Source organism: Hordeum vulgare, chromosome 2H (genome assembly GCF_904849725.1).
Source record: "Hordeum vulgare subsp. vulgare chromosome 2H, MorexV3_pseudomolecules_assembly, whole genome shotgun sequence".
NCBI lineage: Eukaryota > Viridiplantae > Streptophyta > Magnoliopsida > Poales > Poaceae > Hordeum > Hordeum vulgare.
This window is the reverse complement of record NC_058519.1, coordinates 597,229,113-597,301,201: the sequence shown is the minus strand read 5'-3', so window position 1 is coordinate 597,301,201 and position 72,089 is coordinate 597,229,113. Positions and strand designations below refer to the sequence as shown.

The 72,089-nt window shown below is 44.3% G+C and overlaps 3 protein-coding genes across 3 annotated transcripts; 2 read left to right on the top strand and 1 right to left on the bottom strand.

The window, feature by feature from the left end:
• The first annotated feature begins 30,042 nt into the window (after window positions 1–30,042).
• On the top strand, window positions 30,043–30,466 carry LOC123430699 (histone H4). Its single transcript, XM_045114547.1, has one exon. It carries the CDS (start codon window positions 30,098–30,100, stop codon window positions 30,407–30,409), a length of 312 nt encoding a protein of 103 aa, XP_044970482.1. The 5' UTR covers window positions 30,043–30,097; the 3' UTR covers window positions 30,410–30,466.
• A 3,985-nt stretch (window positions 30,467–34,451) lies between these two features.
• Window positions 34,452–36,419, bottom strand: LOC123430698. Its single transcript, XM_045114546.1, has one exon. The coding sequence runs from the start codon at window positions 35,751–35,753 to the stop codon at window positions 34,584–34,586; it is 1,170 nt and encodes a 389-aa protein (XP_044970481.1). The 5' UTR covers window positions 35,754–36,419; the 3' UTR covers window positions 34,452–34,583.
• Window positions 36,420–44,882: 8,463 nt separating this feature from the next.
• Window positions 44,883–46,086, top strand: LOC123430697. The gene has a single exon (XM_045114545.1). It carries the CDS (start codon window positions 45,463–45,465, stop codon window positions 45,934–45,936), a length of 474 nt encoding a protein of 157 aa, XP_044970480.1. The 5' UTR covers window positions 44,883–45,462; the 3' UTR covers window positions 45,937–46,086.
• Window positions 46,087–72,089: the final 26,003 nt, after the last annotated feature.

The following is a 72,089-nucleotide window of genomic DNA, read 5'->3' as shown; positions in this document are numbered from 1 at the left end:
TGTGAGTGTGTTTCCCTTGTGCTTGGAGTGGGCTCTTGCACCATGTGGGGCTAGTAGATTGTGAAGTGTGTGCATTAGCTTGTGGTAGCTCTAGTATAGATATGTGTGTGAGAGCCTCACCCATGGCAAGGCATGAAGAGCATTGATGTGCTCATGAGTGGTAGTGTGTGGTGTTGTTGGATTCATTTAGGGAGTGTAGCTATTGTATGCTCTAACTAGTTCTAGTAGGACTAGATTTGTGTCATGCTAGATATGTGGGTGGTGTGGACCTCCCCACCTTTACAAGTGGTGCACCTCCTCATGTTTCATATGAGAGAGGGCATATTGTGTGTGTGGGGTTGGCTCATGTGTGTTGGGGTTGTTGGTGTGTATGACACAAACATGGGGTTCAAACCCCCATGTCACTTTGTCATTGTGCACATGAAACCCTCCTATGTATTGTCATCTTAGAAGAATACCATATGGATTTGCATTTTTATGTTGTTGTAAGTTTGGGCTTTGTTTCCATGATATAGATGGAGCCCAAAAGCATGGATCTTGGTGTGTTAGTTGTAGGGGTTTGTGCTCAATACCATAGTGGTGTCAAACACCTCTTGGGAACTTGTGTGTGCAAACTATGCCTAGACAAAGTGGGCATGTGGTTGGAAAATTCCAGATTTTTGAACCCTGAAAATTTCACTAAGTCTGGAATGCTGAAAACATTTTCTTCCCTTGTAGATAAGGTTGTGCAGGTCAGTATGTTGAGAACTGGACTTAGTTCAGTGCTAGTGCTTTGAACCTGGTATGTTTGTGCAGCTTCCTGTCAATTTTCAAGTCATTTGGAGTCCAGTAGCTTGTGTTTTGATTGCTGTCAAAAGGCTTCAGAACAGAAACAGAAACTCAGGTGCAGAAATTTTCACTAAGTCCCTGAGAACTGATGGTTTTGGGAAAGTTTGTGGCCTTGTATCTTCTAGAGTTTAATCCCTTTTGCTGTGATTCTTGCTGGAGATGGTAGTGTTCTTGGTTGGCAACATCCACATATATTATTTGTCATGTTTGAAGACCTGTAGCTATGTTGCATGTTGCTCTCAAACAGCTAAGATGCAGAAACTGGCAGATTGCGTAGTTTTGACATTTTGTTCAAAGTTTGCGTTTAATTGTTGTTGGAGTGTTCTACCTTGCCCCATTTCATTCATGTTGGGTTCATATATGTCTTGGCAACCTGGTAACACCAGATTTGTGCCAATTGTGTGTATGGTGATGAATCTTTCACGTAGGGCTTCATATCGTGTTTCGTTGTTTCCCGTTGATCCGTAGCTCCGTTTGCAAAGTTCTTTATATGGTTTTGCACCGTTTTTACGAGATGCATCTGTCCATATCATTTCCATGCATGTCCAAATAGTTTAGAGCAAAGTTCTGTCCAGGAACTCGTTGTAGTTTATCTTGCTTGTGCTAGTGTTAGAAATAGTGGTGCATGCTCAACTTTCATCTCATGCATCATGTGATTGTTGCATTTTGTGGTGCTGCTGTTCATTGGCTGTCATTCTTGTGTTGGGTAGCACCGGGAGCGGAGACCGATTACGTGGAGTCAGGAGAGTACGTGCAGGACGATCCAGAACCATTCCAAGCTGAGGATATCACAGGCAAGATGACATGACCTTGATCCCATATCTAGACTTGTTATGTTAGTTTCGATTCCACGTCATATTGCTCGCTGCCTACCTCTGAAAATATATTGCCTCTTCATATGCCATGAGCCCAAACACCTTACTCTTTCCTAGCAAATTTGCATGGCTAGGTAGGCTTGCTCAGCTACTAATGTTAGCATTGTTAGTTGCAGGTGTTTTTCACTCATGAGTTGCCATGAGCTTGATATCATTATATTCATTTCTGGTATTTAATTAATGTATCTATATATTTGGTAAATGACGGGAGGCCTAGCCTTTTGCCGGGTGTCTTGTTCCGTTATTGCCGCCTTAGTTACCGGTTACCGGTGTTTGATTCCATAATGATCGCTCCTAACACGTTCGGGGTTGTTATGGGGACCCCCTTGATAAATCGCGTAGTGTTAAGGCTTGTCCGGCAGGACCCAACATTGGTACTATTTGCTAATCACTTAATAAAAAGCTGCATAGGGAATAGCTACCCCGAGGTTTCTTAATCAACAACCCGGGCCAGTGCTCCTCATGAGTGTTAGTCCAAACTGGGCAGACTATGGGGCCACCACAGGGAAACCTGAGGTTTGGTATACCTGTAGTGTGACTCATCCGGCGTGTCCTGAGACTGAGATACGCGGCTCTTATCAGGGTCGTCGACACGTCGGGAGGTCCTGCTAGTCTTGTCTTGCCTTAGCGGTGTATCTTGCGTATAGGAATCCCGGTGAGATTTTGGTTTTCCCCAGAGTTGAGGTTTTCCTCTAAGGAATCCGACGAGATCACGAGTTTCGTGATAGAGGATGCCTTTGCGGCCTGTGTTCGTTTGTGATGGACTAGTTGGAGCACCCCTGCAGGGATTAATCTTTCGGAAAGCCGTGCCCGCGGTTATGTGGCAACTTGGAATATTTTGTTAACATCCGGTATTAGAAAACTTAAACATAAACTAATAAAATATGCCAACTGTGTGTGTAACCGTGACTGTCCCTTCGAAGATCCCTCTTCGATCGGGAACACGGTGGGGTTATGAATGCCGTAGGTATGTGTTCAGGATCACTTTCTGATCAAGTAATCACGATCGTTAGTATAGAGCACTGTCACTTCTCTTTCGCGTAAGCTAGCCACTTGTTCAATCTTAGGATGCAACAACCTGAAACACTTCACCCCTTCCTTACCCAATAACATGACTAGTTCTGGCACCAAGGTCTTAGATTGCTGAGTCCCCGTGGCTCACGGATTCCTCCGAAACTCCCAGCAGGTACAGGTACCCCAGAGGCAGATGATCCCGATGGCGCCCAGCTGGCGTGGCAGTACGACGAGGAGACAGATCGCCTTTACGTGAACTATCTAGAGGACTGAGTCGTGGTCGTGATCGGGGGCCTGCAGCGGGTAGCATAGCATTTTCCGTGTTTTGTAGTCCGTACCGGAACTACATTGATTGTATCTGCGTTGTACGTTGTATTATTAACAAGAAGACAGTTGAATCCCAGATTGTCTACTTTAATTACTATTATGTGCTATGTTTACTTGCTTGCAAAACACTTAGATGCGCTTCTTTCCTATTCGGGGCCTCGACCCCCAGATCGGAAAGGACCGCATCTTGGTCGTTACAAGTTGGTAATGAGAGCCTTACGACCATAGGAGCCTTTGTGTGATCGTATTTGGCCGAGTCGAGTCTAGTAAATGTTTTGAGTCTTAGTTATATCGGAGAGTAGGTTTCATTTTTCTCCTCTTCCTTCTCTGGTGAGGCTTCCGTCTTAGGAAATCTTTAACTCTACTCCTTTTCCCGCTCAAAATTTTTTTAGGATCACGCGGGTGTTTGCGAAATCTATATGATTTCGATGTGACGGAATCGTGTCCTGGTGCCTCCTATCTGCTCTAAGTATCAGGGGAGTTGAGCTCCAGGGATTATCGCGCACATCGCCATCATTCAGATTTCTGAGCACCTAAGAACGGAGGGTGTTCGTTATTGCTTCAATACGGGTAGTGGTGAGATAACCCCGACGTCCCCAGTACTGGTGTAGATTGTTCGGGGGTACTACCACACTTTGTATCGTTGTGATCACGAGGATCTGTTGTAGACGAAGGTCCGAGATGCTGGTTGTGTGTTGAAGGATGTGATACAGGTGATGGTTTAGATTAGGAGTTGTGTGAAATACTCCTTGTATCCGTGTGCCTGATTACATGACCAGTTATTTCGAGAATTCATAGGTGGGATATCTGGTAGTATCTTATAGGACTATCTTCCTACAAACGCTTGATTGAGGTTTGGGAAATCTCGATCATATGTTTGTTCCGAGCAGTTCTAGCTCACACTTGTTTGCTGTGGCCCTTATCGGAATTTTGTCGTCTGTTACTTTGAGAATGCACTTTTGCTATGTTGTTCGAGTGCAATGCTAAGTTCTATTCAGATATTCTGTCTGTTGATTCAGCTTATCTTCAAATATTCAGTGGACTAATTTGCTGTCCATCTTCAGGATGGCTCCACCAACTCGTCAGACCCGAGCACGTGAGGATATGCCGCCTCCACCTCCTCCTCCGCCACCGCCGCCGCCTCCTCCTGCAGAGGCTTGGCAGGCAATGATGGCAGCTACCAATGCAAATACTCAGATGCTGTTGCAGTTGATCCAGGAGAGAGCCAATCATCAGCAAGGCAATTTCCAGCAAGGTGGCAATCACTTCGCTAGTCTGAGTCAGTTCCTGTCAAACCAGCCCAGGACGTTCACTTCTTGCGACCAGCCGTTTGACGCGGAAGATTGGATCCGTGATATGAACAAGCATTTCGAGTGTAGCAATGTGCGTCCAGAGGATTATGTCAAGTTTGCAACATTCCAGTTGAAGGGACAGGCTTCTATTTGGTGGCAGCAGCTTAAGGACTCCAGAGGTGGCAGGGTGATGTCTTGGGACGAGTTCTGTCGTGACTTCAGGTCCCACTACATTCCTTCCAGTTTTGTTGAGGAGATGCGTGAGAAGTTCAGGCGCTTGAAGCAGGGCAGCAATTCTGTGTACAAGTACAATGTTGAGTTCCACGAGCTGGCCCGTTACGCATTGCAGGATGTTCCGGATCAGAAGAGCAAGATATACCAGTTCAGGGGTGGCTTGAAGGAGGATTTGCAGTTAGCACTCGCTTTGCACGATCCTGAGGAGTTTGACAAATTCTATAACTTAGCTCTCAGAGCAGAGGCAGCCTTGCTCAGGGTGGAGAACTCCAAGAAACGTTTCAGAGATTCCAGCTCTTCTTCGACTCAGGTGGTTCAGAAGCAACACAGGTTTTGGGTTTCTCCTCCTCCTCCTCCTCGGCACTCTCAGCAGCCGAAGCACTCAGGTGGACGTGGTTCTTCCCGCCCACCCAACCCTGGATTCCAGCAGAGATATCAGCAGCAGAAGCAAGGGCCTCCTCAGATTCAGTTCCGGCAGCCAGCAGATGTCACTTGTCACAAATGTGGGCAGAAGGGTCACTATGCCAACAAATGCACTTCTCAGCTCCGTCTGCCGCCTCCTCCTCCAGGCAAACCTCCTAGCAACGCTCTTGTGAAGTTCAACCCCAGATCAGCTCGAGTCAACATGGTGAATGCAGCTGAGGCAGAAAATTCTTCGGATGTGATCATGGGTAATCTCTTAGTCAATGATTTTCCTGCTAAAGTCTTGTTTGATTCTGGTGCATCGCATTCTTTCTTGTCTTATCCGTTTGCGGCAAAGCACGATATCCATCTTCAAGAGTTGGCCAGGTCTTTCGATATTGTTTCTCCGGGTGTGCTTATGAGTTCTCGTTGGTTTGCTCCGGATGTTTCTATCAAAATGGACAATTATGCTTTTCTGGCCTCTCCGTATGTCTTGGGAAAGTCCGACATTGATTTGATCCTTGGTATGGACTGGTTGGCCATGAACAAAGCATCAATTGATTGTGAAGCTAAAGAAGTGAAGCTGACCCACTCTTCGGAGGATGTGATTATATTCGCGGCGCGCGATGACACAGTCCGCTTGTTCTCCTTGAATGAAAAGGGTGAGATCAATCCCATTGAGCAAGTTCCAGTAGTCTGCGAATATCAGGACGTGTTTCCTGAGGAGCTGCCAGGGATGCCTCCGCACCGTGAAGTGGAGTTCGTCATTGAGCTTGAGCCAGGCACAGAGCCAGTGTGCAAGCGGCCGTACAAGCTGGGTCCAGAAGAGTTGAAGGAACTCAAGAGGCAACTCGATGAGCAGGAGCGTTTGGGTTTGATCAGACCAAGCTCGTCTCCGTGGGGATGTGGTGTTCTGTTTGTCAAGAAGAAGGATGGTACGGAACGACTGTGTGTCGATTACCGCCCATTGAATAAGAAGACAATCAAGAACAAATATCCGCTTTCGAACATAAATGAGTTGTTCGAGCAGCTGAAAGGTGCTAAAGTATTCTCCAAGCTTGATCTCAGGATGGGCTATCATCAGATTCGCATTCGTGAGGAAGACATTCCAAAGACGGCATTCAGGACTAGTTTTGGCTCATATGAGTATATGGTCATGTCTTTTGGTCTGGCTAATGCTCCTCCAACTTTTTGCCGACTGATGAACTATATCTTCTCGCCATTCAAGAATGAGTTTGTCTTGCTTTATCTCGATGACATTCTGGTCTTTTCTGAGGATGAGGAAGAACATGAGAAACATCTCAGGTTGGTGCTTGATAAACTGAGAGAATACAAGCTTTACGCCAAGTTTTCCAAGTGCGAGTTCTGGCTGACAGAAGTGGTGTATCTTGGGCATATTATCTCTGCCGAGGGCATTAAGGTTGATCCGTCCAAGGTTCAGGCCATTGTTGAATGGGAACCTCCGCAGAATGTGAAGCAGCTTCGAAGCTTTCTCGGTCTTGCCGGATATTGCAGAAGATTCGTTGAGAACTTCTCCAAAATCGCCAAGCCGCTCTCTAGTCTTCTTCAGAAGGGTGTCAAGTATGTTTGGTCTCCAGAGTGTCAACTGGCTTTTGATACACTCTAAGAGAAGCTTACCTCCACTCCGGTATTGGCTCCTCCGGATGATTCCAAGCCGTACTAGGTCTTTTGCGATGCTTCTCTCCAGGGTTTTGGTGCAGTCTTGATGCAAGATAGGAAGGTGGTTGCTTATACCTCCAGGCAGCTGAAGCCTGCGGAGAAGAACTATCCTGTGCACGATCTCGAGCTAGCAGCTGTGGTGCACGCCTTGATGACTTGGAGACATCTCTTGTTGGAACGTAAGGTTGAAGTGTTCACCGATCACAAGAGCCTCAAGTATATCTTCACTCAGCCTAACTTGAATCTTCGGCAAACACGTTGGGTGGAAATGCTCCAGGATTTTAATCCGAGTGTTGAGTACACGCCAGGCAAGGCAAATGTTGTGGCAGATGCATTGAGCAGGAAGGCATATTGCAACAGTCTGATTCTGCAACCTCTCCAGCCGGGTCTTTCTGAGTCTTTCAGGAAGCTCAATCTTCAGCTGGTTCCTCAGGGTTTTCTTGCGAACCTTCTGATCTCGCCTACCTTGGAAGATCAGGTCAGAGCAGCTCAGCTACTTGATACTATGGTGAAGAAGGTCAAGATTGGTGTGGGGAAGAGCCTTCCCAAGTATAAGTGTTTCACTGTGGATGCCAGGGACACTTTGTTTTTCGAGGACCGCCTTGTCGTCCCGAAAGGTGATCTCAGGAAGGTGATCATGGAAGAAGCTCACAATTCTCTGCTTTCTATTCATCCGGGAAGTTCTAAGATGTACCATGACTTGAAGCAGTCGTTCTGGTGGACCCGTATGAAGCGTGAAATTGCTCAATTCGTCAATGAGTGTGATGTATGTCGAAGGGTGAAAGCAGAACATCAAAGACCAGCGGGCCTCTTGCAGCCTTTGCCGATTCCCGAGTGGAAGTTCGATCACATTGAGATGGACTTCGTCACAGGGTTTCCGAAGTCCAAGAAGGGCAATGACGCTATCTTCGTCGTCATCGACAAATTGAGTAAAGTGGCGCATTTCCTTCCAGTCAAGGAGTCCATTTCAGCAGCTCAGCTGGCAGAGTTGTACACCTCGAGGATTGTCTCGTTGCACGGTGTACCCATGATGATCTCATCAGATCGCGGGAGTATCTTCACTTCCAAGTTCTGGGACTCGTTTCAGTCTGCTATGGGCACGAAGATCCGCTTCAGCACAGCGTTCCATCCTCAGTCTAGTGGTCAAGTGGAGAGAGTGAATCAAGTTCTTGAGGACATGCTGAGAGCATGTGTTATCTCCTTTGGCATGAAGTGGGAGGATTGTCTGCCTTTCGCGGAGTTCTCGTATAACAACAGTTATCAAGCTAGCTCTGGCAAGGCTCCGTTTGAGATTCTCTATGGCAGGAAGTGCCGTACTCCGCTCAACTGGTCCCAGACAGGCGAGCGTCAGATCCTTGGCAATGATATGATAGAAGAGGCTGAGGAGATGTGTCGGATCATTCGCGACAACCTCAGAGCAGCGCAGTCTCGGCAGAAGAGCTATTACGATAGCAAGCACCGTGACATGTCGTATGAGCTTGATGATTTTGTCTACCTTAAGGTGTCGCCTATGAAGGGTATGCAGCGTTTTGGCATCAAAGGCAAGCTTGCGCCTCGTTTCGTTGGTCCGTTCAGAGTGGTTGGCAAGAGGGGCGACCTCGCGTACCAGCTCGAGCTTCCGTCAACCTTTGCAAATGTCCATGATGTGTTCCATGTTTCTCAGCTTCGGAGGTGTTTCAAGAACCCCGAGCGCACTGTGCATCTTCAGGATATCGATCTCTAGCCTGACCTCTCTTATCGCGAGCATCCAGTTGCGGTTCTCGAGGCGACTGAGCGCAAGACCCGTAACAAGTCTGTCAAGTTTCTCAAAGTGCAGTGGTCACACCATTCCGATAAAGAGGCTACGTGGGAACGCGAGGATCACCTCCGTTCCGAATTTCCCGAATTCTTTCAGTCTTAGATCTCGGGGTCGAGATCTTCTTTGTAGTGTGGGAGAGTTTGTAATGCCCCAAGTGTAGACTTTCCTTTCTTGTAACCTTCCATGTGGGGCCACCTTGTCAGAGATCTTGAGGATATCTTTCGTGCTTTGAATTCATGTGTGTTCCCTAGTGCTTACTTCCCTTGCATGCATGAATTACATATCATTCCTTGCCATACTTATGATTGCATGCCATGATCATGTTGCATTTGAGTTTGATAGGAGTAGTGTTGTGGTGTTGTGAGTGCATGTGATCTTGCTAAGATTAAGTGGTGGTTTTGCACTACCTTGTGAGCATGTGATAATGGTGTGTGATGCAAGAGGAGTGCTAGTCTTTTAAGCTCTTGCTTTCAAACTCCTTTTCCCCTCCTATTTTTATTCTTGTCAAAATTCCTTTTTCTCAAAGATGTTTCTAAAATGTCTAGTGGGTAGATAAAATTGCTTATGAAGGGGTGCAATTTTTCTGATTTGACTCTTTGATTTTAGTGGTGCAAATAAATTCAAAACAGTAGCTTAAATTACTGTTTTGCATTAATTTCAAACTTCTCCAAATATTGCATTCCTATTTTTCCCTATTGGGCAAAAATTCCTTAAGTCCAGCAGGATTTTCCTTTTGATTTTTGCCTCAGTAGATTATTTTGTGGGTTATTTTCTTGAGTGTGTTTAAATACTAAATAGGAATCCCCTCCCCAATTTTTTTCCTTCCTCCTGGGCAGCTTGGGCCTCTTTCCTCCCTCCTGGCCCAGCGGCTCCCTCCAGAGAGAGCCCACGCGAGGCCTCTCCTCTCTTTTCCTTCTTCACGGCGTCCTCCTCCTCCCCTCGCTGCCTGCTTTCCGTCAGAAAGTGTGAGAGAGAGAGAGATGACGGCGCCGTGAGCAGCACGTCGAGGTCCCCCTATAAGATGCGTTGGCGTCCGTGCCCGAAGCCTAGGGTTCCTCTCCTCCCCTCAGCCGCCGCCGCCACCTCTCCCAAACCCATCTCGTTCCCATCTCTCTTCCTTCTTCTCTATCAGGTAAGACAGTAGAGAGAAGCAGGACAGAGAGCAGAAGGCGTCGCCGGTGGCGTCGCGCCCCGCCTCCGTTCGCCGCCGTCGTCATGCCTGGGAGCACGGGGTGGATCCCCGCGATCCATTCCCGGCGCTAGGGGTCCCGGGGGCCGACCACATCGCCGGACCCGAGCTCGTCTAGGCCGTGCCCGCGGTGTCCCGCCATATCTCCTTCGGTTCTGCAGTCGGGTCTCCTCGTCGACGGCCTGCTTCCCTTCGGCGCTCCTCCTCCCCGTTCGGCGCCCCATCTTCCCCCAAGGTGAGGCCGCGTCCTCCTCCTTCCTTCCTCCTCCGCGGTCCGGCTCGTTCCCGGCGTGGCGCGTGCTTCTCTGTTCCCTAGCAGCGGTTTAGTAGGATGCAGTAGCGCAGCTTGTTCTGCAGTGCAGAGTGTGTGCGTGCCAGCGCTGCGCAGAGGGGCTTCCTCCCCCTCGTGGTAGCTGCCGTGGCCAGGCTGGATCCCTCGCCGTGTTGAGCCGTATTGAGTCCCCATGGCGTCTTCTCTGTTACCGGCGAGCAGCAGATTTCGCAGGGCATAGCAGTCAGTCGGGAGTGTTAGCTCACCTAGTTTCAGACTCTCTTCTCTGTCAGTAGACGAGTCATAGCCGAGTGGTAACTAGCATGGTGCGCCTGTAGGAGGGCGTGGGTTCGAGTCCCCCCCTCGGCGCCTTTTGTTCCTTGTTTTGATTTACTCCTGCAGGTGGATTACCTTGTCCTTTTTTCCTTCTCCTGTTAACATCAGTAACAGCAGCGCAGTGGTAGATGGTGTTTGTGTTATCGTCAGGTGCAGGGTTCGAATCCCATGCGTTGCACCCCTTTTTTTTATCTTGCTTGTTTTCCTTTCTGATTTGCAGTAGGGCAGCACAACAGAGTTTAACCTCTGTTTGGGTCCTTCTCTATCGAGCCCAGGGGCATAGCAGAGTGGATGGGTGCAGTAGAGAGCATCAGGAGGTTCAGGGTTCAAGTCCTGACCCCTCTTGCTATTGTGTTCTGTCCTTGTTGTTTTTTTTCTTCTGCTACATTTTTTTTAAAACACCCTTCTTACTATTGCTGATCTTGTGCCTACCAAAGGTGGCCATGGAATTATGTATTTTTTTTCTCCTTGCTGTTATAGTTGTGCTAGGTGATGTAGTGTGTGTGGTTGTGCTTTTGAAAGATGTGCATGTGAGTGTGTTTCCCTTGTGCTTGGAGTGGGCTCTTGCACCATGTGGGGCTAGTAGATTGTGAAGTGTGTGCATTAGCTTGTGGTAGCTCTAGTATAGATATGTGTGTGAGAGCCTCACCCATGGCAAGGCATGAAGAGCATTGATGTGCTCATGAGTGGTAGTGTGTGGTGTTGTCGGATTCATTTAGGGAGTGTAGCTATTGTATGCTCTAACTAGTTCTAGTAGGACTAGATTTGTGTCATGCTAGATATGTGGGTGGTGTGGACCTCCCCACCTTTACAAGTGGTGCACCTCCTCATGTTTCATATGAGAGAGGGCATATTGTGTGTGTGGGGTTGGCTCATGTGTGTTGGGGTTGTTGGTGTGTATGACACAAACATGGGGTTCAAACCCCCATGTCACTTTGTCATTGTGCACATGAAACCCTCCTATGTATTGTCATCTTAGAAGAATACCATATGGATTTGCATTTTTATGTTGTTGTAAGTTTGGGCTTTGTTTCCATGATATAGATGGAGCCCAAAAGCATGGATCTTGGTGTGTTAGTTGTAGGGGTTTGTGCTCAATACCATAGTGGTGTCAAACACCTCTTGGGAACTTGTGTGTGCAAACTATGCCTAGACAAAGTGGGCATGTGGTTGGAAAATTCCAGATTTTTGAACCCTGAAAATTTCACTAAGTCTGGAATGCTGAAAACATTTTCTTCCCCTGTAGATAAGGTTGTGCAGGTCAGTATGTTGAGAACTGGACTTAGTTAAGTGCTAGTGCTTTGAACCTGGTATGTTTGTGAAGCTTCCTGTCAATTTTCAAGTCATTTGGAGTCCAGTAGCTTGTGTTTTGATTGCTGTCAAAAGGCTTCAGAACAGAAACAGAAACTCAGGTGCAGAAATTTTCACTAAGTCCCTGAGAACTGATGGTTTTGGGAAAGTTTGTGGCCTTGTATCTTCTAGAGTTTAATCCCTTTTGCTGTGATTCTTGCTGGAGATGGTAGTGTTCTTGGTTGGCAACATCCACATATATTATTTGTCATGTTTGAAGACCTGTAGCTATGTTGCATGTTGCTCTCAAACAGCTAAGATGCAGAAACTGGCAGATTGCGTAGTTTTGACATTTTGTTCAAAGTTTGCGTTTAATTGTTGTTGGAGTGTTCTACCTTGCCCCATTTCATTCATGTTGGGTTCATATATGTCTTGGCAACCTGGGAACACCAGATTTGTGCCAATTGTGTGTGTGGTGATGAATCTTTCACGTAGGGCTTCATATCGTGTTTCGTTGTTTCCCGTTGATCCGTAGCTCCGTTTGCAAAGTTCTTTATATGGTTTTGCACCGTTTTTACGAGATGCATCTGTCCATATCATTTCCATGCATGTCCAAATAGTTTAGAGCAAAGTTCTGTCCAGGAACTCGTTGTAGTTTATCTTGCTTGTGCTAGTGTTAGAAATAGTGGTGCATGCTCAACTTTCATCTCATGCATCATGTGATTGTTGCATTTTGTGGTGCTGCTGTTCATTGGCTGTCATTCTTGTGTTGGGTAGCACCGGGAGCGGAGACCGATTACGTGGAGTCAGGAGAGTACGTGCAGGACGATCCAGAACCATTCCAAGCTGAGGATATCACAGGCAAGATGACATGACCTTGATCCCATATCTAGACTTGTTATGTTAGTTTCGACTCCACGTCATATTGCTCGCTGCCTACCTCTGAAAATATATTGCCTCTTCATATGCCATGAGCCCAAACACCTTACTCTTTCCTAGCAAATTTGCATGGCTAGGTAGGCTTGCTCAGCTACTAATGTTAGCATTGTTAGTTGCAGGTGTTTTTCACTCATGAGTTGCCATGAGCTTGATATCATTATATTCATTTCTGGTATTTAATTAATGTATCTATATATTTGGTAAATGACGGGAGGCCTAGCCTTTTGCCGGGTGTCTTGTTCCGTTATTGCCGCCTTAGTTACCGGTTACCGGTGTTTGATTCCATAATGATCGCTCCTAACACGTTCGGGGTTGTTATGGGGACCCCCTTGATAAATCGCGTAGTGTTAAGGCTTGTCCGGCAGGACCCAACATTGGTACTATTTGCTAATCACTTAATAAAAAGCTGCATAGGGAATAGCTACCCCGAGGTTTCTTAATCAACAACCCGGGCCAGTGCTCCTCATGAGTGTTGGTCCAAACTGGGCAGACTATGGGGCCACCACAGGGCAACCTGAGGTTTGGTATACCTGTAGTGTGACTCATCCGGCGTGTCCTGAGACTGAGATACGCGGCTCTTATCAGGGTCGTCGACACGTCGGGAGGTCCTGCTAGTCTTGTCTTGCCTTAGCGGTGTATCTTGCGTATAGGAATCCCGGTGAGATTTTGGTTTTCCCCAGAGTTGAGGTTTTCCTCTAAGGAATCCGACGAGATCACGAGTTTCGTGATAGAGGATGCCTTTGCGGCCTGTGTTCGTTTGTGATGGACTAGTTGGAGCACCCCTGCAGGGATTAATCTTTCGGAAAGCCGTGCCCGCGGTTATGTGGCAACTTGGAATATTTTGTTAACATCCGGTATTAGAAAACTTAAACATAAACTAATAAAATATGCCAACTGTGTGTGTAACCGTGACTGTCCCTTCGAAGATCCCTCTTCGATCGGGAATACGGTGGGGTTATGAATGCCGTAGGTATGTGTTCAGGATCACTTTCTGATCAAGTAATCACGATCGTTAGTATAGAGCACTGTCACTTCTCTTTCGCGTAAGCTAGCCACTTGTTCAATCTTAGGATGCAACAACCTGAAACACTTCACCCCTTCCTTACCCAATAACATGACTAGTTCTGGCACCAAGGTCTTAGATTGCTGAGTCCCCGTGGCTCACGGATTCCTCCGAAACTCCCAGCAGGTACAGGTACCCCAGAGGCAGATGATCCCGATGGCGCCCAGCTGGCGTGGCAGTACGACGAGGAGACAGATCGCCTTTATGTGAACTATCCAGAGGACTGAGCCGTGGTCGTGATCGGGGGCCTGCAGCGGGTAGCATAGCATTTTCCGTGTTTTGTAGTCCGTACCGGAACTACATTGATTGTATCTGCGTTGTACGCTGTATTATTAACAAGAAGACAGTTGAATCCCAGATTGTCTACTTTAATTACTATTATGTGCTATGTTTACTTGCTTGCAAAACACTTAGATGCGCTTCTTTCCTATTCGGGGCCTCGACCCCCAGATCGGAACGGACCGCATCTTGGTCGTTACAAGGATCTCCACCAGATGATGAGTTCCTACCCGAGGAGGGGATACATTGAGGGGGGCAAGGGTTAGGCGCCTCTATCTGGCCATAAGGAGTCGTCGTTGCCGCGCCATAACCTCGGAGTTCCCCGTGTGAGCCATGGAGGCCCGCCTCCACCTGCAAGTACTTCGCTCCATCGCGCCTTATCCGCGCGCCATCGCCGTTCTGCATCGAGCAGACGCATCATCCCAAGTCGCTGTAGCTATCGCGTTGTTTTGATCCAGAAGCTGTGCTCGAGCGCCGAAACGGGGGCAGCAAGCAGGCAGAGGTACGACCGCGGAGGCGGGTTGGTTGAGATCGACAACAGTGGTGGTTGAGGTCGACCGCGGTGGCGAGTGGTGTGGCAGCGGCCTAGGCACAGGCCAGGGTGGACCAGGGTCGACGCGATGCGCTCGAGCGCCGCAACGGGGGCAGTGAGCGGGGAGAGGTACAGCCGCGGAGGCAGGTGGGTTGAGATCGGCAACGGTGGCGATTGAGGTCGGCCGCGGCGGCGAGTGGTGTGGCGGCGGCCTGGGCACGGGCCAGGGTGGCCCAGGGTCGACGGGAGGAGGCGATGCGTACGGGTATAATTTTTGCAGTGAATCGTTTTTTCCTTTTGCGTTACAGATAAGTGATGGAACGCGAGTTGAATAACAAAAATTATAGGGGCTTTTTTATAAAAATATCGTGGTGGGTTTTCCGACGGAAGCAATAGCCGCTTTATTATTAGGTATAGATACTTTGTGGTACCGTACTTATGCCTTTTCTCTCTTATTTTGCAAGGTTTATTTGAAGAGGGAGAATACCGGCAACTCCAAATTCTCGACTGGAAAAGGAGCAAGTCTGAGTCCTCTATTCTGCGCAACTCCAAATGCCCTGAAAATCAACGTGGAATTTTTTGGGAATATATAAAAATACTGGGCGAAAGAAGTGTCAGAGGGGAGCTGCCAGGGGCCCATAAGCCTGGTGGCCGCGGCCTGCCCCCTGGTCGCGGCAACAGGGCTTGTGGGCACCCTGGTGGCCCACTGGCCCCCCTCTTCTGCCATATGAAGGGTTTCATCTAGAAAAAAATCAGGGCGGAGCTTTCTCATGGATTCTCCGCCGCCACGAGGCGGAACTTGAGCAGAACCAATCTAGAGCTCCGGCAGGACGATCCTGCCGGGGAAACTTCCCTCCCGGAGGGGGAAATCATCGCCATCATCATCACCAACACTCCCCTCGTCGGAGGGGAGTCATCTCCATCAACATCTTCATCAGCACCATCTCCTCTCCAAACCCTAGTTCATCTCTTGTAACCAATCTCCGTCTCGCGACTCCGATTGGTACTTGTAAGGTTGCTAGTAGTGTTGATTACTCTTTGTAGTTGATGCTAGTTGGATTACTTGGTGGAAGAGTTTATGTTCAGATCCTTGATGCTACTCATTACACCTCTGATCATGATTATGATTATGCTTTGTGAGTAGTTACTTTTGTTCCTGAGGACATGGGATAAGTCATGCTAATAATAGTCATGTGAATTTGGTATTCGTTCGGTATTTTGATATGTTGTATGTTGTTTTTCCTCTAGTGGTGTTATGTGAACGTCGACTACATAACACTTCACCATATTTGGGCCTAGAGGAAGGCATTGGGGAGTAGTAAGTAGATGATGGGTTGCTAGAGTGACAGAAACTTATACCCCAGTCTATGCGTTGCTTCGTAAGGGGCTGATTTGGATCCACTAGTTTAATGCTATGGTTAGACGTTGTCTTAATTCTTCTTTCGTAGTTGTGGATGCTTGCGAGAGGGGTTAATCATAAGTGGGATGCTTGTCCAAGTAAGGGCAGCACCCAAGCGCCGGTCCACCCACATATCAAACTATCAAAGTAACGAACGCGAATCATATGAACATGATGAAACTAGCATGAAAGAAATTCCCATGTGTCCTCGGGAGCGTTTTTCCTCTTATAAGACTTTGTTCAGGCTTGTCCCTTTCTAGAAAAGGGATTGGGCCACTTTGCTGCACCGTTGCTACTACTTGTTACTTGTTACTTTTCACCTGCTACGTTTCACCTGACTACACCATCACTTGTTAACGCTACTTTCAATGCTTGCAGTTATTACCTTGCTGAAAACCGTTTATCAGAGCCTTGTGCTCCTCGTTGGGTTCGACACTCTTACTTATCGAAAGGACTACGATTGATCCCCTATACTTGTGGGTCATCAGAGACTGTCGCATTCACTTTAAATAGGGCACCGTCTAAATCCGTTGAGACGACACCGTATGAATTATGGTTTGGGAAGAAACCTAAGCTGTCGTTTCTGAAAGTTTGGGGATGCGATGATTATGTCAAGAAACTTCAACCTGGAAAGCTCGAACCCAAATCAAAAAAGTGTGTCTTCATAGGATTCCCTAAGGAGACTATTGGGTATACCTTCTATCTCGGATCCAAAGGCAAAATATTTGTTGACAAGAATGGATCCTTTCTAGAAGAAGAGTTTCTCTCGAAAGAAGTGAGTGGGAGGAAAGTAGAACTTGATGAGGTAATTGTACCACCTCTCGAACCGGAGAGTAACGCAGCACAGAAAAATGTTTCTGAGGTGCCTGCACCGGCTCGAGAGGAAGTTAATGATGATGATCATGAAACTTCGGATCAAGTTACTATTGAACTTCGTAGGTCCACGAGGACACGTTCTGCACCAAAGTGGTATGGCAACCCTCTCCTGGAAATCATGTTGTTAGACAACAGTGAACCTTCGAACTATGAAGAAGTGATGGCGGGCTCGGATTCCAACAAATGGCTTGAAGCCATGAAATCCGAGATAGGATCTATGTATGAGAACAAAGTATGGACTTTGGTGGACTTGCCCGATGATCGGTGAGCCAGAGAAAATAAATGGATCTTTAAGAAGAAGACCGATGCGGATGGTAATGTGACCATCTATAAGGCTCGACTTGACGCTAAGGGTTATCGACAAGTTCAAGGAGTTGACTACGATGAGACCTTATCACCCGTAGCGATGCTGAAGTACGTCCGAATCATGTTAGCAGTTGCCGCATTTTATGATTATGAGATCTGGCAAATGGACATCAAAACGGCATTCCTTAATGGCTTTCTTAAGTAAGAATTGTATATGATGCAGCCACAAGGTTTTGTCGATCCTAGAAATGCTGACAAGGTATGGAAGCTCCAGCGCTCCATCTATGGGCTGGTGGAAGCATCTCGGAGTTGGACCGTTTGCTTTGATGAGGTGATCAAAGCGTTTGGGTTTGTACAGACTTATGGAGAAGCATGTATTTACAAGAAAGTGTGTGGGAGCTGTGTAGCATTTCTCATATTATATGTGGATGACATATTATTGATGGGAAATGATATAGAACTTTTGGAAAGCATAAAGGCCTATTTGAATAAGTGTTTTTCAATGAAGGACCTTGGAGAAGGTGCTTACATATTAGGCATCAAGATCTACAGAGATAGATCGAGACACCCCATTGGTCTTTCACAAAACACTTACCTTGACAAGATATTGAAGAAGTTCAATATGGATAAGTCCAAGAAGGGGTTCTTGCCTGTATTGCAAGGTGTTAGATTGAGCACATCTCAATGCCCGACCATGGCAAAAGATAGAGAAAATATGAGTATCGTCCCCTATGCTTCAGCCATAGGCTCTATTATGTATGCCATGCTGTGTACCAGACTTGATGTGAACCTTGCCATAAGTTTGGTATGGAGGTACCAAAGTAATCCTGGAGTGGATCACTGGACAACGGTCAAGAATATCCTTAAGTACGTGAAAAAGACTAAAGATATGTTTCTCATTTATGCAGGTGTCAAAGATCTTGTCGTAAAGGTTACGTCGATGCTAGCTTTGACACATATCCGGATGACTCCAAATCACAAACATGATACATGTATATTTCAAATGGTGGTGCAGTCAGCTGGTGCAGTTGCAAGCAAAGCGTTGTGGCGGTATCGACATGTGAAGCGGAGTACATAGCTGCTTCGGAAGCAGCGCAGGAAGGAGTCTGGATGAAGGAGTTCATCACCGACCTAGGAGTGATTCCCAGTGCGTCGGGCCCGATGACTCTCTTCTGTGACAACACTGGAGCTATTGCCATTGCCAAGGAGCCCAGGTTTCACAAGAAGACCAAGCACATCAAGCGCCGCTTCAAACTCCATTCGTGGATACATTCAGGATGGAGATATAGATATTTGTAAAGTACATACGTATCTGAATGTCGCAGGTCCGTTGACTAAACTTCTTCCACGAGTGAAACATTGTCAGCACGAGAACTCTATGGGTGTTCGATTCATCACAATGTAACTAGATTATTGACTCTAGTGCAAGTGGGAGACTGTTGGAAATATACCCTAGAGGCAATAATAAAATGGTTATTATTATATTTCCTTGTTCGTGATAATTGTCTATTGTTCATGCTATAATTGTATTAACCGGAAACCATAATACATGTGTGAATACATAGACCACAACATGTCACTAGTGAGCCTCTAGTTGACTAGCTCGTTGATCAATAAATGGTCATGTTTTCCTGACCATGGACATTGGATGTCGTTGCTAATGAGATCACATCATTAGGAGAATGATGTGATGGACAAGACCCAATCCTAAGCATAACACAAGATCGTGTAGTTCGTCTACTAGAGCTTTTCTAATGTCAAGTATCATTTCCTTAGACCATGAGATTGCGAAACTCCTGGATACCGTAGGAGCTTTGGGTGTATCAAACGTCACAACATAACTGGGTGATTATAAAGGTGCACTACAGTGTATCTCCGAAAGTGTTTGTTGGGTTGGTACGAATCAAGACTCAGATTTGTCACTCTGTGTGACGGAGAGGTATCTCTAGGCCCACTCGGCAATACATCATCATAATGAGATCAATGTGACTAAGGAGTTAGCCACGGGATCCTGTGTTACAGAACGAGTAAAGAGACTTGCCGGTAATGAGATTGAACAAGGTATAGGGATACCGACGATCGAATCTCGGGCAAGTATCATACCGATAGACAAAGGGAATTGCATACGGGATTGAGTGAATCCTTGACATCGTGGTTCATCCGTTGAGATAATGGTGGAACATGTGGGAGCCAATGTCACGCCCAAGATGCGACCCTATCCTCAATTTGGCACGAAGGCCTCATCAGGGATAGAAGCGCATCTCGTCATGTCGCAAGAATGGATATCGTTACAAGTACATGTACTGAAAAGAAGAGATATATATAGGATTGGCTTACACTCGCCACAAGCTACGTCAGAGTCACATCAGTACATTACATAATCATCAAGAGTAAGAGTAGGGTCCGACTACGGACGAAAACAAACGACAAAAGAAGAACGACGTCCATCCTTGCTATCCCAGGCTGCCGGCCTGGAACCCATCCTAGATCGATGAAGAAGAAGAAGAAGAAGCAACTCCAAATGAACAATCAACGTGCTCGCATCAAGTAACCTTTACCTGTACCTGCAACTGGTGTTGTAGTAATCTGTGAGACACAGGGGACTCAGCAATCTCATTTCCAAAGGTATCAAGACTAGCAAGGCTTAATGGGTGAGGTATGGTTAGGTGGTGAGGTTGCAGCAGCGGCTAAGCATGTATTTGGTGGCTAACTTACGAGTACCAGAAATAAGAGGGGGAAGATCTACGCATAACGGACGTGACTACTGATGATCAAATGAATGATCCTGAACACCTACCTACGTCAGACATAACCCCACCGTGTCCTCGATCGGAGAAGGAACTCACAAAAGAGACAGTCACGGTTACGCACACAGTTGGCATGTTTTAATTACGTTAACTTCAAGTTATCTAGAACCAGTGTTAAACAAAATATCCACGTTCCCACATAACCGCGGGCACGGCTTTCCGAAAAGATTTAACCCTGCAGGGGTGCTCCAACTAGTCCATCACAAATTACCACAAGCCGCATAGAAATCCTCAATCACGAAGCTCGTGATCTCGTCAGATTCCCTAGTAGAAAACCTCAACTCTGAGATTACCCAAAGCATCACCGGAATCCCGATGCACAAGATATCTCGTCAAAGGTAAAACTAATCCAGCAAGGCCGCCCGGCGTGTCGACGATCCCGATAGGAGCCGCGTATCTCGTTCTCAGGACACGACGGATAAGCACAGCGTACGGTGGCCTGATAGAAATCTCCCGAGTTGCCCCGGGTTGGCCCCGCAAACGGCTCTAGTTTTGGACCAGCACCAACGGCACTGACCCCCCTGTATTATGTTGAATTACTCCTCGGGTAGCGCTAACTCCCTATGCATTTCAGTTTGTCAAAATTATTATGTTGGGCAAATAGTACCAATGTTGGTCCTTGCCATACCAGCTTTAATCTAAAACGAATTATCAAGGGGGTCCCCGTAACAACCACGATCGTGTTAGGAGCGCTCAATTATGGAAGATAACACCGGTAGCCGAAACTAAAGGGGCAAAGGTGGAACAAAACACCAGGCTAGAAAGGTCGAGCCTTCCATCTTTTACCAAGTATATAGGTGCATTAAATTAAATAACATTTAATATGGTGATATAACAAGGAACCCATGCTTTCACATGGAAGCAACTGCACCTGCAACTAGCAACGCTAACACAGGGTTAAGCAAGCAGTAACATAGCCAATCAATGGTTTGCTAGGTTGAACAGGTTGAAGGTTTCATGGCATTGTAGAGAGGCTGATATTTAACATGTGGTAGGCAACGAGACATAATCGATAGAAGCAATAAAAACTAGCATGGCAATGATAGTAATGGTATCTGAGGAAATGGTCATCTTGCCTGATATCCCGGTTGGAAGAAGAATGACTCCGAGAAGTCGGCGAACCAACGTAGTCGAACGGTTCCTCACATTCCGACACGCTTGCAGAACTCTATCAAGACGGAGCAAATCGGAAACGAACATCAACACAGATATTTCACCACACGATGCACAACACGATGCACAACCTACTATGATGCATGATCAGGTCAACATGCAAGGGATGGCATGGCAAAACACCTCACGCAAACACTACACATTAAATGAAGCTCGATATGCAACGGGTTGCATATCAACGAAACTCCATGTTTAATTATTTAGTTCACTCCCGGTTATTTACATGGCAACATTAATGTTGTCAAACATGCAAGAGGTGAAGCGGAAATTAAACTACCTATCTAGACATTTTAAATGAGGTCGGAAATGACATATAGCATCTCCGAAATGACCCCACCTGTTAAAACTTAATTCTGTCCAGATTTGTCCTAATCACACTTTAGGTTTGTTAAACGGAAAAACAAAGTGGTTCACGTGATTCTACTCGTCGTTCTGCAGCATTTATATATATGGCACATCTCCAACGGAGCTACGAACAAATAGTTACGACCTAACCCGTTTCCAACATGTCAACACACAAACCGATGCAAACAGCACACTAAACATTTCTAATTATGCATGATAGTTGAAAAATATTTCTCTACGCAAAATTCTAGCCAAGTTACATATCTAACTCGTCGAAATCCGACACACGGAATAGAATCTACGGGCGTTTGAAAATATATGATTTTTTCTGAAGATTAGCACAATCCTAGTGCAGCAAAAAAAAATGACAGGGGAAACAATTATGGGGCAAAGCTGGGATTCGAACCCTAGACCCCTGGGTTTAATCCAGGGCACTAACCACTTGGGCTGACTCCTGTTGTGTGAACCAACAGGGCCTCGAAGTTAAGTGAACCGTGGTAGAAACTAATCCTATGGAAAGGGTAAAATTCATGAAAAATACAGATGCATCCGCGGGGACTTAAACCCACGATCTCCTGGTGCTAGGAGATGGGATCAGCTGCGCTAGCCAACTCGGCTAGCATTGAACTCGCGATTAAAGGCAGCGTATAATGAATATTACCTCTACGCATCAGATACGCATCTAGGGAAAGAAACACAATTCAGAAAGTTACTTACACGGAAACGGATCCCGTCGGCCATGGAGATGCTCGCACGCGCCGGCAACCGGGTGACGGGGCTGGTTGGGGCGAGGGCGGCCAGAGGAGCATGGGAACGAGCGGATCCGGCAGCTCCATCCCGGATCTGGTCGGAGACAGGACATGGAGAGGCGCAGAGGCGAGCTCAACGACGGCCAATGAACCTGCAAAGAAGAAGAAGAAGGTGAGGACGAGGCAGGGAAGGAGAGGGAGAGGAAGGAGAGAGGAAGGGGGAGGAGAAGGTGGAGGCCCGGCGAAGAAGCTCCGACGACTGCTGCTGTCTGGCCGGTGGTGCTCCAGCAACGGGGAGGAGCTGCGGCCTGGCTCGGGAAGAAGGAGCTCGGGCACGAGGAGAGGCACGGGAGGAGCTCCATGGAAGGCTCAGGAGTATTTTCAGCCGTTGGATCTCCGATCCAACGGTCTAGATCGATGGAGAGGCTAGATCAGATCTGAGAGATGGAGAAGGTGGAGTGGCTAGGGTTTGGGTTGCACGGAAAACGAGGCAAGGGGGATTGGCTGTCCAAAATGAGAGGAGGAGGAGATTAAATAGGAAAGGGGGCGAGGTTATCCGAATCCGACTCCGTTTTCGACCACGTGATCGCGATAGAATGGCCACGGATGCGGGAATGCCTAGGTGGCTGTGTAGAGTGGTTTACCGGAGACGAGAGGGAAAACGGGCGGTGCGGCAACAAATTTTAAAACACCGACACACGTCCGACGGTAGACCGAATACGGTGCCACTACGGTCGACCGTTCGGGTACCAGACGGACTCCGATCGTGACGAAATTCGACAGGTGGCCTACCTATATTAAAATAAGACCGCACGTCAAATCTCAACCCAATCAGAGAAAGTTTTACGCGTACTTTCAAAACAGGGTCACGAAGGTGCCGCGGGCGCGTGCGAGTGCGGTCGGGCTCAGAACAGACAACGACGCGACCCGACAACTAACAACGGATGCAAGTTTTGAAAATGGTCGGCAACGGGATGTCGATGCAACGCTGATGATGCGCATGATGCGATGATGATGCGACAAATGAAATACCCACACGACGAAAACGGAATAAAGGGGAATCTTCTGGAACATCGGCATCGGGCTGTCACAGCCAACATGGGTATCGAGATCCCGCTGTTGGTTATTGGCCGAAGATGTGTCTCGGTCATGTCTGCATGGTTCCCGAACCCGTAGGGTCTACACACTTAATGTTTGGTGACGCTAGAGTTGTAATGAGAATTGTATATGTGGTTAACAAAGGTTGTTAGGAGTCCCGGATGAGATCTCGGACGTCGCGAGGAGTTCCGGAATAGTCCGGAGATGAAGATTTATATATGGAAAGTCCAGTTTCAGTCACCGGAAAGGTTTCGGGGTTTATCAGTATTGTACCGGGACCACCGAAAGGGTATCAGGGGTCCACCGGGAGGGTCCACCTATCCCGGAGGGCCACATGGGCTGAAAGTGGGAGGGAACCAGCTCCCGTGTGGGCTGGTGCGAGCCACCTAAGAGGCCCAAGGCGCATATGGCGTGGGGTTGCATCCCTCCAACTTGGGAGGCAAACCACCCCTAGGGCCGCCACCGCCCCTCCTAGGGTTTCCTAAGGTGTCCGCCCCCTCTCCCCTTCCTCCTATAAACAGTGGAGGGTTGGGAGGGATGCATACACCCATGAACCTCTCCCCTTGGTGCACCCTACCTCTCCACTTCTCTTCCTGTGCGGTGCTTGGTGAAGTCCTGACGGAGAACCACAAGCTCCACCACCACCACATCGTCGTGCTGCTGGAGCTCTCCCTCAACTTCTCCTTCACCCTTGCTGGATCAAGAAGGAGGAGACGTCCCTGGGTTGTACGTGTGTTGAACGCAGAGGCACCATTCGTTCGGTGCTTGGATCGGATCACCGCGAGTACGACTCCATCAACCGCGTTCATAGTAACGCTTCTGCTTAGAGATCTTCAAGGGTATGAAGATGATCTCCCTCTCTCCCATTGCTAGCATCTCCTAGATTGATCTTGGTGACACATAGGAAAATTTTGAATTATTACTATGTTCCCCAATAGAAGGCCATCTTGAGATCTTGTTCCATTGGTAGGAGTTGGTCATACTTCTCCTCTTGAGGAACAAAATTGGGAATTGGATATGGACCTTCTTCCCAAACATCTCCGTTGACGTTGAAGTAGCCAACACCTTGCTTTTTTCCGATGTCCTCCTTGCTTGCACACAATTTCCTCGAATTGCTTACTTCCGACAAGACTCTTGAAGACACCTCCCTCTATAATCCCTTTCAATAAATTGTTTTCCTACTCAAGTATAACGTGGGTAAGAGAATCATTAGTAGAATCAAGAGAGCTACTAGCAACAACATCATTTGATCTAGCTTTAGCATTGCTCTTACTAGATGAAGAAACTTTCTTGCCTTTGTTACTAGTGTTGTTAAGTTTAACTTGTGGAACAAAAGTAGACAGGAGTAATCGTTTGGCTAGGTGAGAAGAACTCTTCTTTAGAAGATCATCATTGATTGCTTTTAGAAACTCATGCTCTTGCTCTAAATTTAGCTTCTCGAAGCGTAGCTTCTCATGAGTTCTTGCAAGCTCTCTATGATCTTCTAGAGCGGTTTCATGAGCAAACTTAAGAGTGTTTAATTCTTTACTTAGTCGTTCAGTCTCTTTCTTATCATCATTAATCGATTCCTCTTTACTAGCATGAATATTTTCAAGTTCATTTTCAATGTTATCACTAGTCTTGTCAAGGAGCAAGTCATCATCTCTTAAAAAGTCATCCTCACCACTATCAAAGTCAAAGTACTCATGGTGTGATACCTTCTGGTCGTTTGCCATGAAGGAGTTTACAATCCCTTCATTTGGTTAATCAAATAAGTCATAGGAGTTAGAGAAAACAAGTACAATGCCGACAACACCTTCATGTTGACTGTAGTCGGAGTTGGAATGATAGCTTCTCTCGGATTGGTTGTCAGACTCGGAGCCGGAAACCCATTCACCAACATGAGCTTGATGTCTTCTTCTTGAACTGCTCTTGGTGTACTTGTCCTTCTTCTCCGATTCTTTGCCTCTCCAGGAGTGTCTTCGTTCATAATGATCTTCCCTACTCCTTCTCTCTGTGCGAGGTGACCCATCTCTTGAGCTTCGTCTTCTAGGTGACTCTTCTCTTCATTTGTGGGGAGACGATCACTCATTGGAAAAGTGTTCGGGCTTTCCACGGTTGTAGTAGTTTCGGTCACGACTAGACGAACGCTTCTCATCATATCTTGAGCTTGAACTTCTCTCTTTGCCTCTACTCTTGTAGAACTTGTTGAATTTTCTAAACATGAGGTTGATCTCTTCATTGGTAACAAGGTTGTCACTTGAAGTAGCTGGAGCATCGACTGAAGCTTTGTAGGCACCGCTTGACTTGTTGTGAAACTCATCATTGTCTTTGAGAGACATTCATGAGCTACAATCCTTCCAGTGACTTCAGTTGGCTTGAGATCCTTGTAATTTGGCATCAGTTGGATTAATGTGCACACGGTGTCGTATCTTCCATCCAAGGCTCTAAGTATCTTCTTGATGATGAATTTGTCAATCATCTCTTTGCTTCCTAAGCCAGAAATCTAATTTGTGATGAGAGCTAGCCTAGAGTACATCTCAACGACTCCTTCACCATCCTTCATCTTGAAATTGTCAAGCTACCTTTGAAGCACATCCAACTTAGATTCCCTGATAGAATCATTTCCTTCTTGCATATCAATCAAAGTATCCCAAATTTCTTTGCATTCTCAAGGTGACTGATGTTATTGAATTCTTCAGGACACAAGAAGTTGAACAAGATATCACATGCTTGAGCATTGAATTGCAACATCTTCAGTTTTTCTGCTATCGCATCACGATCCGGATCTTTTCCTTCGCCGAATAAAGCACCTTGCACACAAACACGAACAACAGCCCAAACGTTAGGATTATGACCAAGAATATGCATCTTCATCGTATGCTTCCAACAAGCGAAATTAGTGCCATCAAAATATGGACCTCTGAGGTGATAATTTCCCTCACTAGACACCATACTCTCCTAGGTTGTGAAACCAATGCAATGGAGACCAAAGCTATGATACCACTTGTAGGATCGAAAGTATGTCTAGAGGGGGGATATTAGACTACTTGACAAGATAAAAACCTAGCATTTTCCCAATTTTAAGTGTGGTCCAGTTTTATCAATTATGACTATTCAAGTACACCCTACAAATGCACGTCTAGGAGTATAGCGGTGGAAAGTAAAACATGCAAGTGTAATGTAGAGGGTAAGGTAGGGAGATCAAACGCAAATGTTGACATAGTGATTTTTGCCATGGTTACGATAGGAGGCGCTATCATACATCCATGTTAGTGGAGACTTTTACCCATGGAGGGTAACGGTTGCAAGAGTCCATGGAGGGCTCCACCCACAAGGGGTCCACGAAGAAGCAACCTTGTCTATTCCACCACGACTTCTGTCCACATAGGAATAGCCTCACTCACGGTTGATCTTCACGAAGTAGGCAATCTCCTTGCCCTCATAAACATCTTGGTTCAACTCCACAACATGAAGTAGGAGGCTCCCAAGCTACACCTAACCAATCTAGGAGGCACCACCCTCCAAAAGGTAATATATGCGGTAGAACGATGAACTCCTTGCTCTTGTGCTTCTAAAGATAGTCTCCTCAACACTCAATCACCCGCTCTCGGAATTGGAAGGGGTAGGAGAGATTGATCATGTGGAAAGCAACTTGGGGAGGCTAGAAATCAAGGTTCAAATGGTTGGAATGGAATCTCATGATCTCAACACATGAGTAGGTGACTCTCTCTCAAAAAATGGATCTGGCAAGTGTAAGTATGTTATGAGTGCTTCCTCTACGAATGTGAGGTAGGTGGAGGGGTATATAGGCATCCCCCAAAATCCAACCGTTACAACATTATTGCCCAACTCGGTGACATCGAAATGAATCTGGGTGGTACCAAGTTGCGCTAAATTTGGCAACTTTTGAATTCTCGGTGAGACCGATATAAGAATCTCGATGTTACCGATACGATGACGTTGACTAGTTTCCAAATCTCGGTGAGACCGATTTCAAACTAGGAAATTCCGATTTGTGAAATCTTCTCAACAAAAGGTTGATCACTGAATCTCGGTGGCACCGATAGGAATGTCGGTGGTACCGAGATGGTAGGGTTTCGCATATGTTCTCTCAAGTGTAAAATCGATAGGGCTGAATGGAAATTGTCGGTGGCACCGATTTTGTTGGTTTGGGTTTGGACAGGGATATTTTGTGGGAGAATGGCTGAGTATTTTTGGTGGTTTATCTCTAGGCACTTGAGAAACCAATTCATCATAATACCTCATCCCCATTTAATATTATTGCCTTTCCTATGGACTTAAAGTGATTTATCACGAAGTATAAATAAAGAGTCTTCTTGCTTGAAGCTTGAGCCAATCCTATTTCTTCCTTGCATCAAGGGGCATCTCCTCACAATCCTATAGCCAAATCATCTTTGAACTTTTGTGAAATATGCTTGAATAAACTCATTAGTCCAATGATGCATATGTTGTGATTAATTACCAAAACCACGTTAGGGAGCAATTGTGCTTTCACCATCCCATGGAGTCGATGCTCGCCAAACCACACCCCTTGCTCAATAACCAGTGGGTGGCAGCGTCGCTTGTGCATCGACAGTCTACCCCCTGTGTTTTGTAGCATCTAGGTGCATGTGCAAACCTGCATAATCGTAGAACATTTGACCTATAGTTGCAAGAAAAAGCCCTTGCGTGCTCGCAAGAGTGCCATCATTGTTGTTGGTCGACCAGATACTAGGAGCATGCCGATTGCAGGTTTGTTGGTTCCAATAGATGTGGACACCGGTTCGAGCATTTGTTGCCACGATCGGAGTCGAAATAACGTTGGTGCTTGCGTAGGAAGTTCGTCGGGGTCGCAGCGAATGGACAATTCAAAAAGACAGAAAGAATTCATGCAAACCACATAATGTTTGTTAAATTTTGATATATTCACATAAAAATGACATAATTTAACAAAGTTTGACAAAACTGATTTTTAAACTAAATTTAGCAAGGTACCAGACGGTGACCTCGTAGGCATGAACTCCTAGGCCGGTGACACCTTCGACGTTGTCCTCTCTGTCATTGTCGTTGTCGCTCCCATCATTGTCCTGAAAGCGGCGGAAGGACACCCAGGGGTCGCAACACCCCTTTTGGCCATTGTTGCACGATCATGACGTGACTGTTTGGCTGCTACCTCCGCGTGACACGTTGCGTCCACCTGGTGGCGATGGTCGGTTGTGGATGCACTCTTGCCCTTGGTGCTCGGTGCAGCGAGGGCGCGTGGGACTCCTGCAGCCCCTCTTACAGGAGCTGGTCGCCAATCCGTTGTCAACCACTTTTGAGCGATGGTCCAGGCCCCATTTGAACTACATGGGGAGAAGGATGGAGGATGACGGTGTCCCAACGTCGAGTCGCCTCGACGGTTGCTAAAACCCTAACACGAGGGGATCTCTTTGTGGCACACGTATATTTTTGTCCTTACACTACGAGTAAAGCATAGATAATAACGAAAACAATATGGATCGTGCTACGCGTCGGCCGGTGGATCTTTTAAAAAGTTCCGCCGCCTTGCGAGCCATCCATTGTAGGGTAATCATGCGACAGAGCGACACCTTTAACCACTTCAACAAAGTTGTTGCATATTTTTTTGAAGTAGAGATTTCGTTGTAGAAATCTTTGCAAAACATGTCTTGTTACAAAAAACTTATGCAAGGAAGGTCTTGTTGCAGAAAAACTTTGCAACAATGATAATGTTGCAGTCTTTTTTGTCTTCACTTTCGTATGATGTCATAGAAGAAATGTTTTGCAACATGATTGATGTTTACAGAAAATCTTGCAACAACGAGGAAGTTAAAAGAAAGTGTTGTCGTGTTTGCTGCAAAATCTGCTAGATGGTGGTGACACAGGATTGGTGATGCCCGTCCCCGCATTCACGCCGCCGCCGCGAGCTCCACACCTTTGACCAGGCCGCCTCGCTACGATCATCCTATTCCTTTTATTTTTTTCCGTCTTTCTCCGTCCATCGCCGCACAAAGCGCCGTGCACCGCTGCCGTCGCGATCATCGACGTGAAGCTCGCCTCCGACCACGCTGGACCTTGCTGAGCCGAGTTGCCGACGCTCGCGGACGTCCCCCGCCTCCTGCCCGCATCTCATCCTCGTCGGATCAAGCTGTAATCCTCGCCGCCATCGCCCTCCCCGTAGCAGGAGTCTCGCCCCACCGCTCTCGGACGTCCCCGCAGGTCATCCTCGCCGGATCCGGTTGAAATCCTCGTCGTCGTTGCTCTTCGAGCCGCAGAGTCCTCACCAGTGCAAACTCTCTTTTCTAAAACAAAGACTGATTGCAGAAAACATGGACAGAGAGGGGTTTGCTCTCGACTATATAATGGTGAGTCAATCCGACAGACACAGAGACGGCGGGCACTACCACCCGATCGGTTGGCTGAAGGTAAGCTTTGCCCAAACAATATCCATCTACAATGCAAAATAAATACAACTTGAAGTATTTCATGATGAATCTACATATAATGATTTGGATATTCTTCCGCTGATTTAATATTATTAAATTTGGTTACTTTTAAAAGATACTACAACCTCTGTTCCTAAATATAAGTCTTTTTAGAAATTATATACGACTTAGAACAAATCTTGCATGTGTGAAAGTAAAAAAGCGAGAAGAGCAACGGTACGACTCGCGGTGCCGAGGGCTAGCGATGATACTTGACCTGACCCAAATCATAGCAGCACAAGCGGCCCACATCTCTCTCTGTAGAAAAACAAAAACAACGCCCCATCTCGGCCACGTCACCGATCCGCACCACTAGCCTCCCACCGCGTCCCTCCTTCCGATCCTAATCCAATGGCTCAGCTCCAACATCCCACGGATCGACCAGCAGACACCTCCCGCCTCCAGCCCCCCAAAATTTCGGTCTTCCCTCCCAACCCCTTCCCATATAAACCCGTCGCCACCAATTCCCCAATCCATCGCAAGCTTCAACACCCGCAGCACTCACTTCTTCTCCCAAATCCAGCGACGATGTCCGGGCGCGGCAAGGGCGGCAAGGGTCTGGGCAAGGGCGGCGCCAAGCGCCACCGGAAGGTCCTCCGCGACAACATCCAGGGCATCACCAAGCCGGCGATCCGGAGGCTGGCCAGGAGGGGAGGCGTCAAGCGCATCTCCGGCCTCATCTACGAGGAGACCCGCGGCGTCCTCAAGATCTTCCTCGAGAACGTCATCCGCGACGCCGTCACCTACACCGAGCACGCCCGCCGCAAGACCGTCACCGCCATGGACGTCGTCTACGCGCTCAAGCGCCAGGGCCGCACCCTCTACGGCTTCGGAGGCTAGATGCGTTGCGTAGTGGAGCAACTTGCTCGTTTGCTCTGCGTGATGTGTGCTGTGGTGGATGGGTCTACCGATTTGGCGTGCGCCGTTGTGTTCTGTCTTTGGGTTCAGTAGGCTGTGTAATAGTACCATGTTCTGTTCAATGCAATCAGTTCGATTCTGAATCCTGACGAAATGCTTCAGTGCTGAATTGTGTTTTCTTTTTTCTAAGACGGACTGATTTGATCTCTCTGTTAGATCGTAATAGCTGCACTGAATCAGTCTTATTTGTTGTATCTGACACTCGTTGCTTCCCAGTTCAGTTCGTATAGCTGTACTGAATCAGTTATTCATTTGTTCAAGTATTTATAACTCTTTGCTTCTCATTTTAGATAGTGTATCAGTAGTGAATCATCCGTTTATTTGCTCATGTATTTGACACCCGTTGCAGTCTGTAGAAGAGATGCAATCCATCCACTCAGGCTCTGTGATATGCCCCTACCTGAAGACTCAGCAAAACGCAAGCTGCTGCAAGGTGTTGAAATGGCCAAGTTCTGCTGATTTGATTATTTGCTCTGCACTACAACTCCATGCCCTATACTTCAGTACAGATTTGCATCAAGGGTGGGCAGGAAGCTATATATTGTCCATTAGAAACTTTTGAATTCAAAAGGCTAGTTCCATGGCCACTAATTCTCACATACTGTCTTGTTAACCCAGAATATTAGCAAAACTAAGTTTTGACTTCGCATTATTGTCATCCAGTTACTAAAAGTTGTACTGTATGTCTTATGCTGTTGACATAAAAGCAACATTTTGTAGTATCTGCACGTACTGCTAACATCATTTCCATTATTAACTCGTAGTCTCATATCCATCCTGACGCAACTTTTGTCCAATTTGTTTTGTCACTATTCTTTTCCTGCAACATTAGTACCACTTGGGAAGAGGTCACGTAGGCCTATCTAAGAAAATAAAGCTTTACCGTTTCTTGGAACAAGATCAGCTTCATGATATTCATTTGTTGACTGGAGTTTTGATTGCATCATCATTATTGTTTTCTGAAATATTTATTTTCTTAACTATTTTTGTCTTCTTTTATAGCCGATATTTTGTTATCCCTTTGTGAGAGGAAGTGGATATACCGCCATATTATGCAAGGTTATTACTCAGCTCTTTTGCAGATATTTGATTTTCATGAGCCTTGTTGACTGCTATCATTTTCAGAGTTTTCCATTGAAATATAACTTTGTTACAGTCTATAAGTACGTTCTTTACTAAACATATACTTCCTCCGTTCCAATTTTTTCTTTTAGTTTTGTCTATAAATAAATGTATTTAAATACTAAAACGTGACTGGATACATTAATATTTAGACAACTCTAAGACAATTTTTTTGGGACGGAGGGAGTATTTTGTTTGTAAATCAAGATAATATGGTGGGCTTTGGTCAATGCGGCATTCTTAATATCCCGTGCGTTGTATTGCGCAAGTGTCCAATTTTATGTTATGTCGATTATTAGTAAATGAAAACAAAGATTCTAACCCTTGGAACACAAATCTGTAGATGAAACCAGGGATGAAACCGTGCTTGTGCCCTTGTAAAAATGGTCTCACACAAGGGGACTCCCTTTCTCCCTTTTGGTTCGTTCCCGTCGCCGATATCCCACAACGCCTAGTGTTTCCCGCCCACACCGTCAACCTACTCCACCACCCCTAGACCAGACCTCCCCCACCGTTCCTAAGTATGTCGACGATATACCCATCATCACCCATGCCTTTGCTGCCACCACCACACAAGTCAGAAAAAATCCTGGATCATTTGCTAACGCTACTGGCCTCTCTTCCAATTTCCACAAGACATACTTCCTACCAATCCACGTCCAACCCACCATCACCCTAGACATCACAAACCTTTTTAGATGCGTCGTTTCTAGCTTTCCCCAAACCTATGTATGACCACCGCTTTCTCCCACCAAGCTTGCCTCTTCGACCTTCCAACCGATCGTCCAATGCTCTCTCAACTACCTCATTGGGTGATTGCCGTCTACTTTCTCAAGGTGTTAGGCCGACGCTTTATTTTGTAATTGACCCCCTTGTTATCTATTTCATGTCCATTTTCTGCATCCCCAATCTTTTGTGGAAAGAAGTTGACGAGGATCGTTTGACCTTTTTTGGATGGCAGAGGAAACCTGTACGGGCTCAATGTCTTATTGCTTGAAAAAATGTCTGCAAACAAATAAATAATGATGGTGGGGGTTTAAAGAACTTGCTTACTCAAAATAATTGCTGACCAATGAAGTTGAATTTCAAACTTTTTAAGTGCCCTTATCTCCCTTGGATAGATTGGTACCATAGACACTATACACATGCTAGTGCCGATAAACATGCAAACTATTCCTTAGAAAATTGTGAACTACCAAGTCCGTATTCTTCAGAAAATCTCCTTCGTCCTCACAAATAATGGCCTCACCATCTTCTTTTGGAGTGACACATAGATCTCCCCCGACCTCTAGCCACTCTTTGCCCACACCTTTTCTCCCACTCAATTAAAACTACCATCCTAGTGACGCATGTCTTTGTAGGAGGGTTGCTATCTAACCTGGAGGGTTGCTATCTAACCTACGGAATCATCTTACTAATGTTGCGTCGTATGATCTTGTTGATGTGTTGTCTTTGTTGAAGGACTTTGCCCCTAATGATGATGCCGACAAGAGTTCCCTTATCCATGGATTGCCCTTTTCGCCTACTTGACTCGGTTGTACATTAGAGATAGGCCTACGGACCTGCATCCTTAAGCCTACCTAAGACCCCACATGGACATAAGTGTCCCGAAAGCCACCGGTGCAGTCGTGACCTTAATCGGGCAATCATGTCCTCACTCGGTTTGCACAAGGTCACTCGGATGATCTCGTGTGAGTCGGATGTTCCCCGACACTCGGACTACATCAAGGCATGGGCTACGAAGAGACTGCAACAGCTACACACTCAAACTATCACATGAAGTGCAGTGAAGACGTGCGTTACCAGTAACGTTGGAGTTAGAGCTGCCGTTACTAGTAACTTTCATAGTTATTAGCATTAACTCACCCTTGTAATGAGGCTCGGCCGGTCGTGGCGCACTCTATATAAGTCACTCCCGGGCTCCTGACCAAGGGTTCAACATCCTGTATTATCACACCCCCATAAGCAAACATCAGCCTGAGGGCTCGAGAAGCAGGGTTGTTACCACTCCCAAGCGGGACCCGAACTCGTACATCCGAGTGTATCCACTGCGCCTTAGTTAGGCTCCACCCCTCATTCATACCACTGGCACTATTGTGAGGATCATTCCCACGACAGTTGATGCCCACCGTGGGACTGCACGTTTAGCAAATCTGGCGCAGTGGGAGTTCTTACCTTTTTCATCATCATGATGACACTCGGCAGAGAGATCCTCTTCGGCTCCCTCAGCTTTGTCGTTGAGGACCCAACATTGTTGCAAGACGCGCTGCTGGACACCAACGCCATTTCCGCTTGAGGTACGTCGCATTTCAGTGCAGCTGCGCACGGAGTCCTGATCCGGCAGCCATCGGTACCGTACCACCCGGTACCCTCACGTCCTGCTGCAGTCCGTCGCAAGCGCTCCGGGCGCTCACGACTGCAACGATGGATCAAGCATGCGGAATATCATTTCAGATTTTACGCTTTGGGTCTTTAGTTTTAAGGATCCAGTTAGTAGGGAGGCTGCCATGTCTTGGCGCCTGTACCTCTTCTCTTGATGTAACCCTTAATGTAATGTGTAACTCCGTCGAACCTTTGATTAATATATTCTGGTGAGGATCCTCTCCCACCCGGTGATTGTTTAAGAAAAAAAAAGGTTTAAGGTGCAAGTCGTGTAGTTTAGCTTCACAAAAAAAAGTTGTCTGGTTTTGAAGTTGAGGAACGAAAACTGCACAAGTTGAGGGACCAAAAATCAACCTTTCCAAACTTCTCCCCTTGTGGTTATGCTTTTGCTATGTTGTCTCCGAGTCAACAAAACGTGCTTTATGGAAAAATTTGTGTGAAGAAGAGGATGCGCACAGTATCCCGCACACTCTTATTCCACTCATCGACACCATTTGTTCGGGTTGTAGTTACATGTGAGCAATCAAAAGAACAAACATTAAAATGCGGTGCATTACACATGAAGAAATCTGAACACCACATCCGTGATGGCTCATCTTCTGCCCGGCCCGGGCTGAACCCGCTGCATCCTAATCTGCTCCCTGAACTTGGCTATGAACTCGTCAGCCTTCCTGTCCACCTCGTCCTCCTCCGGCTCGGGCCTCGTCGCCAGCTCAAAAAGCTCTTCGTCGCAAGAGTTGTCACCTTCCCGCCCCTCCTCGTCGTAGCTGTCTTCCTCCTCGTCGAGTTCATCGTCGCCGTCCCTGGCCATGTCGTCGCTGCTGAACGAGCCGTCCGAGGCCGCGGCCATCTCGTCAGCCTCATCGTCTGCGGCCGCTTGATCTTCGGACGGAGCTACAGGATCGTAGCCGGTGAAAGTGCTCCTCCTCGTTGCTTGGATGGAGGAGTTTGACCGGAACCTGTTTCGTAAGCCCGCGTGTCCGCCCATGCTCATGTCTCCAACCCCGTATTCGTTGAAGCTTCTTGCTCTGGCCTTCCCGAGGCCACGCGCGCCGCCGGGAAACTGCGGCGGAGGCGGCGGCGGAGGAGGCGAAGACGGCGAGAGGGTCAAGCCGGCGTCGAGGACGGAGGACGGCGATGACATGGCGTGTTGGCGCGCGCCGCTGTATCCTGTTCCCTCCTTGGAGACGAGGAACTCTGCTTCTTCATCGGTGGCGTCGTCGCTTACATTGCCCGGTGCAGGTTCTTCGGCCGACGGCTTGAGCTTCCTCACCGGCAGGAGAAGCGGCTTCTCGCCAGCGCCGCCGGTGTCGGCGACGACGACGAGGGGATCGTCGGGGTAGTACTGCGAGCTCCACGCCTGGACGCCGCCGTCCCTGGCGCCGCCGCTGACTCCGTCGCCGCCGTTCCCCTCGAAGACCAGGGGCCCTTGGAGTATCTGGGAGACGAAGGCCTCCACGGACTCGTCGTCGTCGACGACCTTGGAGGGAGCGGCCACCGGGGGCACCGCATCGGCGTCGGCGTTCCTTTGGCCGAACACGCCGTAGGAGATGACGAGGCCGAGCAGGAGGATGTGCGGCAGGTCCCAGATCCCGGGGCCCTGGCTCGTGGGCAGCATCGGCAGCAGCGCCACCACGACGGCGAACAGCACCGCCTTCGCTGCGAGGTTGGACGGGAACAAGAGCTCCAGAGCCCGCTGCAACCACGCGGGAACCACATCGCCGCCGCCGGTCCTCGGCTGCGCCGGAGCGGCCTCCGCCATTGCGGGAGAAAGATGAAGAAAATCTGTGCGTGGCTTGGAGTCTCGGGCTACGGAAGGCCGAGTTTGTTTGATCGGCTATTAGTCTAGTCTGTGAGCGCGACCGAGAAGGAAATCTGGACGGAATGGAATCCGAGCTCTTGCTGGTGAAGAGAGGAAGCTGCAGACTTGGTCGGGAAGCAAGAGCAACACGGAGAGGAGGCAAAGAATTTATGGGTGCAAAGGCAAAGCAACCACAAAGAGAATGGACGAGATTTTTAAAATCTACTAGCAATGCCGAATTAATCCTGGCGAGAGCAACGTTCAACTGTGGAGGGAAGCCGCGGGAACGTGCTAGATCAAAAATCATTCGGCGACGGAAAAGGACTCGTCTCGTGTGCATGGTAATCCGTTGGGGGCGGCGGGCGGTGGAGCCGACGTACGGTGGTCCGGGCCGGCACGGCCGTAGCGTCTGGCGCTTTGCCGAAGGCCGTCGCCGCCCAAGCCCCGGGCCGTATATGGTCCATGGCTCTCCTACCTCGGGATATGTTTTCTATCGGATGGGATTTGCAGGGGTCTCGCCATGTGGACGGTTCTATTGGCTTCGCGCCGTGTTTGCTGATGAGCTCTTCTGCTTTGGAAGCTTGGACTTTGGAGCAGGGCCGGTGCTGAAAGGACGTGCAAAGTGCGTCCACTTCTGGGTTGTTCAGTCAGCCGCTGGTTTCAGGGATGCTCCAGATAAGATAAAGAGAGTCGTTTTAGAGTTGGATATATCTGTTAGAGTTAGAGTTGGTTAGACTGAATCGAACTAACTGCAAAACATTCAAATAGGAGGATTATAATTGATTAGATGCATCTAATTCATTCAAAAACTAACCCACCTAAAAGTTGCTTATTTGGGTTATAGTTAGGTAGGGCACAGAAAAAATTACTTTTCCTTCTGCCTTCACCATACCAAATCCTGGTTAAAGGAGCCAAATGGTTGAAAAAAGTGAATTTATTAGTAATCTAACCCTGCCATTCAAACACCTCTTTGGTTAGCGTTAGTTTAAAGTTAGTCCAGAATAAAGATATAACTCTAACCTCTAACCGAGTTAGGGTATCCAAACAAGAACTATGTTTGGGTGAAACTTCGGCCCATATCTCCATAGAGTGTAGCAAGGTTTTACTTTTTTCTCCAGGAGTCCCTAATCAGCGCCGCGGGCGCTCGATTAGGAACTGGAGCCTGCAGCAACTTGGTTTTGTGGCCAGCCCATGTAGCGCTCGCCTGATCGCTCGCTCGCTTGCTCCCGCGTGATCGTTCCCTCGCTCGCTCGAGGACTGTTTTGGTTGTGCGTGGTTGACCAGTTAATTAATCAATGGTCGATTTTAATAAAAAAGAAGAAAAATATATTGAAAATTATTTAAAAATCGGTATTTGCAAAAATTTCATGGATTTTGAAAAAGTTCATCCAATTTTTATAAGGTCAATTGAATTCAAAAGAAGTTCACTGATTTTCTAAAAACGTTCATCGATTTTCAAAAAAGTTCATCAAATGTTAAAAACCTTCATCAAATTTTAAAAACTTTCACCATTTTTTTTAAAAGTTCATCGAATTTGATAAAAAATCATCATTAAAAAAAAACGTTCACCGGTTTTAAAAAAAGTTCATCGAATTTTATAAAAGTTCATCATTTTGTAATAAAGTTCATCGATTTTGAAAAAAGTTCAAAGATCTTGGGAACAAATCACCGATTTTGAAAAAAAGTTCAGCGAATTTGATAAAAAATCATAATTTTGAAAAAAGTTCATCAAATCTGAAAAAAGTTCACATATTTTTTTTACCAAATTTTAAAAAGAGTTCATCGAATTTGAAAAAAAACCAAAAACCAAAAAAATGTTCTAAATAAAAAATAAAAAATGAACAAAGAAAAGTAGTAAAAAACAGAAGAAAACCATTTTGAATAAAAAAAGAAAGGCAAAAAAAGAAAATGAAAAAGAAATGGAAAAAAGAAAAAGACGTGCTAGTAGAAAAGAGGGAAGAAGCACTAGCAGAACAACTGATGGTCGATGGTTGAATGGTTATTGCGTCGTGCGAATGTGTGAGAAATCTTAGGATCGAATCTTAGTTGTGGTCTTTTTTAGGACAGAAAAAAGACAATATGGGCCGAGCCGAGTTCACGCGGCTGCAAGCGTCGGTTAAGAAAATTGCACTATAACTACAACGCCAAATAAGATTTGCCTTTTTCTCCCGAGTAAATATAAGTCTTATTCCATAATAATAGGGTTGCAGTTTAACGGCAGTAATGCCTCAATACACGGAGGTTGACCTCCGTGTGAAAGGAAATAGATGAAACATATACTATCTAGCAGGGACGCATTCCTGTTAAGTAGATAGAACAAGATACAATGACATGGATGTATGAAGAGCAGGACGTGTCCAACAACGAGCATGATGTGGGACATAGACGAGCCCACTACCGACCAAGATTTAAACTAGGGTAAATTTTGCTATATAAAAAGAGTTCCCTATATTAATATAATTGTCATGTCCGCTTTTATTTGTTGCACCGGGTTACATGGCCAGCTTCCTTATCCGGATCCGCAAAAGCGTGTGATGGAGTCCGAGAATGTTGTGTGTTAGATTTAAGAGACAGAGTTGAAGATGGCTTTAGGATATGAACTATGGATCCATTCGTAGGGTATAGCCCCATTTTCTCCACCTAAATAAAGTATGTTGAGCAGTAGTAGTACAACATAAACACCCAATGTAATAGCCCCATCTCCTATTCTTTTTCATCGCATGGATTATGAAGTGGCCTACTCCAAACTAGGGCATGAGCAAGTTTCTCCGCTTTTCTTTGCTTCTTTGGTTGGGGAGGAGTGGGCCTCCTATACATGCTTGTGGTTTAATTTGCTGGGAGCACATCCTCTTGTTTTGGACCCCCCGAGCCCACATGGATAGCTCGGGGAGTTGTTTATCGTGGAGCGTTGGCCTGGCTCCTGTAGATGGTGTTAGAGTAAGACGAGATTGAATAAAAGTGAATGGACCATCCATCCCGTTTCTATCGATTCTCAAGTATATATACATCTGGAAGAGGTGCGAAGAAGAGGTGTCTGTTCGGAGGCATCCCTCCAGAACAGGTGCCTGTTGGCAATAGAGAGAGAGGAGACACGACTGTTCGGGGTTGGACACATCCCTTGGATTAATCTACTAATTAATTTCTAACACTCCCCCTTGTACAACACCGTTCCTTGAATGTTTCATCGTTGAAAGCTTCTTGCATATAGATCTTCCATCTTGACAAATCTTTCAGATAATCTTGAGAGTCTCCTCCAAAAACCCCGTGGGAAAAATATGAGGAGAATATAGTAGATATGTTGCTAAAACTCCTTCAAACCGAGTGGGAAAAATAAGGAGAAAATGATGCAACATATGATGATCATTGTCTCTCGATAACTCACATGATAAAACCTTTAAAGAAGGAGAAAACTCATTGATAAGTTTAGAGAACAATTAATATGTCTTGAGTACTTCCTTTAAAAACCCCGGTAGGGAAAATAGAAAGTATGACATATGATCTTTGAGAAGATATTGCCTCACTAAAAACCATTATGAGAAACTTTGAGAGAAAACTCATAAGGGAAAAGAGTGCAATCGTACATGCCATTGAAAGCTCCTTTAAAACCCAATGGGAAAAATATAAGGAGAAAATGATATGGCATATATAGACACTTGTGTTTATATTATATCATTAAAAACCTTTTATGAGAAACCGTTAGGGAAAACTCATCAAGGGAAAAATAACATAATATATGTAATCTGATGATTGTTAATAGGTTATAGTCTAGGAGATTACCCCCCCTGAACTTTGCAAATTATTTCCTCAACTTTCTATAATCCATGAGGATAAGTAATTTCTGAGCAATGTGATTCATGATATTGCTCTTCATATACCCTGTAGGTATTGAGTAACACAAGTGGAAGTATCTTGATAAATCAAGTTATGTGATTCTGATGAATCTCAACCACATGATTTTGAGTGTGGTTAACCATTCTTCCAAGCCATACATATTTTGCAATTCCTTAGGATAAAGCAATTATGTCAGAATGATAAGTGGAAATAACCATTAAAATCCATTTATATGACTTCCATGTGAAGGCTATTTCAGCAAATTCAGTCATTGATATGGCGTCGTTGGGATCAAATAAAGAGCCAATATCATTACATCATATCATTGTTGTATCTCCTATTTCCTGATGGAAATATCCAAGATTTACTGTAATCTTCAGGTGTAAGATGATATTACTTATATCAACCATATACCTTTGTTTGGGGGTTGCACTCCGAATAAAGATAGCAAATATAGTGTCAGGCCTGACGTAGTTTGCAAGTATATGAGTGCTTTGACATTAGTGAGATATAGAACTTCAGGTCCTAGTATCACTTCATTATCACCTCTAGGTATGAATGGATTTGTACCTTATCAAAGGTAGTATGACCATACATGTCTTTTTTTGTTATGACATATCCACACTGAACTTCTCGTGTATGTTTTGGATATATGTAAACTGATACGTATATAGAATGCTCAAGTTGTAAACTTAAGCTAAATTTGATTAAATCCAAATTTTCCGTCTTGAGATGATTTTGTTTATGTTTAGGTCTTGTAGAGACATTGATGATGAAATCATCGATATACACTGAGGTGATATAAGGATTTCAAATTTGGATTCCTTTGTTAACACATAAACAAGAAAAACATTTATTCGATAGTACCATATGATTTCCGACTATTTTGAGCCATCGAGTGACTTCTGAAATTTTACACAAATATGTTCCGATTTATTTTGGATTCGGAAATGTAAGCCCTTGAGGGACTTTAATATAGATTTCCGAAATGAGTGACTCATATGAGTATGTAGTCACTCCATCCATTAACTGCATGGGTACTATTTATTTGTACTGCCAATGGTATTTATTATCAAAACATAGTTCCACTCATACCAAGAAGGTATGTTACATCATAATCGATGTCGGGTCTCTGCGTGAACCCTTTTGCTACAAGCCTCGCTTTTTCACCACCTCATTGACTTTGTCTATGAATGGGAAGTTTTTAGTATTCCATATGGAAGATACTTATGAGGAGTAGGTATTACTGTGGTAAATACCACTCTTTGATGAGCGAGTGCTATTCTTCATTACTTGCTTCATTTTATGTGAACCAATATGAGTACAAGAGACACTCTACCATGGATTTTGGTTCAGGGCTCAAAAGGTTTTAACAATTTGGAGAAGAAATATATGTCGACAAATGTAGACTTATGTTATATGATTCTGGAGGAATCAATGAAATTTGTGAAAATGTATTTATTCCGTTTAACTCCTTGTGATTTCCTACAACAATGGAGTCAAGGTGTTTCGATGTCCCGGCACCAAAACATTTGTGCACATGTATGTCGGGCTTTGGATGATGAGCATCTAGTGAGGTGTCTTTCAACTTGATGTTGAGTTACATTTACTAGTTAAGGATTTGATTTCCGCTATTTCCGCGGAAGCATATGCGAGATTATATCTCATGTGGTCAGATTTCTCTTCCTCTTTCTCTCATTTGTGGAGAAGAGTGGTTTATCAGGTACCTCCACTCTTTCTGACACTTTACTGCAGGAATATAAATTTGAGTGACACCTTTGTCATCAGTCAATGTATGTGGCAGATTTGCAATGTGTTGCAAATACGTGATTCTAAACTTCTTGTTCAGATTCTTTAAGTACGTGGATATAAGGACTGAATGTGAATAACATTTCTAATTTATTTTTTGGCATTCTTTGTGGTACTAATCTCCCCCTAATGCCAGAAATGTCCTTATTGCTGATGCAATCAACATACAGGCTATGAATAATTTTGATTGACGGATAAATTTTTATTCCTCACATAGATCCCTAATATTTTTTTGTGAGAGCCCGTTGATGTATCTGGAGTGGTGATATTGGTATGTAACCGAATTATCGCAGATAGGAAATACTTTATTGATTTCCACGTAATTACTACAAGGAGAAAGTAGTATGCTATGCAGTTGGTATGATTTATATCATACTTACGGTGTGTAATGCCGTATTTGTCTAGCATGAGGCTTGTAAATTACAATTCTATAAGTTTGGTCATATTATTAATTTCACTATGTTTGATAAGATATTTAACTAAACCATTCTGGGTATGTACATAAAGTATTATGTATAATCAGACATTGCTTGTGAAATGAGTTCAACGAAGTTGTCCATTCGAATGGATTTGTCCCTTGTTTATGATAACTTGCTCTTACTTTGAGAATTTGAACAATTAATTTAGTTATATCATTCATGGTTTTGTGTGACAAGAGACACACTTGAAATCATTTTATAAATGTTTCCATGAGTACCATGAAGTATCTATATAATACCACATAATGTTTGAGTAATCCACATATCTTATGAATGTGTTCAAGAAAGAATGAGTTGGCTCATTTAGAATTGTAAGGTGAGAGTTCCTTAAATTAATTTCCCCTATGGCACATCTGGTGCACATAAAATCTGATGATTTGGGAAATTTCGCAACTTGTTAAGTTGTGACAAATAAAATTGTCAATAATTTTCTAATCAACCCCAAACCAGGATTGTAAGGCTTAAAGCCAAATATTTTGTAAGATTTAGAATTTTTTTTACGCAACAAAATTGAGTATGAATCGATTCATACATTTAGAATTTATCAAATATAATGTTCAAGAAATAGGATATTGGACGTTTATACTACATGTAGTAGTACAACTATATGCAAACAATATTTTGGGAATAATCGGGATATTACATGAGGTCTCCGATATTACTGAAAAATGAATTATGCAAACATATCATAGGCGCAAACGAATTGATCATTCTTTTATTGCACTATATTTTTGGTTCTCCTTCTGATGAAGATTCGAGAACATCATTTACCAGAATAGTTTTTGGTCATATGTTTGCAAATTTCAAATACCCCAATGAACTTATTTGCCTTTTTAATAAACTCATGGTGTGGTTTGACCATATGTTTGAGGGTTTGGTAATCATATGTACGATATTTATGTAACCACACATTTGACAAACTTAAGAGTTGTCTTTGTGATCATTTGGAAATGATCAATTCCCAATTAAAAGATAATTATGTCATTGGTTGTCTTTAGCCTCCAATTTACTTTGAATTCCTCATGGTTCTGTTTTGTAACCACTGACTTGCATAGTATTCTCAATGCTAGCAAATATTTGAAGCACCCGTTGCATGAATATGATGATTTTAAGAAATAACATGTTTCTTTACCATGAAAATGGTAATACCATCATAAGAGGATGTAAAGTGTATTATGGGCTTTCTAATCGGATTCAAATACGAAAAGTATCTGATCATAGAATCTCAACTTAAAGTTGATTTTATAACTACCAAAATTGTAAGTTGCAATAGACTTGAGGCCTTGAAATAAAAAAATTATTTGGTGATCATTCCAAATGTGCTCATGGCAGCATGTTTCTCTTAAGAGAAATATTCAAGGTGAATAAATATTCGTCCATTATGTACTTAGTTTAAGAACTAAGTGAACTTGGTGACACATGAAATATATATGAATATACTTAGCTATTAAGAGAATAGCCATAAAATATTTTCCTGAAGGTGGAGTTATAGTGGCAATAATACCACGGGTGGATACAACGACCGATGTCGTAAATCATCATACAATAAATAATATCACCTAACATGTACTTACTGTATTTGGAAATGTCAACCATGCTTACTTGAAGATGCTAATGCATTTATTTAATTTACTTCTAGGAGTAAGTGATATCTATGAATAAATGATTTGTTTGAGAACAATCATGGTCAAGGTGATCCTTGGTGAACCTCGGTGTATCCTTCAGTACAACACATGTGATGAAATTATTGCTAATGTTTTGGACTTCATTCTTGAGGAAGCGTGTGACTTTAGAGTCACTGCGAAAACGTACAGACTTGCATGCTTAACATTGGTTCGTCACTATGAAACTATAACCACGATGTGGTGTGGACCTTGCGAAAGTGTTGAGACACTCAATCATTGCCATGTGTTTTACCAATGTAATAGAAGGTTATCATACGTATATGCAAATATTTTCGTAGTTTGCTATTACATATTCAAGCAAAGTGTGCAAGAACAATATTTACTATGAAAGTAAAATACTTTAGTGAACAACAACAATAAATGCTTCGGAGGAGCAAATAGTAGTACGGCTGACGCCTTATAGCCATATGTTACCTCTATGGATAAACCAGAAATAATTAATTTACCTACAGTAAATTTAAGACCATCATGGTTGATGTTGTAATGAATTTGTAAAATTAATGGGTATTTCAAGAAGTTATCTTGAAACCATTAATGTGAATCTCAAATTGCTAAATATGACACCTTGAAGATTATCTCCAAAATGGAGTAGATCTCGCGGCACTAGGGAGTATAATCTGATGAAGTGAGTAGACTTACTCGTAGTGCCTTATGTCATGACTTAGTAAAATGTGTGGGAGAACACTTTGTCAATAGTGGTGATAATTTGCAAAGCAGTAGATCTACACACTACCTTGTGATCCCAAAACATCAATTTGAAGAATTCACTTTGAATTTTGCATCAATATTTGCAAGAAATTGAAAATCTCAATTGCAAATAAATGTATTAATCTCGATACGTAACGATCATGGAGATACATACATTTCGGAATAGATCGTACTCAACAGAAATATATTACTATTGTAATGAATAGTAATGATGTTGCAAACTTGATGTTCAAGTGAAAAACTTGAATTGTATAGACCTCAAATTAAATGAGATGATCTTATATCAAGTTGCAAGATAATTCAGCAAAGTGAATTAATATTTTGCAAGGAAAAACTAATCCCAATCGCGATGAAATTATTTTGCAAGAAAATAATAATTCTCAATAGTAAATCAATATTGTTGTGTGAGAAAATTTAATCTCAATTGCAAAATAATGTCTTTGTATCGGTAAAGAATATGTCACGCATTAACAACCATGTATTTCTGGAATTTTAAAATTTAATAGAAAATGATTTAAATGCAGATTTTGCCTAAACATGAGAAATGCTAATAAATAGCAATAGTTGTTGAAGCACTAATCTACTGAAAAGCTTAAAATACAAGCAATTAAGTAAATAATGCAAATTAGCATAAACATCTGGTGGCTCAACCGCATGCAAATAGGCTAGAGTAGCCCAGCCAGGTGTAGCGTGGTCACTCGAATGGATAAGGAAGAGCAGCCAGGGATATCCACACAAGAGTAGATTTGATCCCCAATCCACATGACCAAGACCGGATGGACTCCAGCCGCGCTCTTCCTCGGAGGCACCTACGGTCGGTCGCCCGCACACGGACGACGGAAAGAACTCCAGCCGCGCTATTATTCGTCGGACGAGTCGCCGTGAAGGCGGATGCCAGGCACGTCGCCATGGAGAGGCTGCTTGCGAGCCCGAGCGCTGCTAGGCTCAAGTTCTCTCGCGGGCAGTGCGGCTGGTTGACGACGGGCTGCGGCTGCTCGACGCTGCAAAGGCGGAGGCCACGAGGCGCAAGGGTGGGTCGACGTTCTCGTCGTCGTTGGCCTCAAGCGGCGCGGCCGGGCCAGCGTGAAGCTAGGCGGGCGCAACCGACTCAAGAGGTTCCAACGGCGCGAGCTGTACGGGCGGAGCGGGGCCGCGGGAATGGAGTCGTGGCCCCAAGCAATCTTGTCGGAGGGCGTAGCCCGCCAGAGGGTTGAAGCCGGGCACCGGTGGAGGTGGGGGCACGTGCACCAGCCAGGGATCGAGTCCATTGTTCATCTGCGGGAGATGAGGAGCAACGGCACGAGGGCCGAGTCCAATGGCGTCGTATCATTGAAGGGAGCCGACGAGGCAGCACTGCCATGCCGTGCGCTGGATGACATGGTTGTGTGCCGTCGGCCTGACTCGCCTGAGGTCGCGACGCCGTCAATGGCCGCGCGTGGAGCAGCGGCCCTGAGGGTGTCCCGCTGTGTGCGTGTGTCGCGGGCGACGGTTCATACGCCGGCTTGGCTACTGACAAGCGACGGCGACGACTGTCCTCATGAAGGAGATGAAGGTGAAGCAATGCAAGAAATCAACGCCACAGCCTGGTGCGAGCGTGGCACACGCAAGAAGGCGGATGGACGGAGCGTGTGACGCGGCGCAGCCCGGGCGGCGGCCGGAGCCCCGCGCGGGCGCAGCGTGCAGCTCTAGTCCCCGTCTGTCTTCTCGGTGGTCTTCTCTCTTGGTAGAGACTCGTGCTGATTACGTGTTGGAATAAAACGAGATTGAATGAAAGTGAATCGATCATCCATCTTGTTTTTATTGATTCTAAAGTATATATACATCTGGAAGAGGTGCGAAAAAAAGATGTCTATTCGGAGGCATTCCTTCAACACACGTGCCGGTTGGCAATAGAGAGAGAGGAGACACGACTGTTTGGGTTGGACACATTCCTTAGATTAATTTACTAATTAATTTCTAACAGATGGCAAGAAGACACGAACGCGGTGGCTGTCAGCAACAAACGTGGCCCTACTACTTTTGGGCCAGTGAGAAATCAGAACAATGGGTCACCTGGTGCGATTATGTGACGCCCATTGCGAGTCCTACTAGGGCTAGCATGTAGGGAGCATGTATTTGGCCAGCCCAGCAGCCAGGACCTCATGTTGCATTTTTTCCTTCCATTTTTATTCACATTTTCTATATATATATATATATATATATATGGAAAAAAGGCTATGTACTATATATATAATATTTTACATGTAATATTAGTAAAATATTAATTATGCATTTGGAAAATGTTAAATATGTATAGAATTTTTTTTGTGATGTATGCAAAATATATTTGATGTCAATAAAACAGAAAATATTAATCACGTGTCAGAAAAATGTTAAATATAAATACATAAAATGTTTTTGTAATGCAAAAATATTGTTTCGTGCTATTACACACGTATTCTCTCTGTCTCAAAATAAATGACTTAACTTTGTACTAAGTTTGTATTAAAGTTAATAAAAACATAAACCACTTATTTTGGGATAGAGGAAGCATGCACATTTGATGGAAAATTTCTACGTTTTAAAGAAACTGTTCTTGACATTTTAAAAAAGAATGGAAAAGAAATGTTCGCATAGGTTAAAAATATCTTTATTTCCAATATAAATGTATCACGAAATTTCAAGAAATATTAATGTTTCCGAAAAATGTCTATGAAAAATTAATTTTTTTTGTACGCTATAAAATGTTTATTGTCATTAAAAATGTACAAGATGTATTTGGGATTTTTTTACCATGTAGTCAAAACATGTATTTGAAAAATGTATATTTCAAAAATGTCCAATGCGTATTAAAAAAGGTTCCATGTGATCATTAAGAAATATATTTCGTATTGAGAGAATGTAGGCATGTGTTAAAAAGAAATAAAGATGATAAAAATCCAACAAAGAAACAAAAAGGAACAGAAGAAAGACAAAGTAGAAACAAAGAAAGGGATTGTTAAATGCGAAGAAAGAAAACTAAAAATCTAATGAAAAAAGTAATGGACAAAAAAATACCAAAGAAAGAAAATAAACTAATGAAAAATAAATAATAATAATCAAACCAAAAACAAAATAAAAACAGAAAACCATGCACAAAAAAAGGGAAAACTATAATCTATATCTATCTTTACCTAATAATAAAGAGGCTATCGCTTCCGTCGGAAAACCCACCGAGGTTATTTTACAAAAAAGCCCTTACTGTTTATGACATTAAACTCGTAGTATATATTAAATATTTTTTTAAATACTCATATCTTTTAAACCGTAACTCCAAATTTAACATATTATACATGGAATTTGATTAGAAAAATATGTAGAATTTAAATATGATATTATTTTATCTGTTAAATGTTTAATAAAAATACTATCTAGGGTGCAATCTTAATAAATAAGTCATTATTCGTATTTCTTTCATACCGGTACTCATCCGGGTTGGGAATGAACACGTCAACAAAATAAGGATTAGAGATGAAACTGAAGGTCACTTGACTGATTCTTTGTACGTATTAAATCTACATGCAAGCCGTGTTAAAATAGAAGACCTGTGAAATTTTAAACTGCATTTTTGTAGGATAAGACTATCTTTATTTGTATCGTAACTATAAATTCTCAAATTATAGACATTTTTTTATAAATTAAGAGTGTGTGTCGTGTGGTATTTCTTTCTCCCGTTGCAACGCATGGGCCCTTTTGCTAGTACCTACTAATAAAGCAAGGTGATATCTTTAATTTTGTCCCGTGATAATTAGTCTTTTTTTCTTTACGTCGTCCCGTCAAAACCGAAACAAACGACACGTACAATCTTTCCTATACAAACTGGCGCTTGCTACAAATGAGTCCACTAATTTCCTCAAGAAATCAGTCGGGTTGTGGGCCGTTGGATCCTTTCTCTCGTAGTTGTTGGATCCGTGTCACATCATCCTTGGATTCGGTCAACGTCGTCGCGCTGGTCGTCTCCTCCTTTCATCGCAGTGGAGCAAGCAAAGCACGTCGTCATGGGCAGCAGCGCCGCCCGGGTCGCAGCACGAGCCGCACCTCCCCGTTGGCGAGCAAGCACCGGGAGCCGCTCGACAAAGAGCTGCATCGCAGCGCGGGATCCGCAGCCGCCGCACGGGTGTTGCGACGCAGCGCTCGGCGGCCCATGGCAGAGCTTCAGTGCAGCTCCGGCGATGCTTCAGTGCAGCTCCGGCGACACTCCACTGACGTATCGCGTGCTGCGATGCAGCTCTGCCGCCCGCCTTGGCAGCATCTCATAGTTCTCTCCTGTTGCAATGCAACTTCACCGTCGTTGTGCAGCAGCCCCATCGCAGCATAGCTTGCTACAGCGCAGCTCTGCCGTCGGTCATGGCAGCAGCTCGTAGCACCTCTTGTCCAACGCAGCTCCATCGTCGAACTGGCCGCAACGTCGTCACACAACACATGCTGCAACGCAGCTCCGCCGTCGAACTGGGTGCCGCGTCGTCGTGCGACACCTCTGTATTGCAGTTCCGCCGTTGAACTGGCCGCCGCGTCGTTGCATGACACCTGCTGCAATACAACTCCACCGTCGAACTGGCCACGGCATCATCACACAACACCTGTGCAACGCAGCTGTGCCGAAGGAAGAAGAGAAAGGGGGAAAGGAACGAGTGGCGCACGCTTCTTCTGGGAAAAAGATGAGGATAAGGTGTGAGCGGCCCGCAGGGACGCGTGTCGCGCGTAAGAGGCGGCTTATGTGCATGGGAAATCAGTCGGATGATTTTAATGAATTTCCATACAAACCATATCAACAGAGTCCTAGCTATACCCGTGAAAGAAAAACAGAGTCCTAGCTAAACACACCATCCACCTCAACTACTATTTATTCTCTAGCACGTAGGAAATCTCGCCTGATTGGCCACCGCCCTTGAACCAATTTGAACATGATACCTATGTGCGATGTGCCTCATGACCGTGATCGGCGGCGGCAGCTTGCCAACAACCCAGCATAACATTAAGTCATTAACGGTGCCATGGTCCCAACCACTAGGAACCACGTGCCGCCGCACCATGACTCCATTGACAAGAACAACAAGTCCCATACTGGAGGCTCCATCGGCGACCGCCCGGACGAGCTCAAGTTGCAGCCGTCAAGGTTGTGGTTAGGGCTAGCCATGTTAGACGATGATAACGCCGAGGAGCACGGAGGCGACGAGGGGGAGGGGGGCCGAACGAGGCAACGACATGCGTCCTGCTCCGTGTTGTGCCCACTGCTGCCAACATGCTCTGCGTTGTGCCTGTGATAGGCGCCATCCTTGTACTCCATCTCTTCCAAGTTTCAACCTACCGTAGCTTTACTAATCCCACTATATTATATTATGTGTGCTGACGAATGCATGTGTCTTCAAATTATGATAGGCCGTAGCTGGATCAGATGAAGCGGTTTTGCCGCGTGAATACCGTAAAGTGAAAAAGAAGCATCACACATGCCCGTCTACTTGCTTTTTATTTGCTGAGCTACATCATTAGCTTGAACTCATAGCCACACCTTGCATATTCTTTGCTCCCATGATATCTCTCCTTAATTTGGTACATCAAGTTTTTTCAAGATAGCAACATGATTTGTGTAGTTGCTGACTTGTTTATATCATATATACATGATGATTTCCCTCAAAAGCATTGACTGTCTTACTCTTAACGGAGGACCCAACCTATTATTTGATTTTAAGTTGCCAGGTTCATCATATACTCTCTCCGTTTCAAAATTCTTATTTTAGGTTTGTCTAGAAATGAATGTATTAAAATACTAAAACATGACTAGATACATTCATATCTGACAAATCTAAGACAATTTTTTTGGGACAAAGGAAGTAGTATTTAAGATTGTCAATTTAAATTTTGAACATGTATGTAGGCTGCTGATTTTCGCCGGGGCCTACAGGTTTGCCGAGACCCCGAGAAAAGACATTCAGCTTACTTTGCTCTGCCGACATGACATAAGACGAGTGTTGTACGATGAGCGTCACACCCAGCATAGATGTTGCCCAGGTTAATTCAGAGGGTGATTGGATTCAAGGGACTAAAATTAGTCTGACTAAAACTAGTCTCTTTAAGAGGCTAAAGTTCCAAGCACCCCTGACTAAAGAGAGGCTAAAACTAGTCTTGAGGCTAAAATCTTTTAGTCATGGATACCCCTACTAAAATGTGCATTAGTCCTCTCTCTTCTCATTTAACTTCTCAGACGAGTTCTGGATTGGAGGGTTTGCAGGATAATAAATGCTCATTAACTTGATTTTAGTCTCTTTAGTACTTGGATTCAAGCATGGATGGGGCTAGCAAATTTTAGTCTCACTAAATCATGGGACTAAAACGTATCCAAGCACCCTCTTAGTACTATCAAAGTTACTCCTATGTCATTTTTCTGTCCGTCAGAGTCGCCGGCGAGAGCCAAACGAAGCGCCAATCGCAGAAGAAAACCGAAGAGGCGCCGCGCTCATTTAAAACAACCTTTTGGCTTCGTCTCCTCGTCCAAGCATGGGTGAGGCTAGCAAGTTTTAGTCTCACTACTTTTAGTCATGGGACTAAAACGTATCCAAGCACCCTCTCAGTCATTGCCTGGTGGGTTGCACGCTCGGTTTAATATGTTTTTCCTGTAGTAATGACTATTGATGTTCATAGTACAAAAGTTTGGAAACTTTTGCTACTAGTATTTTCTGTACTAAGAGAGATACTAAACTATTGTACATTTGATGGTCAGTATACTAAAGTCATAGTGCAGAACTAATACATAAACAAACAAACACAAAATTTTATATCTTACAATATTACATTTTAATTACATTCATCTATACCTTAATGAAGACATGTCATCAGCGGAGTTACAAGTCAGAGAAAAAAGGGACACACGGATGCGACGGCTATAGTGCAAAGGCCAACCTCATGGTCATGGGATTGATCATGTTTACCATGATTAGGTGGAAAACATGACCGTCATTGATGAACAGGAGAAGTGGCAAGATATATGTGTCTCTGGGTACAAACGAGAATTTGCTTTACCCGTTGCAACACACGGACCTTTTCGCTAGTAATAATAAAAACTAAAATCCACTTGAGGGAACTAAATAGCCCAGCGAATCAGGGTCGCCTGTGGGCGATTCCTGTTAGAAATCTTTATGAGCGAAACATAACTGTCGCGCTGGGGACACCTATTCTGCGCATAGGTCATGATGAGGTTATAGTCACATGGTAGGGTCATATGCCTGCCCTATAGGTCCTATCCAAGGACTACCCTTCATAAAGGGCAAGGCCCTTAGACAGTTCCGACTGAACTAAGGACCCCCCATCATCCAGTCGGCGACGAGCATTCGGAGCGTATTTATCGTACCGACTGAATTCCACTCTGCACATCGTAACCTCCCAGGAGGGCAACGGTCATACGTTTCCACACACCATTATTAGCATTTAAAGCATACGTTAGCTGTAACGTAGGCATTTATCCACCACTATTCCATCCCTGTCCACCGGGCCGTTGTGGAGGGCAGCGCACTCTATATAAGCCGCTCTTCCCCCCTGGTGCAGGGGTTGGCATTTACTGTAATCGTATATTCCACTCGACACTAAGCTCCCAAGAGCACTGAGACGTAGGGCTTTTACCTCCACCGTAGAGGGGTCTGAACTCATACAACCTCGCCGTAGCTAAGGCTCTACCCATGTAATGCCCCAAGTGTAGGACTTTCCCTTTTTGTAACCTTCCATGTGGGGCCACCTTGTCAGAGATTGTGATGATATCATTTTTGTGCCATGATTTCATGTGTGTTTCTTAGTGCTTACTTCCCTTGCATGCATGCATAACATATCATTCCTTGCCTTACCTTATGTTTGCATGCCATGATCATGTTGCATTTGATTTTACTAGGAGTAGTGTTGTGGTGTTGAGAGTGCACGTGATCTTGCTAGGGTTAAGTGGTGATTTTGCACTACCTTGTGATGCATGTGATAATGGTGTGTGTGATGTAGGAGTGAGTGCTAGTCATTTTAAGCTCTTGCCTTTTAAACTCCTTTTCCCTCCTATTTTTATTCATGTAAAAATTCCTTCTTCCCAAAAAAAGATTCTAAAATGTCTGGTGGTTAGATAAAAATGTGCTTATGAGGGGGTGCAATTTTTCTGGTTTGTTCTTTGATTTTTAGAGGTGCAAATAAACTCAAAACAGTAGGTTAATTACTGTTTTGCATTTATTTCAAACTTCTCCAAATATTGTTTTCCTATTTTTCCCTATTGGGCCATAATTTCTAATGTCTAGCAGGATTTTTCCTTTTAATTTTTAACCCAGTAGCTATTTTGGGTAATATATTTTTCTTTCCTTCCCTCGGTGCATTTGTTTCTCTGTTCACCTAATTGGATAACCTCCTGTGTATTTAATTCTTTCCCTGGCCCATTAAGTCTTCTCCCGTGCTGGCCCAGTAGGACTCCACCCCTGGCGACAGAGCCCACTGGCGAGCGTTTTCTTCTTCCTCCCGACGTCACTCCTGTACGACCTACGCTCCACCTCTCGATCGCCTCTCCCTTAATCCAGCGGCTCGAGCTCGCCTCCCGAGACGATAAAAGGAGCCCGGGGCCTCCTCCTCTGCCCTAGGGTTCCCTCTCCGTTCCCCCCAGCACCGCCAGTTTCCTCCTGTCCTCGTTCTTCCCTGGTAGCTCCTGTGAGGTAGCAGAGAGAGAGAGAGTGCAGCGCCTCCTCCGTCAACCCGCCGTTCCGTCGTCTCCGGCACCGGCCGCCATGTCCGGGGCCTCGGGGCGGCTCCCCGCGTCCCATTCCTGGCGTTAGGACCCCGAGGAGCGACCCCCCCGTCGAGCTCGTCCTCGTCAACGGGGCGAACCGCGAGTCTCCTTCCCTGCTTCGGTCTACGTCGGAGGAGCTTCTTCGGCGTCCTCCTCCCCGTTCGGCGCCCCATCTTCTCCCAAGGTGAGGCCGCGTCCTCCCCCGTCCTTCCTCCGCCGCGGATCGGCTCGGTCCCGTCGGGCGCGTGCTTCCTCTGTTCGTTAGCAGCGGCATGTTAGAGGAGCAGTTGTAGCGGCTGTTCTGTGCCGAGCTCGTGCGTGCGTTGTCGAGAGGAGAGGCGAGGCGTAGAGGTGTAGTAGCCTGTTGGTAGCAGTTCGACGGTAGCCTAGCAGGCGCTAGCAGTAGCAGCAGCAGCTAGCCGGTGCAACTTAGCAGCTGCAGCGGCAGGGAACGCCGGTGCCGTTCCGGGCAGCCAAAGGAGGGACCTTTTCCCGTGCTCAGGGCGGGAATGGAGCCCCTGAGAGTCCCGCGGGCCCCGTCGATAGTTTCCCCTGCCGGTGGTGGCCGGGAGTGGCGCCACCAGCGCCCTCGGGTCCGGCCGCCGGCGGAGTGCTTCTCGTGAGTGGAGTGGTTTTCTATTTTACCTTCTTGTCTTAACCAGTCGTCGATCCGTAGCCCGATGGTAGTGTTGTGCTGGCTTATACTAGCGCCTGTAGGAGGGTGTGGGTTCGAGTCCCCCCCTCGGCGCCTTTTTATTCTTTTGTTTTGATTTATTCCTGCAGGTAGCTTGCCTTGCCACTTTCCCTTCTCCTGTTAACATCAGTAGCAGCAGCGCAGTGGTGTGTGCTGGTGTTGTTGCACTAAGGGGACTGGGGTTCGAAACCCAGTGAGCCCAGTTTTCTTTTTCTTTTATTTTTTTCTGTTTGCAGTCATTTTTTCCCCTTGCTATGTGAGCAACCCCATGTCCAGCTCAGAGTATATTTTGCCCTATGGGGTTCTTTCTTCCATGTTAATTGTAGGAGGTGTAGGAGTAGCTTGTGATGATATTAGTGGTGAATCTATGCCTATGTATTCCTTCCTTCCATGTTACTTGTTGGGGAAGTAGGAGAAGAATTGTGATGGTAGTAGCGGTGTGGACCTAGGTGCTCGCAAATGGTGCTTGAGGTGTGATGTGTGTGCAAGTGTGTGTATATTGGTGCTCTCACTTGGGTGCCTTGCTAGCCTAGTGCATGTGGGTGCTAGTGGCCCTCATGAGGGTGGCCTTGTGCAAGTGTGTGAATGTAGGGGTGCCCTCCCCACCACATATAATCGTGTGTGCGAGCTAATTCTAGTGATTATTGCCATCATAGCATGTGTAGGTGTGGATTCCTAGTTTAGCTAGGGTAGATTGTTGTGAGGGTTGCACCTTGAGTAAGACATGATTCCTAGGAAGATCCTAGAATGCATGTGAGAGTGTGTACCATCACATGCCCATATGTGGGGGGGGGCGCATACTCTCTTGATGGCCTAGGGTTCCATTGTGATGTGTTTGATCTAATAATATTGTGATATGGGTGTGGGTGTTGTTGATGTGCATGACACAAACATGGGCTTCAAACCCCCATGTCACTTTGTCATTGTGCACATAAGATTCACCTATGCATTTGTCATCTTAGAAGCATACCTTGTGGAATTGCATTTTCATTTTGTTGAAAGTTTGGGCTTTGTTTCCATGATTTAGAGGGAGCCCAAGGGCATGAATTTTGTGTGTTGGTGGTAGGGGTTTGTGCTCAACACCATAGTGGTGTCAATCACCTCTTGGTGACATGTGTGTGCAAACTATGCCTAGACAAAGTGGGCATGTGGCTGGAAAATTCCAGATTTTTGAACTCTGAAAATTTCACTAAGTCTGGAATGCTGAAAACATTTTCTTCCCCTGTAGATAAGGTTGTGCTGGTCATTATGTTGAGAACTGGACTTAGTTCAGTGCTAGTGTTTTGAACCTGGTATGTTTGTGAAGCTTCCTGTCAATTTTAAAGTCATTTGGAGTCCAGTAGCTTGTGTTTCTATTGCTGTCAAAAAGCTTCAGAACAGAAACTCAGGTGCAGGAATTTTCTCTAAGTCCCTGAGAACTGATGGTTTTGGGAAAGTTTGTGGCCTTGTATCTTCTAGAGTTTAATTCCTTTTGCTGTGATTCTTGCTGGAACTTGTAGTGTTCTTGGTTGGCAACAGCCACATATATTATTTGTCATATTTGAAGACGTGTAGCTATGTTGCATGTGGCTCACAAACAGCTAAGATGCAGAAACTGGCAGATTGCGTAGTGTTGCCATTTTGTTCAAAGTTTGTGTTTAATTGTTGTTGGGGTGTTCTACCTTGCTCCATTTCATTCATGTTGGGTTAATATATGTCTTGGCAACCTGGGAACACCAGATTTGTGCCAATTGTGTGTGTGGTGATGAATCTTTCACGTAGAGCTTCATATCGTGTTTCGTTGATTCCCGTTGATCCGTAGCTCCGTTTGCAAAGTTATTTACATGGTTTTGCACCGTTTTTACGAGATGCATTTGTTAATATCATTCCCATGCATGTCCAAATAGTTTAGTGCAAAGTTCTGTCCAGGAACTTGTTGTAGTTTATCTTGCTTGTGCTAGTGTTAGAAATAGTGGTGCATGCTCAACTTTCATCTCATGCATCATATGATTGTTGCATTTTGTGGTGCTGCTGTTCATTGGCTGTTATTCTTGTGTTGGGTAGCACCGGGAGCGGAGACCGATTACGTGGAGTCAGGAGAGTACGTGCAGGACGATCCAGAACCATTCCAAGCTGAGGATATCACAGGCAAGATGACATGACCTTGATCCCATCTCTAGACTTGTTATGTTAGTTTCGATTCCATGTCATTTTTGCTCGCTGCCTACCACTGAAAATATATTGCCTCTTCATGTGCCATGAGCCTAAACACCTTACTCTTTCCTAGCAAACTTGCATGGCTAGGTAGGCTTGCTCAGCTACTAATGTTAGCGTTGATAGCTGCAGGTGCCTTAACTCATGTGATGACATGAGCTTGATATCATTATATTAATTCCTGTTATTTAATTAATGTGTCTATATATTTGGTAAATGACGGGAGGCCTAGCCTTTTGCCGGGTGTCTTGTTCCGTTATTGCCGCCTTAGTTACCGGTTACCGGTGTTTGATTCCATAATGATCGCTCCTAACACGTTCGGGGTTGTTATGGGGACCCCCTTGATAAATCGCGTAGTGTTAAGGCTTGTCCGGCAGGACCCAACTTTGGTATTAATCTGCTAATCACTTAATAATAAACTGCATAGGGAATAGCTACCCCGAGGAATTAATCAACAACCCGGGCCAGTGCTCCTCATGAGTGTTGGTCCAAACCAGAGCAGCTTATTACGCTCCCTGGGGCAACTCGGAGTTTTGGCGTGGTAACCATCGCTCATCCGGCGTGTCCTGAGACTGAGATACGCGGCTCTTATCAGGGTCGTCGACACGTCGGAAGGTCCTGCTAGCCTTGTCTTACCTTAGCGGTATATCTTGCGTATAGGAACCCCGATGAGGCTTTGGTTTTCCCCAGAGTTGAGGTTTTCCTCCGAGGAATCCGACGAGATCACGAGATTCGTGATAGAGGATGACTTTGTGGCCTGTGTTCGTTTGTGATGGACTAGTTGGAGCACCCCTGCAGGGTTTAATCTTTCGGAAAGCCGTGCCCGCGGTTATGTGGCTACTTGGAATATTTTGCTAACATCCGGTATTAGAAAACTTAAACATAAACTAATAAAATATGCCAACTGTGTGTGTAACCGTGACTGTCCCTTCGAAGTCCTCTCTTCGATCGGGAACACGGTGGGGTTATGAATGCCGTAGGTAGGTGTTCAGGATCACTTTCTGATCAAGTATTCTCGATCGTTAGCGTAGACCACTTTTACTTCCTTCTCGCGTAAGTTAGCCACTTATTCAATCATAGGATGCAGCAGCCTGAAACACTTCTTACCTTCCTTACCCATCAACATGACTAGTTCTGGCACCAAGGTCTTAGATTGCTGAGTCCCCGTGGCTCACGGATTCCTCCGAAACTTCCAGCAGGTACAGGTACCCCAGAGACCGATGATCCCGATGGCACCCAGCTGGCGTGGCAGTACGACGAGGAGACAGACCGCCTTTACGTGAACTATCCAGAGGACTGAGCCGTGGTCGTGATCGTGGGCCTGCAGCGGGTAGCATAGCATTTCCCTTGTTTTGTAGTCCGTACCGGAACTACCTTGTTTGTATCTGCGTTGTACTGTGTATTATTAATAAGAAGACAGTTGAATCCCAGATTGTCTACTATATTTATTATTATGTGCTATGTTTACTTGCTTGCAAAACACTTAGATGCGCTTCTTTCCTATTCAGGGGCCTCGACCCCCAGATCGGAAAGGACTGCATCTTGGTCGTTGCAACCCATCCTTTCGTACCCTACACATCTACTGTCAGACTTATACCCACGACAGGTCACAACTAAGTGACCTAGCGCGTATGCCCTTGCCCCTCTGATCCTCAGTTTGACGCCCATTTCGGGTATGGCCCCATACCGGTTTTCTCCATTTCCTTAGTCTTTTATCTTCCTTTTATAATTTTTCTTTTTATTTTATGTTAGTTTCTTATTTTGCATTTCATTTCATTTTATGTTTTTTTTGTTTATTACCTTTTTTCATTTCTGAAAACTTCGTTCAGATTTCTGAAATTTTCTGAAATCATGAACATTTTTCTAAATTTTGATCATTTAATGAAATCATGATTTGTTTTATTTTTTTTGCACATTTTCCAAAATTATGCATATTTTAAGAGTTTGTGAACTTTTTTAAAATAATTCACGAATTATTTTTAAATTGTGAACTTTGAATATCGTCAACTTTTTTCTACGTTTTTGAAATCATGAACTTTGACTATCCGTATTTTGTAGACATTCGAGACTGTTTTCTGAAATTAAAAATTATTTTTTGACGGACATTGTTTTTGTAATGCACGAGTATTTTTCGAATTCATGAACAATTTCTGAATTGCCAAACAATTTATTGTGAACTGTTGAAGTTTTTAGAAATTTTGGAACATATTTTTATGATTTTTTTGAATATTATCTAAAATTGATGAACATTATTTGAGTTCGTGAAAATTTTAATCAAATTCTTGAACATTTTTTTAAATTATGAACAGTTTTTGAATAAGAGAACACTGTTTTAAAATTTAATTTTTTTACTTTGCGAACATTTTATGACCTCTCTAACATTTATTAAAATTGTGATCATTTTATGATATCTTAAATTCTATACAATTTTTGAATAATTTTCGCAATTCTTTAAAAATAATAATTCAAAAGCATATTTTTTGAAGTTTCCAAAATTATTTGAATTCATGAATAGTTTTTTATCGCATACATTTGATGTCCATTGTATGATATGTGCTCTTTGATTTGTATCCCCTTTGATTAATTAATACCCCTCCTTCGTAACCATATGGCATATACCTATTGGTCATTAATATTAATGGAACCTAGATGCACCATTAGTGGTATTGCTTAGCCATGTAGGTCACCTAATATAACTAGGGTATGGGATGCAATCTTGTACTACTCGAAGTTTAGGAAAAAAAACTTGGATGCCACTAATGCTGATGGGATGTTTATGAACATGGAATTTGTAAAACGGAGATGACAATGGCTATTAATGGTATTACAAGAAAGCCTCAAGTTTCTACACATGCTAATAACTACTCTCATATGTGTGACCACATTACCCCTAATATGGTACATGGTTAGTCATGTATCCTGGCATACCTAGTGTAGTGCCTGCAATAGGAGGGTACCTAATCCACCGAAAAGGGAGAGGGAAAATGACTTCTCTCCAACCACACTGAAGGATATCCACCATGACGAGAGAGGAAAATGGCTTCACTCATAAATTGGGCCAACATTTGTCAAGCTAGGAAAAGATTGTTGGAATTATGCCCTAGAGGCAATAATAAATACAGTTATTATTATAATTCCTGTATCAAGATAATCGTTTATTATCCATGCTATAATTGTATTGAATGAAGACTCATTTACATGTGTGGATACATAGACAAAACACTGTCCCTAGCAAGCCTCTAGTTGGCTAGCCAGTTGATCAAAGATAGTCAGTGTCTTCTGATTATGAACAAGGTGTTGTTGCTTGATAACTGGATCACGTCATTAGGAGAATCACGTGATGGACTAGACCCAAACTAATAGACGTAGCATGTTGATCGTGTCATTTTGTTGCTACTGTTTTCTGCGTGTCAAGTATTTGTTCCTATGACCATGAGATCATATAACTCACTAACACCGGAGGAATGCTTTGTGTGTATCAAACGTCGCAACGTAACTGGGTGACTATAAAGATGCTCTACAGGTATCTCCGAAGGTGTTCGTTGAGTTAGTATGGATCAAGACTGGGATTTGTCACTCCGTGTGACGGAGAGGTATCTCGGGCCCACTCGGTAATACAACATCACACACAAGCCTTGCAAGCAATGTAACTTAGTGTAAGTTGCGGGATCTTGTATTACGAAACGAGTAAAGAGACTTTCCGGTAAACGAGATTGAAATAGGTATGGGGATACTGACGATCGAATCTCGGGCAAGTAACATACCGAAGGACAAAGGGAATGACATACGGGATTATATGAATCCTTGGCACTGAGGTTCAAACGATAAGATCTTCGTAGAATATGTAGGATCCAATATGGGCATCCAGGTCCCGCTATTGGATATTGACCGAGGAATCTCTCGGGTCATGTCTACATAGTTCTCGAACCCGCAGGGTCTGCACACTTAAGGTTTGACGTTGTTTTATGCGTATTTGAGTTATATGGTTGGTTACCGAATGCTGTTCGGAGTCCCGGATGAGATCGCGGACGTCACGAGGGTTTCCGGAATGGTCCGGAAACGAAGATTGATATATAGGATGACCTCATTTGATTACCGGAAGGTTTTCGGAGTTACCGGGAATGTACCGGGAAAGACGAATGGGTTCCGGGAGTTCACCGGAGGGGGGCAACCCACCCCGGGGAAGCCCATAGGCCTTGAGGGTGGCGCACCAGCCCTTAGTGGGATGGTGGGACAGCCCAAAAAGGGCCCTATGCGCATTGGAAGAAAAATCAAAGAGAAAGAAAAAAAAAGAAGGAGGTGGGAAGGGAAGGAAGGACTCCCACCCACCAAACCAAGTCCAACTCGGTTTGGGGGGGGGGGAGACCTTCCCCCCTTGGCTCGGCCGACCCCCTTGGGGATCCTTGAGCCCCAAGGCAAGGTCCCCTCTCTCCCACCTATATATACGGAGGTTTTAGGGCTGATTTGAGATGACTTTTCCACGGCAGCCCGACCACATACCTCCACGGTTTTTCCTCTAGATCGCGTTTCTGCGGAGCTCGGGCGGAGCCCTGCTGAGACAAGGTCATCACCAACCTCCGGAGCGCCGTCACGTTGCCGGAGAACTCTTCTACCTCTCCGTCTCTCTTTTTGGATCAAGAAGGCCGAGATCATCGTCGAGCTGTACGTGTGTTGAACGCGGAGGTGCCGTCCGTTCGGTACTAGATCGTGGGACTGATCGCGGGATTGTTCGCGGGGCGGATCGAGGGACGTGAGGATGTTCCACTACATCAACCGCGTTCACTAACGCTTCTGCTGTACGGTCTACAAGGGTACGTAGATCACTCATCCCCTCTCGTAGATGGACATCACCATGATAGGTCTTCGTGCGCGTAGGAAATTTTTTGTTTCCCATGCGACGTTCCCCAACAAAGATGTCTCTCGTCATCGAGGCACAATGTTGTACGCTCATGTGAGGTTACAAAATTATGCCATTGGCCTAACGGTCTCCCAAAATGGGAAAACTTAATTAATCTTTTGAAATAATGATCATGATGGATTAACCTGCCATCGGGTTGACTCTGTGCTAGGATTGTTCTTGATCGAGTGCTTAACTCGGATATTTAATGTATGTTGAGCTATGGAGGACACGAGAAGCATGTCATATCTTCTCGGTAAAGTGTAAAACATGTAGAAAGTGTAAAACTATCCGAATAACCATGTTCATGGTCAAGGAAAACAAGTGAGACCACACTAAACTTGTGGAATGTTTTACAAACTAATGGGTCTGGTCTAAACCATTGAGCGATATAAAGGGTGTGGGAATTGCCATTTAACCATGGACATTGTCCTACAGAATATGATATATGTGTAGCTTGTTTATGATGATATCAAAATTGGGGATATGATGATATTGGATCTGGTTTATGATGAAGCTAAATTATATTTTTTGATTAGATTTGGTGAAAGAAGATTCAACATTAGGGTCAGACTTAGATAACTCTTGGTATTAAAATGTTTTGCAAAACCACTGTAGGATCACACATGTCAAAAGTATGCTTTCCACAAATGATGGAACATAGCAAAGATCCGTACCTTTATACTAAGCCGTTACATAGATATGTGTTACACCTCACTCTGGGTTGCTTGTGAGTACATTCAAATTACTAACCTAGCTTGTTAATTTGTCTAGAACTTAGAAGAACACAAGTGTGAAACTAGGACAAGATCCTAGTCAGCCGCATGAGGTGTACCGATGGGTTTACTCGATGTGTTTGAACTGGTGTTCTTCACCTCGACTAGATGGTTGTAACTATAAGTATATGATCGGTAATTATGGATGTTCTTTTGATATCAATTCGACTATGCGCAATGACACACAAATCATGGGATAGCCGAAGGATGCAGATGAAGGCTTCGGTCAGCTAGACGAGGGTCCCCAAGATAAGTTGCCTCTGGTAAAAGGACCATGGATGTTATGTTGGGAGCCACCAACATATATTGAGCCCCCTCTCTAATGATAGAGGCAAAGGTGTCCCGTCTTTTGATGAGATGATGGCTATCGATTTCGGTGGAGTAGACTTTAACGAACCGACTACGAACGTGTGAGGATGTCGCGCCTTAGCAATCAGTAAACTTACCCCGAGAGGTTATTGACCACACCAGAGCATGATCAACCCGACCACGAAGGTCTATTTCCTGCACGCAAATAAAGAACAAGCAAGAAACTGAAATTGTAATCTGAATATTGTAATATAAGAGGAAAATTTTATTGATGGAAGTGGGGTTGTGTGATGTCTTGGTCTGGTCGTGGAACACAAACGAGGGATGCGAAGTTGAAGCTATGCTGAACTTTTAATATAAACAAAACCCAAGTCTAAATAGCACCCTAAGGGCTGTATATATGAGGGAATAGATGGGAATTTCGTGACCCCTCGGAGGAGGGGTTCGAAACCAACCCTAACCTGGTTTCCTACACACAAGGACTCTAAAAATAGCTATAATGTGGTATTTCTAAATTACATGGGCTTGACCCATAAATAAGGTGACGTAACACCTATAACAGCCCATGAACGAAATTTAGGAAGTGGCATCTTGTATATTTCGTCCAAGCCTTCATTCTCTCATTATGGCGCCTTCAAAGTGCAAAATCACCACTAGAAACTCCACTTTCCCCCGCCCCCCCCCCCCGCGCGCCTTCTTCTCCATGCTTGATTCCGGTCCAATGGCTATCCGTCTTGTCCATGCTCGGTCCTTCATTCATAAGTAAAAACGCATCTAATTCCGGCAACATCATATGAAGGATTTCGAGGAAACCAAAGTACCTGGTAATTGAATTAGTGTGCGTGGGCTCTAGTAATTGGTCGAGTATGTTTAGCAGCAGGGATTGTGGGTGTAAGAATTGTATTGATGTCCTCATCATCCTACCCTTCTTGAAATGAAGTCATCCTTGACGGAAGCTCATCTTCCTCACCCAAATAAGGCTTCAGATCTGCAATGTTAAAAGTGAGACTAACCCCAAAATCTACGGCCAGCTCAAGTTTATTTGCATTATAATTTATTTTGTCGAATACCTTAAAAGGACCATCAACACGTGGCATTAGCTTTGACTTCAATAAATTAGGAAACCTATCCCAACGCAAATGTAACCAAACAAGATTCCGAGGTGCAAAGACAACATGTTTTCTACCCTTATCTCCACCAAGTATATATTTAGCATTCATATGCTCAATGTTTTCCTTATTTAACTCATGCAATTTAAATATCAATTCAGCATGTTGTTTAGCATCAAAATTAACCTTCTCCGGATATGAAAGAGGTAACAAATCAATAGGTGCATGAGCCAGGAAATCGTACACAATTTCGAAAGGGCACATCTTAGTAGTAGGATGAATCGAACAATTATAAGAAAATTCAATATGAGGCAAAAATTCTTCCCACATTTTCTGGTTATTCTTCAAAACAACCCTAAGCATAATAGACAATGTTCTATTAACTACTTTAGTTTGTCTATCAGTTTGGTGGTAACATGTAGTACTAAAAAGCAGTTTGGTCCCCAAGTTAGCCCATAAACATCTCCAAAAGTGGCTAAGAAATTTAGTATCACGATCTGAAACAATAGTATTTGGCACACCATGCAAGCAAATAATTTCACAAAAGAACAAATTAGCAACATTAGGAGCAGCATCACATTTATGACATGATATAAAGTGTGCCATTTCTGAAAATCTATCCACTACAACAAATATGCTATCGCTCCCCTTCTTTGTTCGAGGTGAACCTACAACAAAGTCCATAGATATATACTCCCATGGAACACTAGATACACATAAAGGAATATATAAACCATGAGGATTGAGTCGTGACTTAGCTTTTTGATATGTAGTGCAGCCAGCAACATAACAGTTGACATCCCGTCTCATCATTGGCCAAAAGAAATGCGTAGCAAGTACGCCATCCATCTTTTTCATGCCAAAGTATGCCATTAATCCTCCTCCATGCGCCTCTTGTAGCAGCAAATGAAATACGAATGGAGCTAGCTGGAATGCCTAGCTTGTTAGCACAGAACACAAATCCATCATTAATGGCAAACTTGTTCCATGTTCTCCCTTCTTTACAGTTTTGTATCACATCTTTATATTTAGCATCATGCACATATTGATGTTTGATGGTATTCAAACCAAATATTTAAAGTCAAGTTGTGGAAGCATATTATAACGATGAGACAGTGCATCAACAATAATATTTTCTTTACCCTTCTTATGTTTAATTGCATAAGGGAAAGTCTCAATGAATTCAACCCATTTAGCATGTGCACCATTCAGTTTTGTTTGCCTTTTAATATATTTCAAAGATTTATGATTAGAATGTACAACAAATTCTTTGGGCTATAAATAATGTTGCCATGTTTCCAAAGTCCAAACAAGAGCATATAATTCATTATCATAAGTCGAATAATTGATACTAGGCCCACTTATTTTTTATAAAAGTAGGCAACGGGTTTACCATCTTGTAATAACACATCTCCTAATCCAATTCCACTAGCATCACATTCAAGCTTGAAAGTCTTATTAAAATTAGGAAGTTGGAGTAAGGCTTCTTCCTATGCGGTACTCCAAGCAAAAGGCACATCCTTCTTTGTAAGCTCATTGAGAGGTGCAACAATGCCACTGCAATCTCTCACAAAACGCCTATAGAAACCAACAAGGCCAAGAAAACTCCCCACTCGTGTGACTGTTTTGGACTGCGGCCAACTCTCAATAGATTCAATCTTGGATTTATCAACTTCAATTTCCTGTGGAGTAACAACATAGAAAATAAAACATACCCGATCGATGCAAAAGGTGCACTTCCCAACTTTACCAAACAAACGTGCACCACGTAGTGTAATAAAAACAACACATAAATGTTCCAAGTGTTTCTCCAAAGGTCTACTATAAATCAGTATATCATCAAAATAGACTACCTCAAATCGTCGAATGAAAGCATGTAAAGCCTCATTCATTAATCCCATGAAAGTTCTAGGTGTATTAGTTAACCCAAAAGGGATGACTAACCACTCATATAATCCAAACTTAGTTTTAAGTGTTGTTTTCCATTCATCTCCCAATTTAATACAAATTTGATGGTATCCACTACGCAAATCAACTTTGGAGAAAATTATAAATCCACTTATTCCATCAAGCATATCATCCAGCCTAGGAATAGGATGACGATAACGAATAGTAATATTATTAATGCCTCTACAGTCAACACACTACGCGATGTGCCATCCTTATTCGGCACTAGAATAATAGGAACAACACACAGACTAAGAGATTTTCATATATAATATTTGTCGAGGAGCTCCTATACTTGACACATAATCTCCTTCATCTCCTCTGGATTGGTACAGTATGGCGCACAGTTGGGTATCGATGCACTGGGAATTAAGTCAATCTGATGATCATTCCCTCTAATAGTGGTAATGCTGGTCCTCCTGCAAAATGTTAGTGACACCAAGAGGCAAAGTGGGAGGCACATCTTCAAATTAAAATAACACCTCTTTGCACCCAAAAGCATGATAAACAAATGTAGTAAAGTCCAAATCAGTAATATCAGATTTAGTGGCAAGTAAACATCCACTCTTCAATTTTATTTCAGATGCAACACTAGATGATGGTTTATTAGGCTTATTGTGTTCCTCAAATCCCTTTGACACAATCTGATTTTCACTCTTACTTAGCTCATGTTTTGCTTTACTAGCTCTAGCAATGTAATCTTTCATAATATGTTCGGGAGACATTGAAAGCAAAGTTATATTTTTATCCTTATGAACAAGATTATACTGATTTGTTCTACCTTGGTGTATATAATTTTTATCAAATTGCCATGGTCTACCAAGTAAAACGGAGCATGCTTGCATTGGTACCACATCACAATAAACATAATCAAAATATGTAGCAATGCTAAAATGCACACAAACAATATGTGTTACGTTAACCTTGCGAGCGCTGTTGAACCATTTGAGGTAATAAGGATGATGATGTGGTATGGTGGTGAGAGACAGCTTCTCCACCATCTCCATACTAGCCAATTTGTTGCAACTCCCTCCATCGTTGATGATGTAGACATAATGTTCCTTCACAAATCCCTTTGAATGGAACAAGTTGTGCTGCCGATTTTGATCAACCTGTGTTACATGCACACTCAAAAGACGTTGAGCAACTAAAAACTTTCATACCTGTTAGCGTATTCAACAGCCATGCATTGAGTCTCTTGGTCACTATCCTCGACACCCTCTTCTTCACTTGCAATAAGAGCAAATGTCTCCTCATCATAATCACCAGCGGAGTCATATCCACCATCCTCAGTAATAATCATCACACGCTTGGATGGGCATTCTCTCGCATAATGACCTTCACCCTTGCAATGATGACATATAACCTCATGTGTTTGCCTGTTGATGCAATGGATGAAGAAGAGATATGTGCAGGCCCCGAATGTGTGGTCTTGGCGGAGGGTGGTGGATGTGCCTGTTTCATGGTATCGCGGTTGGAGTTGGCGGTTGAAGTAGGTGGTGCTGTAGCATGACGTGTGGATGTAGATGAGGTAGGTGGCATCCATGATGAAGTTTGACGCATAGAAAAAATAGTTCTTGCCAATGCGTGTTGATCATGCACTTCACGTTCAGCTTTGCAAGAAAGATGGAATAAACAAGTAATAGTGTTATACTCCTTATACTCTAAAATAGTTTGAATCCCTCTATTTAACCCACCCATAAAACGTGCAAGCATAGCTTCATTTTGTAGTAGGTTCTTCGTGGCGAGTTTCTATATCCGACTGACAAAAGGAGACAAGTTGCATCTTTGTGTTGCTGCTACTAAGGATGAAACAACTGGGTTTATTCATATTTGTTGAGTTTACTTTGTCTACATCATGTCATCTTACACCAAGCATTACTTCTTTTGTCATTAACTTAATACGTAGAGAGTCAAGCATAGAAGCGCTCTTGAAGTGAAGTAATAGTAATAGGTGCAGGCAGGAGTTGGCCTATTTGTTTATGAACGTGATGCCTATATTTACATGATCATTGCGATGAAAATCGCATAACTATCCACTCTTCTATCAATTGCCCAACAATAATTTGTTTATCCACCGTGTGCTATTTTTACGAGAGATGCCATTAGGGAAAGCTATGGCCCCAGGTATATTCACAACATATTGCTAAAATTTCCAATAACTTGCTGCCATTTATTTGCTTTTATTTTATTTTGCATTTTACAATTATCTACAATTATGTACACACCTCGTTCGCTTGCAAATAACAAGACCAAGGGGATTGACAACCCTCTTGCCCGCGTTGGGTGCAAGTTGTTTGTTCTTTTGTGTGCAGCCGGTGAAGACGGTTGTGGTTGATATTCCTATTGGTTCGATAAACCTTGGTTTCATAACTGGGAAATACTTACCCACTTCATGGAAAACCCAACGCAGATTACGAGTATCATGGTGGTAGACATGCAAGCTCCTCATTGAACTTGGCGCCCATCTTGGTGTCGAATGTCTTCTTCAAACCATGTAACTTCTCCATGGCCTCTCCAAGATTGGTCACCAAGTCTTCCACCAGGTCAGCCATCATTTGCCGGAATTTATCATGGAGCTCCTTGTTGGTCATGCCCTCCGAGTCGATCTTGTCACCTTGTGATCCTGGTATCGTTAGCAGCAATAGGAAGACATAACAATATGAACCTACATACTACTAAGAAGTGCTGGTGGTCGTGTGTCACAAATCCGTCAAGCAAATCTCAAATTCTTACCAGTTCCTACCCAGCAGCACGCTGTAAACTTCAACCATTGTATTCTAAACTCTAAAAGCTTGGATCGAGCGATTGCCATGTGGTGTCAAACACACGACATAGATTTATGTGGAGCTGGGATGGCTTATAATATGGTAGCAAAAAGGGACAACAGTGATCAATTTAGAGATGCAAACTTGAGTAAACGCTCGACAACGGTACTGTACTGGTCCTCGGCTAGACCATGCTAGAGACGTGTGCCTAGAAAACTAACAAAATCACGACACTGCACGTAAACAAGCGAGGAGCACACCCCGAATTTATTTTTTTGCTCCGCAACAATTTGTTTTTGAAAAAGTCTACAAATGGTTTAAAAACTACCTAGCTAGAATTTTCCATTTTTTTTTTAAAATGAAACTATTTTTCTCTATGGGTAGCACAAAAGTTGGGGAGACTGACTTGCCCACGACACATAGTAGGTCATGATATGGAAATCAAAAATAGAGAAGAAAATATTGGACTTGGACTAGGACTCGTGGCAAAGATGAATCTAGTGGAACTCGGATTTGTGGCGGAGATATGTAGGGGCGATGGAACATCGACTGGTTACCAATCTGTGCTGGTGGTATATGGCAGCGGTGATGATGGTCGTGATATGGAAATCAAAAACAAAAAAGAAAATATTGGACTTGGACTAGGACTCGTGGCGAAGATGAATTTGGTGGAACTCAGACTAGTGGCGGAGATATGTAGGGTGATGGAACACGGGTTGGTGGCAGATCTGTGATGGTGGTATATGGCAGCGATGATGACAATCGTGTGGTGGTGGTACGTATATGACAACGGTGATGACGACGGTGTGGTGGCGGTATATGGCAGAGGCGATGATGATGGTGTGGTGGTGGTATATGTAAGCGGCGATGAAGATGGTGCAGCGATGGTGTGACAACTTGTCAATAGACCTCAAAACTCTAAAATACTCGACGCTAAGACCACCAAGTCGACACGATGATGAAACCGCAAATCCAACAAAGCAAAGCACCAAAGAAAAAATTGCAAAAGGCTCAGATTGGTCCGCATATGATGAACTAACCCTAATTTGTTTTGTGTGGCTTTTTCATGGACTGTAGGTTTGAAGAACATATGCGATCTGAACTATGAAAAATTGGTAAAATCTTACCAAGCAACCTAGAAGTCTGATACCACTTGATAGAGGCAAAGGTGTCCATTCTTTTAATGAGATGATGGCTATCATTTTTGGTGGAGTATACTTTGAGATCCGACTACAAACGTGTGAGGACGTCACGCCTTAGCAATCGCTAAACCAACTCCGAGAGGTTATTGACCACACCAGAGCACGATCAACATGACCACGACGAACAAGCAAGAAACTGAAATTGCAATGTGAATATTGCAATATAAGAGGAAAACTTTATTGATGGAAGTGGGGTCCTCTGATGTCTTTGTCTCATCGTAGAACACAAACGAAGGACATGAAGTTCTAGTTGTGGCAAACTTTTAATCTAAACAAATCCCAAGTCTAAATGACACCCTAAGGGCTCCATATATGGGGTAATAGAGGGGAATCTCGTGACCCGTTGGAGGAGGGGTCCGAAACCAACCCTAACTCAGTTTCCCCACACATACAGACTCTAAAAACAACCTATAATATGGTATTTCGAAATTACATGGGCCTGACCCAAAAATAAGGTGACACAACACCTATAATAGCCTATGGTCAAAATTTATGAAGTGACATCTTGTATATTTCGTCCAAGCCTTCATTCTCACATTATGGTGGCTTCAAAGTGTTAAAATCACCACTTGAAACTCCATTGATCTTTCCAGCACACGCACATTCTTTTCCATGCTTGATACCTCTCCAATGGCAATTCTTCTTGTCCATGCCACCAATTCTCAGCCCTAACCCGTATATCACGTGGGCTCTATACTATCTCTATGGACCAACATTGGGTTTTTTGTGCACTTTGTCCTCACTCGTGTGCACCTGAAAATAACTTTTCGGGGCAAATTACCCCAAGTCAAACATGCTTAACCTATAGGTTCCTTAGGGACGAGTTTCCATAAATAAAGTTGCACCTTGTTGACATAAGTAGTCTATCATTCTTATTAAGTTAGGACGTCGAAGTGCATACATCCTCTCAGAAGGCGATGGTGATGAAGACTCAGAGGGAGTGGGTATGGTAGTCCAATCGACCCTCTTCGTGTGCTTGCCGTCCTCTGTTACTGAGGTTGCCTCATTTACCATGGACCTCTTCTTTGGTGCCATGATTTCTTCCATGTGTTTTCAAAAAATACAATAGTACCTTATATATGTATGCCATTACCACCAAAATCGATTTAGGTAGAAGATGCACATTTAGTTTTTTTGCTCCCTCATTAGTGAACACCAACATAAAAGGGTGGTACCATCACCTCAGGAAGGTGCTTATACCCCCTCCTCATCGCATTGGTGGGGTCGTACTCACACTTGTCACAACTACAAAAATTGATGTCAAATAAAAAATCGATAGTTGGGGAGATGAAGGAGGTTGTCAGGGAGGCAGGGGATGTGGTCGGCGACAAGCTCCACGAGCTAGAGGACGTGCTCCGAGTTTAAAATACCGAACCGACGGTTGGACCAGAAAAAACTAGAGCCGGAGTCCTTCATCTATATCTATACCTATATATATATCATTATACTTATACTATAATAAAAAAATAGGTATTATTAGTCTGTCATGCTATTTTGCATAAACACCCTTAAAGTTTTTGCCAATAAACCCATAATCCTGTTTTTAATTGGAAAAAATGATTCGATGGAATCTTACATAAAGCCTCACAAAATTTCAAATAATGAACCCTCAGTCGTGGACAAAAATAGATGCGAGTACTAGGGTTCCAACTTGCCACCCTTTTGTTCAATCCCTTGGGGGCCACTAGTTGCATTAGCTTGTGTGAGTGACCGGGCAAAAGATTTGCTCTATAAATAGCATCACCTCTGTGCATCTTATGTTTTTCATGCAGTTGGTTCCAACCACGTCCACTTTTCAATGTCAGGACAATTGTGCCAGCAACCTTCTGCCTTTACTCGTGCTTCACATCATGCGTAATTTCAAATTTACAAACAAAAAAGCATGCAATTTACAAACCAGATCGAACACATACTAGCCACTTGCGGCCAACGCCACATCTGCTATTAACTTAAGATAATGTGTGCGAGTGTTTATTTAATTAAGAAATACAACATAAAAGTGCATGTTTATTATAAAGAGTCAAAATACTACTTAATTAGATACAAGAGTCTTAGTCCTACTTAGATATGGCAACAATTTGTCATGCAAATACACCTTAATATCCACTTAATTCTGACACAATTTTAAGTCTTTGTTTCAATGATTAAGCAGAGTCAGTTTGCACGTCATTTTGTGTAAGCTACTTTTCGTACAATTAAGCTGCTTGGAAGTCAGCTTTGCATCATGTATTTTTATTATCCATACCTATACCTAGCTACTTATTGTTCAATTAAGCTGCTTGACAAGTCATCTTTACATCAAGACTTCTATTATCTGTTCCCGTCCCATATCCTTCAACACCTTTTTTAAAAAGGAGAATGACCCCACCTATGCATCTCGATGATGTATATAGTTATTTTGTTAATTATTCACAAAGACCTTACAAAGTACTACATTAGTAAGTCTAAAGCCACCATATTGACAACATTTGCCGTTACTCTTAACCACTTGATGAAGGGGTGATGAATGTCCGAGCCAATTACCAAACAAACCTCGCACCAAAGCCTACCATCTAAATTTGGAGGCCTCAACCAAGCCTCTTGTCGGGTATGGGGCACACACCCGTCTGTCTCACTCTAAGAGGCCGCTGCCCCCGTCTTTCACTGATCCATCTTCAGAGCACGCATTGACGCATCGACCTTCACAGTTCCGATGTCGACGCCACCATGGCCCTAAAGAACGCCACCTCCCTACGCGCGTCCAGCATCATACATCTGTCGCTGCGACCCTATTGCTCCATGTTGCCGAGACTCCACATCGTTGATGCATGACATGAGATGTCGCTCCACTGCTGAAACTGTCCATAGATCACTCGAGCCAATGGACCCCTTCAAGAATGACGCCCCCAAGGAGGGAACGACACGGGAGCACCACCATCATCTGATCGATTGATTAAGAGTTTCCCCTAGAGTTAGGGGTAGGAGTTGGGAGCTTCACCTCGATGATGCCATCATGAAGGAAGCGAAGCCAAGGGCATCACCATCATTGGCTCCGACCACCAACCGAACACCAAGTTTTCACCCGGATGTATCCCAAGAACGTCCAACCGACAACCTGTGCGTCTACGAGACCACCTTCAAAGCCTTGGAGCT

Bases quoted from the DNA above. Each gene is read 5' to 3' on its own strand.
- LOC123430699 (XM_045114547.1), top strand. From the start codon at position 30,098: ATGTCCGGGCGCGGCAAGGGCGGCAAGGGTCTGGGCAAGGGCGGCGCC.
- LOC123430698 (XM_045114546.1), bottom strand. From the start codon at position 35,753: ATGGCGGAGGCCGCTCCGGCGCAGCCGAGGACCGGCGGCGGCGATGTG.
- LOC123430697 (XM_045114545.1), top strand. From the start codon at position 45,463: ATGGAGTCGTGGCCCCAAGCAATCTTGTCGGAGGGCGTAGCCCGCCAG.